The 72089-nt window shown below is 35.5% G+C and overlaps 2 protein-coding genes across 4 annotated transcripts; one reads left to right on the top strand and one right to left on the bottom strand.

The window, feature by feature from the left end:
* Positions 1 to 15220: 15220 nt before the first annotated feature.
* LOC115968981 (tobamovirus multiplication protein 1-like) lies at positions 15221 to 22401 on the top strand. 2 transcript variants are annotated; one of them, XM_031088534.1, is made up of 11 exons: positions 15221 to 15677; positions 18099 to 18189; positions 18270 to 18322; positions 19554 to 19646; positions 19730 to 19801; positions 20063 to 20135; positions 20376 to 20421; positions 20508 to 20571; positions 20900 to 20953; positions 21033 to 21110; positions 22033 to 22401. In XM_031088534.1, the coding sequence occupies exons 1-11, from the start codon at positions 15495 to 15497 to the stop codon at positions 22123 to 22125; spliced, it is 900 nt and encodes a 299-aa protein (XP_030944394.1). In that variant the 5' UTR covers positions 15221 to 15494; the 3' UTR covers positions 22126 to 22401. The 2 variants fall into 2 exon arrangements, with proteins under 2 accessions (XP_030944394.1, XP_030944395.1); XM_031088535.1 differs by having other exon boundaries at positions 15515 to 15677; positions 18099 to 18155.
* Positions 22402 to 26012: 3611 nt separating this feature from the next.
* On the bottom strand, positions 26013 to 47279 carry LOC115967353 (calmodulin-binding transcription activator 2). Of its 2 annotated transcripts, XM_031086432.1 has the most exons (13): positions 47087 to 47279; positions 44674 to 44793; positions 42136 to 42251; positions 41803 to 41891; positions 40868 to 40910; positions 39629 to 39806; positions 39386 to 39511; positions 38969 to 39276; positions 35243 to 35779; positions 33959 to 34653; positions 32835 to 33405; positions 31759 to 32082; positions 26013 to 26434 (listed from the first exon to the last, which is right to left on the bottom strand). In XM_031086432.1, the coding sequence occupies exons 1-13, from the start codon at positions 47124 to 47126 to the stop codon at positions 26312 to 26314; spliced, it is 3270 nt and encodes a 1089-aa protein (XP_030942292.1). In that variant the 5' UTR covers positions 47127 to 47279; the 3' UTR covers positions 26013 to 26311. The 2 variants fall into 2 exon arrangements, with proteins under 2 accessions (XP_030942292.1, XP_030942293.1); XM_031086433.1 differs by lacking the exons at positions 44674 to 44793; positions 47087 to 47279 and having other exon boundaries at positions 41803 to 41900; positions 42136 to 42226.
* Between the last annotated feature and the right edge of the window lie 24810 nt (positions 47280 to 72089).

The following is a 72089-nucleotide window of genomic DNA, read 5'->3' as shown; positions in this document are numbered from 1 at the left end:
TTCGGTTTCGGACGGTTTGTATGGGTATGGCCAACCGAAACCAAATATTTCGGTTTGTGAAATTCTCAACCGAAACCGACCGAAATGGCTAGAAATCAATCGGTTTCGATGTATTTCAGTTTCGGTCGATTTCAGTCGATTTTCGGTTTTTCAAAGAGAGGGTTATTGAGATTTTCAAAACCACACTTTTTCAAACAATAAAGCAAAAACCAAAGCATATAAAATCACACTCAAAATCTTTAAAAACCACAAGCTCAAAACTTTTCACACAGATCACTCTAAAGCAAAATCATCGTTCACTTGAAAAAAAAAATCACAGTATAAATGAAACAAAACAAACATAGTCTAAAGTTTAAAAAAAAACTCACCGATTATATGAGAATTAGAGATATACAAGTCAGAGAGACTGAAGAATTTGAGTGAAGAAAGCTTGAGAAAGCTTCTTCTTCCATTTTGCTCTGTGTGTGTGTGCCAAACAATCGCACCGATGATTCCAAGGAAAAAGATAAAAATTGAGAGAAAAAGTTGGGGAAGGGAGCAGCTGAACTGAAGAAAGAGACTGAAGAATTTGAGTGAAGAAAGCTTGAGAAAGCTTCTTCTTCCATTTTACTCTGTGTGTGTGTGTTAAACAATTGCACCGATGATTCCAAGGAAAAAAACAGAAAAAATTGAGAGAAAAAGTTGGGGAAGGGGATGGCTGAACTGAAGAAAAGCAAAAGGGAAGAATAAAATAGGGGAGGGGTATTTCCATATTTATCTCATGCTCTAGGGTTTTAAAAGATTAAATAAAACACACACCCCACGTGAAGGCTCGAACCTAGGATCAGCTAGCCAAACCACAAGGAGCATACCACTAAGCCACTGATCAGTTATGTACTAGAGTTACATGAATATATATATATATTTGGTCGGTTCGGTCGGTTTTGGTGTGAAAAAATCCAACACCGAAACCAAAACCGAACCGAACCGAACCGAAACCAAACCGAAAATTTGGCAACGATTTTGTCAATTTCGGTCGGTTTTTCTGGTTTGTCGGTTTTTTGCACACCCCTAATCCTTATCCCACGGTCACCTACATCAATAATTCTATCCAAAAAAGAAAAAATCTCATCCAATAGATTGAATTAAAAAATAAAAAAATAAACTCATCCTTACTGAGTAAAAAAGAACGTGAAAAAAATATAGCCAAAAAAAATTTTTGAACTGGATTTAAAAGAACATGAAAAAATTTAAAAAAAAAAATGAAAAAGAATTAAAGAACATGAAAAGTGTGGGGCCCAATAATTCATGGACCAGGCCCATTTGCCCTTAGAGAGTCCAAAGGCCCGAGCCGAGGACAACTGTGGCCCAAGCTCTGCAATACAGAGCACAAAACAATTTTGGGAGGCAGCCGAGGACAGTTCAGTCCTCGGCAGATCCTGAATCCCACCGGAATAAAGGGGTAAAACTGGTATAGGGACGAATTTGTAAGGAGATCCAAAATATCTTGGAGAAGTTATCCTTACTACCCTTCCAAATATGACCCAACACATGACAGGGCCGTACTCTGCAGCCTTATCAACCATCCCCAACAATTCTGGGATTAGACTGATGGGACAAATATCAGTCTTGTAAAGATCGACCCTACACGTGGACGAAGGACAGTTAACGCAGACGAGTATAAAAGAAGAAAGTAAGTACCTCTAAAGGGGATCCCATCCCACCTCCGAAAATGGGAGATCACATGGGGGAGAACCTCTCAACAACACCGGACTTCACTAAAGAAAGTCCGTCGTTGGATAACCGGGATAAGGCCTCAATGGTCCTCGGATCAACTCCGAGGAGTCCCATCCCATAGGGTGCGACGCCTTAAGGCTTAAATGTTCAAGCCCAACTCCTTTTTTCTACACGAATTCCTCTAAAACCAGGACCGGGCACCGCCCCGTGACCAGCGGCTAGCTTTTCAAACCCACTCTCTACAAATCATATTGTGAGGGATCTTTCATGCGCGAGCCCAACATCCTTATTGGGCCGCCAGAGAACTGTGTCCTTACAATTGGCGCCGTCTGTGGGAAAGCTTGCGCGTTGGCGCAGGTGGCGGTGGAATCAACTCATTGGCAAGCAGAAATTTTTGGGATCTCCTCCGTCTCCGGCGACATATAGTTGTCGCTCCAACGAAAACTTCTGCTAGGGGCTACGCCTCGCAGTACTAAGGGCGCGAGCATCTCTAGGGGCTTCCAGCCTCGAGCCAACTTTCCCCGCCCTGGTGTAGGGGCTTATGGTCAAAAAAATAAATCAAGTAAAAAAAAAAAAAAAATCTCATAAGTTTTGGACAGAACCAAGGCCTTGCATGGTCCTCGGACTCAAGCCTATGGGGAAACCAAGTACAAAAAAGAAAATCTTATAAGTTTTGGACAGAACCAAGGCTTTGCATGGTCCTCGGACTCAAGCCTATGGGGAAACCAAGTACAAAAAAGAAAATCTCATAAGTTTTGGACAGAACCAAGGCCTTGCATGGTCCTCGGACTCAAGCCTATGGGGAAACCAAGTACAAAAAAGAAAATCTCATAAGTTTTGGACAGAACCAAGGCCTTGCATGGTCCTCGGACTCAAGCCTATGGGGAAACCAAGTACAAAAAAGAAAATCTCATAAGTTTTGGACAGAACCAAGGCCTTGCATGGTCCTCGGACTCAAGCCTATGGGGAAACCAAGTACAAAAAAGAAAATCTTATAAGTTTTGGACAGAACCAAGGCCTTGCATGGTCCTCGGACTCAAGCCTATGGGGAAACCAAGTACAAAAAAGAAAATCTCATAAGTTTTGGACAGAACCAAGGCCTTGCATGGTCCTCGGACTCAAGCCTATGGGGAAACCAAGTACTAGGGCACGTAAACCTCAAGATCCATCCGAAGAGAACTTCTCGTTAACGGTTGGGTCAATCCCTTAATTGCACGGGTTCCCCGGTCTACCCTCGGATCCCCCGTACCAAAGGGAATGATGCGCTACGGTACAGCATATTACCCGAAAGCACAAAGTCCTTCGCTACTCGACTATCATCTCAGACGAATTGTTTAGAGTTTATCATTCTCGGGAATTGGTCTAGCGTGCATCGCGCAGCGCTCAACAGCTATCTCGATTAGTTCCATGAATTTAATCTATTGAAGATTACCATTGTTATACTTGATAATATTTGCGAGTTTAAACTAATAAGGGTTTGTACTAAAGTGTTCTTCTGCCCAGAATACTGTTAAGGGCAGGCTTAGACTTAATATTCAGACCCAAAGTGGTCGTTGCAAAAAAAAAAAAAGTATGTATAAAGAAATGAATGCATCTTTTATTAAGACAAAAGAACAGTACAGTGTACAATAAAAGCTGAAACAAGCTTACATTAGAGTCAACTGCGTAAGCAAAAGAAAAGTACAAAAGAGTGAAGATGATGCCGAGGAGATAGCTCAGAGGAGAGATTGGCTACTGTTCCAAGATGTTGTCTAAGGAAACTATTCCTCGACGCTTCTACATGCCCATAACTCAGGCAGCCAAAGAACCTGACCTCAGGCTAACACCATCTACAGAAAAGGTGCAGAGAGCCGGAAGTGGGGAAGCCCCCGCAAAAATTTGCCTGCTACAAGGCAGACGGCGCTGATGGCGGAAATTCTTTCTTCGGACATACCAAAAATCTGGCATGACCAGAGCCTGCTTCGGATTTTGACTAAAAGAGGGAGGAACCCCATTTTTCTCCTGTCAAAACGGAGGACTGGCCCAAATCTATGCCATCCTTGTCCATACCGTACCCCCATGAGGATTCGGTGCCTCTGAAGCATGCGGAGACCTTTCACCCCCATCCACGCCTCAAACATCTTACTTTAAGGCAGTGGCACTAGAAAGAGAGATCGCGGATATGGAAGAAATATGGTTCTGAGGGGAGCAGGAGAGTTCACGTGCAAGTGAAGTGATCCTCTATCCTATTTATACCCAGAAGTTAACCGGTGGCGTTTAATTCGTGCAAGTTTCCAAGGAACGCTACGGACGAAGCAGACTTGGCTCAATTTCCAACTTCATCCTCAGCCGTAAGATTTGAAGATCCCCGAGAAGGCGCACCTCGAACACTGGGACGCCAAAAAGTACCGCGTGACCAAAGACTACGGAAATGCCTCTAAATCTGTGGGCCTGGTAAATTCGCGGCCCAGGCCCGTTCTGCATAGAAGCTCACGGACTATAGCCCACACCAAGGAATAACCGTTGCCGAGGACAACTTCCTGCTCGGCAGCTTATGAGACACCTGAGGAAAGACAAGTGCAAAAAAAAAAAGGGGAGAGCATAAAGTTTTGGACAGAACCAAGGCCTTGTATGGTCCTCGGACTCAAGCCTATGGGGAAACCAAGTACAAAAAATTATTATTATTACAAGTTTTGGACAGAACCATGGCCTTGTATGGTCCTCGGACTCAAGCCTATGGGGAAACCAAGTACAAAAAATTATTATTATTACGAGTTCTGGACATAACCAAGGCCTTGCATAGTCCTCGGACCCAAGCCAAGGGAGTAAGTATTACTTTTTATTGGTCTGCCTTATTATGCCAAGCACTTCCATTAAAGTTATGGCAACATCTTTTTATTATTAAGTATTTTGGTCTTAGTCGTCATTGATTTAGATGCTATATTATTGTGTCGAGCGGCGCTTGCAAATTTATAAAATAGAGACAAAACATGCAAAATGAAATAGAAACAACTTTTATTAATATGAAAAATCATTACAATGTACAAAAAGGGGCTTCAACAAGCCTATACAAAAGAGGGGCTGCCGAAGCAGCACTAACATCCCCAGTACAGATAAGCAAACGGTCAAGCGCCTTTTAAACTTGTCTTCAAAGTCTCTCCAATCTCTGCCTCATTGTTGCTCATACTAAGAGAAGAACTCGCTTAAAAAAAAAAAGAGAATGAAGAAGAAGGAAATAGTAAGGAAGAAATCAATGAAGAAGATGGAGGACATGAGTAAGAGAAGGAGGAGAAGAAGAGGGGGAGAGATGAAGAGATAAAGAGAGGAGCAAAAGAGGGAGAAGGACAGCACCAGGGCGGAACTAGTGCTGGGAAGACTATAAAAGGAAGGCGGAGGAGGGCACCAGTGAGCAAAGAGAGGGAGAAGCAGAAGCACTTCGCCCCTGCCTCAGCCCTGACTCCTAACACACTGGTGCCATGTTAGGTACGCTCGTGAGGAGCCGGGTGGTGCTGGTATTAGGTGTTCTCGACTCGGTCACGCCGAGAATTCGACGTGACGAGCCCCTGCTTCGGATTTTGGCTGAAAGAGAGGCGGGACAAATCTTAAGTCTGCGCCATCCTTGCCCTGATCGAGCCATTTCAAGTTTTATCAGAACATGGTGTTTTGAGGAGGGGCATGGTTCCTTCATCATTCGTTATGGTAGGCGTATACTGATATGGTGTATAACAAACGGGCTAAGCAGACGCTAAAGGAGGCTACGGGTTTCAGATCTCAGAAGGAAAGGAAAAGAGTTTGCACGAAAGTGATGGCCTCCTGCTTGCCTTCTTATAGGAAGGGCAAAACGGAGGGTATTAAATGCATTCAAGTTTCCAAAAGAATCTGAAGAAAAAAGAGACGTCCGTTCCATTTCCCCACCTTATCAGATGAGCCGCCGGACATAAATGAGCCTCGTAAAGGGGATTCATTAAGGGCGCGTCTGGGACAGCCAAGCGGCAGGAGTAGATCACGAGCAGATTAAACGGAATCCCTTGAAAACCGGCTAACTTCCTGGACAGGTGGAAAACCGCTCACATAAATGCGGGGTTGAACTAAATAAGCCACATTAAGGGCCCGGGTTTGCCAAAACCCTCCTTCCCAACCCGGAAGTCGGATAGAAGGGTTTTGAGGGGCTATTGTGGGGCCCAATAATTCATGGACCAGGCCCATTTGCCCTTAGAGAGTCCAAAGGCCCGAGCCGAGGACAACTGTGGCCCAAGCTCTGCAATACAGAGCACAAAACAATTTTGGGAGGCAGCCGAGGACAGTTCAGTCCTCGGCAGATCCTGAATCCCACCGGAATAAAGGGGTAAAACTGGTATAGGGACGAATTTGTAAGGAGATCCAAAATATCTTGGGGAAGTTATCCTTACTACCCTTCCAAATAAGACCCAACACATGACAGGGCCGTACTCTGCAGCCTTATCAACCATCCCCAACAATTCTGGGATTAGACTGATGGGACAAATATCAGTCTTGTAAAGATCGACCCTACACGTGGACGAAAGACAGTTAACGCAGACGAGTATAAAAGAAGAAAGTAAGTACCTCTAAAGGGGATCCCATCCCACCTCCGAAAAAGGGAGATCACATGGGGGAGAACCTCTCAACAACACCGGACTTCACTGAAGAAAGTCCGTCGTTGGATAACCGGGATAAGGCCTCAATGGTCCTCGGATCAACTCCGAGGAGTCCCATCCCATAGGGTGCGACGCCTTAGGGCTTAAATGTTCAAGCCCAACTCCTTTTTTCTACACGAATTCCTCTAAAACCAGGACCGGGCACCGCCCCGTGACCAGCGGCTAGCTTTTCAAGCCCACTCTCTACAAATCATATTGTGAGGGATCTTTCATGCGCGAGCCCAACATCCTTATTGGGCCGCCAGAGAACTGTGTCCTTACAAAAAGAAATTGGAAAAAAATGAAACCTAAATTTAAGGATGTCTGTTTTTGAAAGTATAAAAAAATAAAAATAAAAAAAGGAAGGAAATTGGTGTGATGTTATTGACCCTATTTTTTAAAAACTTGTAAGAAAAGTTATTGGATACTTGATGAGGGTATTTTTGACATGAAAAAAGTCTAGTTGAAAGAAGGGAATCCTCTTTTATATATATATATATATATATATATATATATTAGAGAGTTTTAACCTATGACATTCGCTTTTGAACACCAATCGATTTTTGGTATTGGTGAGCATTGAATCTCAATATCTTAAAAAATAAAATAAATAAAAAAATCAGAAACTTTACCAATTGAGCTAACTAGACCCCCCCCCACACACATATATATTTAATTTAATTGAATTTAAATTATATTCTATATTTAAGCACTTTATTAGAATCCTAACACATCAAATTTTCTTTATATGATAGAATTTATTGTTTCAAATACAAGCACAATCATAATAAATGACTAACAATAGAATATAGAGTTCTATATTCTAATTTCATGTCTATTAAAAACTATCGTAATTATAAAATTTCATATTTAGACACAAATTTTTTTTTTAAATCATATTTTATCAAACTTTCCCATGCATTGCACATAGTGGTAATTTCTGGTGCGGTTTGGACAAAGTGAAAATGGATTTTTTCTCTAAATCAAGACTTTTGACTTGTTACTTTTAAAACCAATACCAACCAATACACTGACAAACCCACATCAGATTGATCATGATAGCCACAGTTAGAGGAGGTCGGCTTTTTTGTTTTCATACATCATTTTCTAGCAAACAAACAACACAAAAATCAATTAAATACCTCACAAATAAGCAAATTTAGGGTTGATGCATTTTCAAATTACTGACAAACCTAGGAGTGCCAAGTGTGATGAGATTTATGTGTTTGTGAATGTGATTAGGGGTGGCAAAATCTGACATGACCCTCGAACCCAATATGACTAACCCGTTTATAAATAGGTCATGGGTTGAGGCTAAACAAGTTCAGGTCATATTCAGGTTGACACGGCTAACCCGTTTAATAAACGGATCATGTTTGTGTTTAACATGTGAACCCGTTTGAACCTTTTAACTCCTTAGGTTAGAAAGTTTTTAGTTATTTTGATATTATTGCTTAATTTATGGGTTTTTTTATACGTTTATTACTATATTTATGGTTGTAATTGTAATTTAATTTTAGATATATGAGAATTGATAAAAATTATATAGGTTAGATATGACTTATTAATCAAATAAATTATTGAACGGGTCATTTGTATTGACCTTTACATGACTTGTTAATTAAACAAGTTAAACGTGCCAAGTCGAGTCAACTTGTTTAATAAACAGGTCATGTTCAGGTTGAGGATTCTTGACATGTTTACTAAACAGGTTGGGTTCAAGTCAATCCATATAGCTGAATCCTTATGGCTCGACACGACACAAACCCGACTCACAAACATGAATTGCCACCCCTAAATGTGATGAGTTATAGCACAAAAAATTTATCATACTCTCAAACACATAATTTTCATCACACTCTTAGATTTTGCAATGATTGGAAAAGCATCATCCCTAAGTTGGGATAAATGGAAGTGGTGGGTCAAATCTTTGCAACTTTCCTTGGACAGTCTAAAGGATATTATCGTCACAAATAATTTGTAATAAGGGTAAACAATTCACAATGGGAGATCTAAACAAGAGGATAGGATATGAATGCTAATATTATTTACAAACTAGGCTTTGTTGAAGATATGTTCATACCAAGGTAATTACAAATTCTCTCAAATCTCTCTCTCTCTCTCTCTAATTTTTCTGTGCTCAGTGTGGACGAAGGTGCCATTTATACTCCAAGACCTTCCCTTCAGTAGTGGGCTATCATGATAGGAGTCAGAAGATACTTGCCCCAACAAGTGTCTCCTCCCTCCTTTTCATAATGAGTATGGACTTTTGAGGGTAAATCATTGTTTAGGCCGGTCATTCAGTAATAAATGTGACTTATGTTAGGTAGGAACACGTAATTAATATGGAGGTGACTGTTGCTTAGGTTGTAAGCCATCTCACTTGACCCCTCAACCGCATTTCAAGGTTCGAGCTTCTCCTCGACTACTTTGTTGGCTATACATCCTTGGTCGGAATTGTCCAAGCTACAATGGACTTCATCCACTTCCATCGGCAAATGGGGGGATCACTTCCTGGTTTGACGTTGACCCTTTTTCCCCTTTCCTAAACTTGGATCCTCCTTACTAGAGGACGTGGGCCGGATTTGGTCCCTCGGGCCCTTTTATTCTCTTGATGGGACTGTTGTCCATGGCCTATGGAGCTCAATAGGAAGAACACTCCCCTGCAAAAAGTTTCTTTCTTTTTCTTTTTTTTTGGAAAGCATGTCCGTATTGTTTGCAAAAATGATTTTTATTCATTTATTTATTATTTTTAACTAGTCGCTAATCCGTGTGATGCATGAGAAAATTACTTAAAATGAAACTGAAACTCACAATATAAGCATATTACATGAGGCTAAAACTTATATTATCTTCAAGCTCCCCTTAGCCTTACAGAGTCCTTAGCAAAATTCCTTTTGTATTGAATTTGATTTCAGAGGATTTATTCAAAATTATTTGAATTAAACCTCACAAATTAGAAAGAAAAAATAAATAACATTACAACATTGTAGCTGATTAATATACAAATAAACTACCAATTTAACATGATAAATCACTATTAGTAATTTAAAAAGCAAAAATTAACAAAATTAAAGTTGTTACCCATTTAACCTAAAACTTTTCATATTCTAAAGCAGTCAAACACCTATTAACAAATAGCTATTGATATAAAATATTCATTAATTCCTTCAATGCTACAAGTTGTTCATGCTGTAAAAAAAATTGAGAGAATAACACAGCAAGCATCCTATACTCTTTCTTGCTTGGATCCTACAAAATATATATATAGAGAGAGAGAGAACCAATTATGATGGTGTTGAAGGCAAAGTAAAAGATTAAAAAAAACTGAAGAAGCAAATGGTTTGGCTAGCATACCAAATAGTTAATTTATATCAAAAGACATAAAAATCTTACAATCAAATAGAATCCATCTTAAATGTAAATAAATACATGTGGTACAATCAAATAAATAAAAGGTTTGTCAAGATGATCAAGTTTGGCAATGAAGAAGACGCAACAGCTATTGATAAGGGTAATCTCCATCTTAAACTTGTGATAATGATGAAGATGCAACAACTACTAATTATGCAAATCTAGCATAATCTTATTTTGATTCAACTACAACAAAAATGACGATAATTACCATAAAAAAATTATATATATTAAAAAAAAAGTCTTTTATGATATAGCACATCAAGGGGAATAAATAATAAACAAACCTATGAACTAAACAAATTTCAAACACATATAAACAAAAGTAGAACATCCACTGAAGTGTTTCATTTCCGTAGACAATGTGGCTCAAGTCACAGCAAGCCCTAAAATGAAAAATTATGAAGATAAAAAAGACATTGTGACACTTCACAACAAAGGTTGGGTGATAATGATAATATTTACTCCCTCCGTCCCAATTTGTTATTTAATTCAATCATTACTCCAAAATAAAGGACAAAGAATATGTATACCTTTCCAACTGGACTCCAAAGGAAATTATAAAATGACAACTTTATTTTTTTCCCATGTATGCCACATTACATATGATATATATGTTGGGAAACCCATTCTTTTTAGAGATGCTTTAGTTAATGTTAGCTCCCTGAGAAGTTTCTCTTTCTCTCATACTGTAAGGCAAGGTGATATTGTTGCACATACTTTAGCCTAGAGAGCAAGACTTTCTTTTCCTTTATTAGTTTGGATGGATAGATTAGTCAAATAAACAACATTCATCTAAAAGCCACAATGATATGGTTCAAGCACGTTCCAATAAAAAACCATTTCAAATAATTACAACATATCAATTTCTGGAAAGAAACCTCATCCAAAAGAAATAATGAGCTATCCACATCAAACATTGTATTACTTTCTCTTTTTTAAATTATCCACATAAAAATAAAATAAAATAAAATAAGTAGACTCCATACAACCTAGAGATCATTATGAATTATCACAATCAAAAATGATATGACCGAAAATAAAGGCTAAGGCATCGACATGGTTGCTGAAAAATGTGCTAGACACTGATCTCAATGTTGATTTCTTTTTCCTTAGCTCATCGTGCTTAAATGAGGCATAGATTTTATTTTTTTTTTTTAAAAGTCTGCAATTAATTACAACTTCTCAATTTGAGGAAAATATAGCACCTACAATAGTTTAGGACGTGCCCATTAGAAACAAATATCACAAAAGATCCAAAGAATTTTCCAAACAGCTCAATAAATAATTTGGGATACATCTCAAGGCTAAAAATGACTAAGACAGCTTTTGTTAGTATTTATATACTGTGAGGAGAGGAGGAAGGAAGACAGAGAGACTGTTGTTAAAAGGTGGGGAAGGGGAAGGAACTAAATTTGCATGAGAAACAGAAGGTGGGGAAGGGGAAGGAACAAAATCTAACAGAAAGGTAACCTATCAAATGGTTTAACATCAAGAAAACTTCAAATTAAAAAGCTTCCCAAACTAAAATATAAGAATTGCTACATCCCATAACATAGGCAACAAAAAATAAAAAACCATAACCAAAATCCTTTTTGTTTGGACTTAATTTAATAATTCTTAGTTTTTAAAACTAAGAAATAATGAAGTTACCACTGAAAGGTGGAGTTGAAAATTCTTATCTTAATCAGCAAACAGAGCTTCCAATACTGATAAATGCTTTGGCAAGGTCAAACATAGCAAACCGTAACACATGGAACATCAAAATAATAAATGTTCAGTTAAGGGAAAACAATTCTTAAGAGACATCATTCCTCTTATCAGCAAGTAACCTTCTTCTTTTTTCTTGGTATTCCTAATGCCATGTGAAGCCTTCCCTTTTTTATTGGGGAGGGGGGGATCAGTCATGTAGAAAGAAATTACAAAACAAATCTTCAGAAATATATGCACGGAAGAGACAACCTATCCTTCTAACTTCCCAATAGAAGCTTGGGGGATACCACAAAGGAAAGCCACTACAATATTCAAAACTACAATCGAATTACCTTCGGTACCAATCTACAATGACACTGATATTTGATACAATTTGTTTAAATTTATATACATACACAAAGGAGATCTACTACAATATTTGGCATTGTAATAAATATACAGGAAATTATTTCAACTGCAACAATATTGCCTTATTTTGCACAGACTACACGAACTAATCTGAGTCACATCACAACACTCAAGAGGCAGTAGGCAGTAACAAAATATAAGAAGGGAATTAAAAACATCAAGCAATCAAGCAAAAAGAATAAAGCAGAAAACAAACTGGGATTTAGAGATACCTGAACTAAAGCATCCAGCTTCTGTCAGTATTTATATACTATAAGAAAAGGAGTAAGGAAGACAGAGAGGCTGCCGTTAGAAGGTGGGGAACGGGAAGGAACACGTTTTGCGCAAGAAGTCTATGGTTAGAATGTGGGGAAGGGGAAGTCACACAGTTTGCATGAGGAATCTGCCGTTAGAAGGTGGGAAGGGGAAGGAACACGTGAGAAACAAAAGGGAAGAAAATCTAGAGGTTGTAACCGTGGTTTTCTAAGGGTTTTCAGTTTAAAAGACTTGGGTTTGGGCTTTAAGTTAGAATTAAATTTAGAAGAAGCAGGCTGTTGGAATTAAATTTAAAAGAAGTGGGCTTGATGGTGGAGGGAGGCTCGAAATAATTTTAGTTTTATTAGTATTTTAAAATTGATAAAAGCTATTTTAAAATTGTAGAATAAATTTAGGAAAGAAGATGTGAATGACATGACTGCTAATGTGGCTCCATGTGAGCGTAGCAACATTAAATGCTATGCTTCAGCTTTTAGTAATAATATAGATTTAGACACTAAGAATAATCTAACCTTGGCCGAGTTTGAATGTCTTGGCTTCAAAAGTTAAAACTTAAAAGTCCTTGCGCTTCAAAGTTGTGGTCAAAGTAATTCCAAAAAAAAATCTTAAATATATGAATGATATTTAAAAATATATTGTTCCTAATCCAGGTGCAAGAAGTTCACAATCCAGCTCAGTAGGATGTTTACTACACCAGCAAGTACCTTTTTTTTGGGGCTATATATTCTCGCAAATCATAAATAAAAACAATGTTTGGAGCAAAAATTTTCGTTGTATTTTGTAGGAACAAAGGTAATGAAGCAATATGGTTAATATAATCAAATGAAAAACAAAAAGAAAATTTTATACCTGCCATTGCTACGTTTCTAATGCAACTCTTTTTAAGAGTTTTGTCCAGAGGTATGATGAATCTGTCAACAGTCTCTCTTATGTGAAAGTTAGCGGTCACTTTCCAAACCACATTAGAGAAACACTTTAAATAGTTAATATAATATTTAGAAACACACTTAATTTAAAAAGCCTAAATCTTATGGGTATGAGCTCAACTATGTTATATTAACTACTTATTCTTAACTACTGCACACCCTTAGTGCAATGATCAATCTACAAGTATAAATGTTTGTGGGGTGTGGGGGTCAAAGACCAGGGTTCAAGTCTCCAAGAGGGAAATTTATACACATATACACTTAAATTAGATTAGAGTAGAATTTCTATCTTGTATAAAAAAAAATTAAAAAAAAAAAAAAAAACTACTTATTCTTATTGTTATTATTATTAAATGTGAGACTTCACTCATACGTGCATACCCCAACAGATGTTCGCAAAAAAAAATCTTATATACTTCATGATGTAAACAGTCTAGAATATAAGGGATCTCATATCCATTGATTGTGTGGTCTATCACCAAAATACAAGAGACTAAAGTTTTGGAAAAATGTTTCTCTCAAAACTAGTTTAGAAACAAATCCTTCAAACTCATTCTATATCTTTTTATTAGTTATGAATTTTAAAAATCTAACTGTTGAATTACATGTTCTTATTATATCCTCTATACTTGCAAAATTTCAAAAAGATTAAAGATCAATAGTTATATCATCAATAAAATGTTTAATATTCAAGTTCGAATAGTAAATAATATCTTATTTAAACGAAATTTGACATATGTGTTAAGAACATAAAGAACGTGTAATTCAACGATTAGATTTTCGAAATTTACATCCAATAAAAAGGGATAGATTTTTTTTTTAGAAGAATAAAAAGAGATAGATGAAGGTTTCTCTCCAAACTAACTTGGAGATAAACCTTTTTCGGAAGTTTTATACTCTTGCTTCTAGGAGAAAATGGGCTTTTGCCCTTTTTTTTTTTTTAAAAAAAAAAATTCCAGCATTTTGCCCCCTTTTCCAAACTAATTAGGGAAATGCCTCTTTTTTGAAACTCGATTTTCTCAAAATCGAGTTTTTTTTTTTTAAATTTCTGAAGCCCTATAGTGGCGTTTTAAGGAGCCTATAGTGACGTTTTAAGGACCTATAGTGGCGTTTTGGAACTCAAGCTCCATGAACTCAAGTTACATGCAAGTTTTTTTTTTTTCTTTTTACCTATAACTCGAGTTCATGGAGCTCGAGTTCCAAAACTCCACTATAAACTCATTAAAACGTCATTATAGGTTCCTTAAAATACCACTATAGGGCTTCAGAATTTTTTTTTTTTTTTAAACTCGATTTTGAGAAAATCGAGTTTCTAATTCAAGTTCATGGAGCTTGAGTTCCAAAACGCCACTATAGGTTCCTTAAAACGTCACTATAGGCTCCTTAAAATACTACTATATAGCTTAACTCGATTTTGAGAAAATCGAGTTTCAGAAGAGGAGCATTTCCCCAATTAGTTTGGAAAAGAGGGCAAAATGCTGGATTGTTTGATAGAAAGGGGCAAAGGCCAATTTTGTCCCTTACTTCTATGTCATTGTATCATGTTGCCACCTAACGGTTTGGAGGGGTTTCCTCCTGACCATGTTGTTGCTAAACTTTGTTGTTTAGGATAAAATTGTTATGGATTTTTTTTTTTTTTTTTGGTAAGGAAATAACTATTCTTGAATAACTATTTATAGTTAATAAGAAAAAAAAAAATCAAACATTGAAGGAAAAATTGCCAAAAGCCTTGCAGTTCAAGTGTTCAACTAGTTCACACCTCCTTATTTATTTTTTTTATTTTTAGAATTCCAATACCCCTCATCCAACCATTGATAAATTTTAAAAAAAAAAAAAAATTGAAGCCAGACTTTGTAATAATAATTCTAAAAAATAACTAACCCATTCTATAGTCTATTTCCACTAAAAATAAAATTAAAATTTTTGGAAGAGGACTTTTCACATGATATGGACTTTCCAGTTTTCATACAAGAGTTGATTAATAAAGAAAAGAGTGGGAAAAAAGAATGGCAGAAAAATACCAACTTAAAAAAAAGGTGAAAAATCCCTTACCTACTACTTACATATTTGTGTATTTTCGGTGGCCGGAAAGGGAAAGAAAATAAAGAAAGTCTTTTAAGTCAAAGAACAACAAATGTCGACGTCGCAATTCTCTCTCTCTCTCTCACAACCATGAAACAAAAAAAGTAAAGCATGCCCGCTTCCTCAATCAAAGAATATGCCACGACGTCGTGCAAGCCGTTATTGAATCCCACGTGGCTCAACCTTCGTATACGTGTCCTCCTTCCTTTGCCTCCACGTGCTGCATGTCCAGCTTAGCTCTCTCTGCTTCTAAACACAGCAAAAGCAAAAACATAAACTATTCTCTGTCTCTGTTCCTCCTTCTTTGTTGTTGTTGTTATTGTGTTTGCTTTGAATCAAATCTCAAATGGCGTGGACGCCTTTGAGAACAAAGAGTTTTGTGGTTAAAGATGGAGAGATCATTGACAATGGTGGTGGTGTTGGGTTATTGTTTAATTGGTGGGATGAGATTGAGGAGTCAGAACAATGGCAAAGAGGCATTTACTATGCTTTATGTGTATCTTATGCCTTGGTCTCCTTCATTACCCTGGTATGTACCTTTTATTTCTGGGAATTGATTATCATATCATGGTCTCTTTTCCTCTTTCTTTTTCTTTTTTTCTTTTTTTTTTTTATTATTTAATTTTTATCTTATTCAACATTTTTTGGACCCACCCAGAAAATCTTGATTGTTGTGTTTTTCATCTTTGATGATATTATTAATTTGTGTAGATAAATGGAACACTAACAAGTTGAAAATGTTTACTAAGATTGTGGCATCATCTAATTTTTAGATACTCTCGGCACACGAAGAATGGTAATCCATTTTCTCACATTTATGGTGGGGTATTATCATTAAATTCATGATGAAGAGGGAGCACTATTTTACTATACTTTAGGAGTAATTAAGAATTTTACTTGTTATGCAATCCTAAAAATAGTGTTTTTTATGTTATTTTAATATAAATTCAGACACTAGGAATAAGGTAATCTTGACCGAGTTTTGAATTGGCTTTGGCTTCAAACTTCCAACTCCAAAGTCCTAACGCTTTTATTAGACAGCTCTAATCACAGCTAGTTTCCTATTTTGTGCCAGAATATTGTTCGTTATATCTATCATATATATGCCACTATATAAGAAGATTTGCCAAAGTATTCATTGTGATTTTTTCCCCAGTGCACTAACTTGTCAAAATTAATAAAAGATTAAGCTTGCCACTAGTCACTAAGATTTACAGAAAACTTGGTTTTTCAAAGGATGGTATCTGCTAAGCGCAATTCACAACCAATTTTCTGATTTGTAATCAGGAAACCATATTTTATGTACACTCTTGTTGCTATTGAAGCACGTACTTGGAAAGGTGAGCACCACTAGCTTTATGGCAGCAATTAAAATGAGTTTGCTTTCACGCTTGTGGGTGAAGTGATTCCAAAAATAAAAAAATAAAAAAAGAAAGAAAGGAAAAACCTTTCTCAAGTATATGAATGATATTTAGTCAATAAAACAAAAAGTATATGAATTATATTTAATAATATATTGTTCCTAATCATGATGCAAGAAGTCCACAATCCAGCTCAGTAGGATTTTTTTTTTTGGTTATAAAGACTTACAATACTTAAACCTTCAAAAGGACCTAACTCTTGAATGCTTAAGATGTTTAGTACACCAGCAAGTACCCTATTTTTTGGCAATTCTTGCAAATCATAAATTAAAACAATGTTAGGAGCAAAATTTTTAGCTGTATTTTGTAGGAAATGATGAAGATCATGAAGCAAATTACCTAATAAATCAAAAGAACGTTTAGAAACAGAGAAAATTTTATGCATGCCATTGTTACAATTCTAATGATCATTTTATGCTACTATTCTTAAGAGTTTCGTCCAAAAGTTTGATGGATCTGTCAACAGTAGCTCTTATGAGACAGTAATCACTTTCCAAACCACATTAGAATTATCCATTTCAAATGCTCCAAACCTTTAGTGTGAAGTTTGTGCTACTCTTGATAGCAGTTGTTCCTGATAAAGAATCTTCTTTGCTGCATGTTGTAAACAGCATAGGATATGGTGGACCTAATATCCATTGATTGTGTGGTCAATCAGCAATATATGTATAGTAGATGGAAGTTTAATACTCTTGAATCTTGATTGTTGCCACCAAAGACGTAAATCTTGGACTGTTCTCAGTAACTTCATCAAGATGAAGCCTCTGCTTCTCTATGCAAAAGCTATTCTGCTCATATGAACTTCGAAAAAATATAGTTTTTACGTTCTTTTACACCTGCCATTTAACTAGGTGAAAAAGGGAATCCTTCATCTTGTCATTTTTCCTGTCCTTATTTGTATTATAGTCGCACTGTCAGTTCAATGGTATTTCTTCTGGAACACTCATGCTCAGGCTGCACAAAATGTAATATCTCTGTTGTGTGCAGTCTCTTTATCTGATAATTACAAGATGAGCCTCTTATTAGTTTGATATCAATTTGGCCAGTTAAGAAGTTGTTAACAAGAATTTGTTAGACTATCAAAGGTTTAAGACAACAGGAACATCAATTAGGATATAGATTTGTTGATATATGTTACATAGTGTAGGATACTCTATGAGTAAGGCTACCAGAAAGGTGAGCACATTGTCACATATACAACACAGAAATGTGTTGTTCTGGGAGGGAGATGCATTGTTTTTATCCATCACCTATCAGTTCCTACAGGTCTTTTGAGCAGCTTCAAACTTATCTTTGTATATTAGAGAAGAATTTTTGTATTGATATCAACTGTATCATCAATAAATAGGCTTCTTGTTTGGCTCTCCTTAGGCATAAGTGATAGAATAAAATCATTACTGATTTTGCTACAATTTTTTGAAAGTGTTCCTGTTTTTATACTTTTTTCATGGCATCCGCTGTCCATGATACTCACCAACCAATTATAGTAAAACTAATTTTATGATGGCATATTTGTTACTAATTTTCAGGTACAACTATTGCGCATTCAATTAAGAGTACCAGAATATGGGTGGACAACACAAAAGGTTTTCCACTTGATGAATTTTATTGTGAATGGATGTAAGGGTTGTGTATCACTTGTCATAGTTCTTCTTGTATCTTTTGTATAAGCTTGCTGAAACCAAATTGCATTTTCACAGTGAGGTCTGTCCTCTTTGGTCTCTATAAAAGTGTGTTCCTTATTAGACCCAAGGTATGTTTTTAATTTTGAATTCTGGTAGTCTGAGCTCCAATATTTCATGATTCTAATTGCATTGTGCTTTCAATGATAATTATCCCTTTTTAAAAAATAATTTGATAGTTGCAATAACAAGGGGAGGGAGGATTGGAATTCTGCTCCTCCTAGTAAATAAGAGCAGACTATGCCATTGAGCTACAAGGCTCTTGGCTCGTCCTTGGTTATTTTCTCCATAAAATTATTCTTGAAATTTTCAACTGAAACATATATGCTTGCAGAATTAGTAACTACTTCAACTCAGTAGAGTTATGCAAGGCACAGAACTTCAATCTAAAAGCGATTTACCACCAAAGAAGTAACCGTTGTGATAGATACTTGTTAAACTTGTATCATCAAAATTCAGTTTCTCAAACCATGAACTCTTCAAAAGTATCTCAATTTAATAAAGGGTCCTGTTTCTACAAGAATCTGTCTATAAAAAATGTGTAAAATTGGAGTACAAGTAAATTTGCCTAAATATATTAGATACAATTAACTATGAAGAATCTCCCAAAGACAAGAGTGCGCACATGCACACACAGAGGATGGACATCTGATTACCAATAGAAAGGCTATATTTTTATTGTCTATGCTCATTAACCAAGTAAATATTCGATATAATGTTTATGAAGGATGATTGTGAGCATAGTAAAATACTAATCAAATTCCAATCTGCCAATACTTGTTTTGGATTTACCCATCGGGTACGGTGACAATCTATTATATAATCTCCCTTAACAACATGCTTCACCCTTTTGCATTAGTAAATCGTTGAGGAAATTTACTTTTTTGTACTATAAGCAGAGTCTAAATGTGAACGTACATTTCTGTTGACTATTTCTCTTTCACGAAAAAGTATCGTATGAGACGGTTTATGAGACCTCTCTCTCATAACATGTTTGAACCTCACACATGAGGGTCCCACATGAACTCTGTAAAAACTTGAGATAAAATATTGGACAGCAGTCAAATATAAAAATACATGAGAGCAAGATATAGCTGAAAATTTACTGCCAAAACCTTGTGTTTTAACATTAATGATTTGTGTATAGGTTTTTAGAAACAAATTTGAAAGAAACCTGGTTTATATAAATCCATCTTTCCTCATATAACTTGTTCGACTGCCTTTGAACGTTTCTTTGGAGCACTGTATTAGTTTTTCTTTCTTTTTCTGATTGCCCTGCCTAAAATTAACATTCTGGTACAGGTACTACACATGGTGCTAATGGAACTTCCCACTCTTCTATTCTTTTCAACTTACACATTACTTGTTTTGTTCTGGGCCGAGATTTATCACCAGGTATGTCTTCTTATTTTCTGTGAATCATGATATAAAGTGAGCCATATAATTGATATTGGTGATCATTTTATGATTCTTAACAGGCAAGAAGCCTACCGACTAATAAGCTTAGGCCAGCTTATTATGTAATAAATGGACTTATATACATCATACAGGTAAGGAAGAAAACTTAAATTTTTTCTATTGCAATTTTGTCAGGAAGAAATGAACCATACTTTGTCCCCCTACGAAAATTTGGATCCCCCACCCCCCTAACCCAAATATTATATGCTTATCAAAGATAGCGCCCTATCTATATATTAATATATATCCCATACTTTGTCCCTCTAAGATGAAAATTTTGGGTCTGCCCTTGCAATAATACTCATTACACTCGGTGGGTCTTAGTTTCTTAAATCATTCCTTTGTGATAGTAGGTGTGCATCTGGATATTCATAAGATTAAGCAGAAGTCCTGTTGCAGTGGAAACAGCTAAACTCTTCTTTTCAGGTTAATGCTGTTTAGATAATTTTGGCAATATATGAGTATTCTGTATATAATTTTTTATTCCGTTGTTGTTACATTTATGCAGACATAAATTTATTTGATGATGTTGCACAAAAATGATGTAATTCTTAATAATAAATCATGAAGCTGATAGAATCAATTATTCATGCAGTCGTACAGTTATGAATTATGTATGTTAAGGCTTGTCTATTAAAAATTATTTGTTTTCAATTTCTTTTGCAGTTATTTCATTTTCTGTTGCTCTCGGATTCTTGATATATGGTGGGAGGTAACAACTTGATGTCACCTTAAAGGCTGTATCCTTGTTACACACTATAAAAAATGTGCTTATTCTTAAATTTTTGTGCCTTCTAGGCTATTTGTCATGCTAAGGCATTTCCCGATTGAGTCTAGAGGTCGTCAGAAAAAGCTATATGAGGTTTGTACCTAAGGTGTCAGTTTGAGTTATTTAATAGTTTGAAATTGATGAATGACAGTGTATCCTTGTTATTTCCACTGAATTCCAAGTATGCTATAAAAATTTGTCAAAAAGTGAACACAGTTTTACTAATTAAAAAATGAGGTTGATCTTATTATCCCTGTCAATGATTTCTGCGGAAGATTCTCTTTAGGTGGAGTTTCAGAACAATATGATGAATAAAAAGGAATCATAATCATCCCAAGGAGAATGCTATAAAGAGTTAGAAACACACAAAACATCTTGGCATTCCTAAAAGCATTTGGTGCCTCACTTTTTTTATTGGCAGGTTGGCTTTGTCACAGGAATTTGTTGTACTTGTTTCTTGATAAGATGCGTTATGGTGAGTTCCTTTTAATACTGAAATTTATACATAAAATCCAAAGTTCCATATCATTTACATCTTTATTTGTTTGTCATAGCTTGCTTTCTCAGCATTTGACAAGGATACAGATTTTGATATTCTGGATCATCCCATCCTGAACCTAATATATTACCTGGTAAGTGTTGATACTAAATCTAATACTTTGTATTTATAATATTTTAAGGGGATGTCATCTTTGTCTATGCTGCCTATTTTTTCCACATTATACTAATAGTTTGTTCCAACTCTTCATTGGGTGGAATGCTTATGATACTGGCATCAAGTAGAAAATATTTGAATTTCCTAATTGCAAGCATCTACGAGCTTTCATTACCAGAATAGCTCACATTGTCAATTCTTGACTAAGGTCTATATTTGGGAAAGATGAATATCCTCTCCCTCCAAGGATGCCTCTTACTTGCAAAACAAGGGAAAGTGCTCCTTTTGTCTGACCACAGTACATTTTTTTTTTAAATTCTTGAAACCACATTCCATTTGCAACAAAAAAGGTGTCCTGGAAAGAGAACTCCATGAAAATAAAAACAATAAGTCTAGTGACACAAATTTTTTTTACAACTTTGGTCACAACTCTAGAGGTGACATTATGATTGATGTACAATAAAAGTAATGTCAATGCTGGAGCCATGTAAAAGTAATGTTGCACCACTCACAACTTGAGAGTTGACAAATTAGCATGTTTTGAGAAAATGTAGTCTCCTTAGCATGGCTCAAAAATAAAAATGACTTCGGATGTACTATGATTACTACCTTTTTTCTTCTTTTCCATTTTTTTTTTTTTTGGGTTCATTCTCTACAACAGTGGTGGAAGAAACTTCCTCTAGAACTTCAACTTTTGTACTTAATTAACATTAAATATGACAACCTTGAGTGGAGTATTTTACCTATGATCAGAAAAGGATTAAAATGGTAAATATTGAAAATACACTATACTGGCTTTTGGTGGAATGTTAAACTTGTCTGCTTACTCTGTAGTCAATCATGTCTCTTCTTTCAGACTGATTCATTTTCACTATGTATGCCTTGCTTTTCGAGTGCAGTTGGTAGAGATTGTTCCATCTGCTTTGGTGCTCTTCATCTTGCGCAAGTTGCCCCCAAGGCGTGTCTCAGATCAGTATTACCCTATCAGATGAAAAGTGCCTATTCGTTTTAGCAGGCAAGATTGAGACAAACTTTTTTGGAAGGTTCTGTGGTCTACTTGAGCTAATGTTTAGTTTAACATGCATGCTCAACACTAAACCTGCCTGCTTAGTTTAGAGCTAATATGATGTCTCTTAATTCTTTTTGTGGGATTCATTTTTACCATGTATGGCTGGGCTTTTGGGAACTGTTGGTGATGTGGGAGATGCAAGAAAATTATTATTTAATATTATTTATGTTTGCAAGTCAATTGTATTTTTATATTTCAAGTCCTAGTAGTTTATTGGGCTATTAGTATTTTAATTTGGAAAGCAAGGTTATTTTTGTAATAAGGCAATTAGGGTTTCTTAGCCAATTAGAACTAGGGTTTAGCAATCCTTTATAAGCAACATATTGTACTCCTTGAGGAGATAGTTGATATTTTGATGAATGAAAAAAAATGGCCATTTGGTCTCTCTTTTTTTGATTTGGTGCTGACTCCAAGTCTACCCTAGGTGCTAACTCCTAGTGGTTTCTCTGCTTGGTGCTAACTCCAAGCAAGACTTAGGTGCTGACTCCTAGGTCATATCCTTTATTTTATTGTTGTTTCAATTTTGTTCTGGTTGTCCTGCGTCGGTTGGTATACATTGTTCCATCTGTTTTGATGCCCTTCATCCTACAAAAGTTGTCCCCAGTGTGCATTTCAGATAGCTATTACTACATCAGAAGAAAGTGTGTTTATTTTAGCAGGCAATATTAAGATTAAATCCTTTGGAAGGTTATGTGACCTGCTTGAACTACTACAAAGTTTTGTATATATGAGCTCTCTCTCTCTCCCTCTCTCATATTTAATTTGTACTTCATGAAAATCATCTTTTGAACGTGGTTGCAAGAATAATGTTGCAATAATACGTACATAGTTCAAATTTTCTCTGTTTAGTTTTTGGCTTAATGTGCAAGGAAAGTCAAAGATTGTTGGAATATTTTGATGAAGTCGTAGAGCAATAAGAGTGATGGTTAATATATTATTAATAGATTCAAACACATTAGAAAAATTTGTTCCAATCTGTTGCATTATAAATATATTCAAAATCCTGTCATGGTCTAGTGATTCCTCAATGCTTTGGGGACATGCCCATCTACATGGCCCTCTATCATGGTCTAGTACTTTCTCAATGCCTTGTGAGACGCTTGTTGATACCAGGTTTCAGGCCACCGGTTTTCGGGCCACCAATTTATCGGTTGATGCAGCAGTCCCAGAAACCCAACAATGCCAGCTCAATTTAGCCTCTATATATATATATATATATTGTTGAGAAGAACTATTTTACATTTTTAGGAATTCATACATAAAAAAATAAATAAATAAAGAAGGAAAATTTTAAAAAATAATAATAGAAAGGAATTTGAAAGGGAAATAAGAGGTGAAGAAAGTTGATTGATGCGTACATGTAGCCAGAGTAGATATTGTGGCTGTGAATCCCAAACTTCGTTTCTCTAAGCTTAAAAAATAGACTTATCTTGAGTTTTAGTTTTTTTTGAAGTCTCACTTGTTCCAATCTTAAAAAGTAGGGTCATTTTTCAACTCCTAACTACAAACCTCAAAAGCTTAAAAACCTTACCCAAATTCTTCAAACCTTACTCATATTATCTGAGCTGTAATCTCCAGGCTCCTCCTCCCTTCGGAATTTGCTCCAGCGAAAAAAAAGAGCTCCGACAATGTTATTGAACAATTTGAGCACTTGCCAAGAGACCCTTTGGTAGAAGTTTGCTGAGCACTTGGATAATGCCTAGAGAAAGCAATTTGTCCTGAGCGTTTAAGTTTTCCCAGGTAGCTAGCCAAGAGTCATGGCATATTTGTGAAAGGATTTTTTGTGCCAGACAAGTTTTTGGGACGAATTTGCAAAATAACACCATTTTTCAAACAATTTTGTTAGTTAGCATGGTTTCCAAACTATTTAAAAAATTAACATCTTGACTCTCTTAGACTCAAGTTCACTGTAGAAACTCGAGTCTTTTAGAGACTCGAGTTCCATAAAAATTATCCCTGTGGAGACTCGAGTTCCCTAAACCCAAAGAGAAGCAACAAAACTTAAACAAACCCAAAGATTAGATAAGAAAACGAAGGAGCATCAACAAACCCAAAGACCCAGAGAAGAAAAGCCTTTGCCACTGCCTGGGTTGACTGAACCTTCGCCGTCAGGGTTTGATCTTCGTTGTTTCTTCTTCGTTGTTTGGGTTTGATCTTCGTGGTTCGTGGTTTCTGTGTGTATCTAAACTCTGCTGTTGGAGTTGAAGTTGAAGTTGAAATGGGTTTGTTTGTTTCATTGTGGGTCTTTGGGTTTGCTTGGGTTTGTTGATTTCGTTTTTCTATGGGTCTGTCGAAGTTGAAGTGATTTGGTTTCTCTCTAGGTTGAAGTTGAAATGGTGAATCATGCCAGCAACTTGAGTCTATAAAACTCGAGTTCCACTTTGCCAGCAACTTGAGTTTATAAAACTCAAGTTCCACTTTGCCAGCACATAGAACTCGAGTCTCTAAGACTCGAGTTGCTACAATGAACTCAAGTTTAAAAGACTCAAGATGTTAGTTTCCTAAATAGTTTGGAAACGTTGCTAACTAACAAAATTGTTTGAAAAATGATGATAATTTGCAAACTCCCTCCAAGTTTCTGCCAATCTTTTGGGTTAGGCTCTTGTGACAAATACATTCCCAACTCCCAAGCATCCTTGGTGGAGAACTTGCCATCAATGGAGACATTTAGAAGGAACTTTGTCTCGAACTAGAGGCCTACGTCCTAAATTTCCCAAGTTTTCTCTAGGCCCAAGAACATTCACCAAAAATTATCACTTCCCATACTTTTCTACCATTTATGAGATAAATTTGATCCAAACTTTTCTACCATTTATGAGATAAATTTGATCCAACTAGACCATACCAAGCTACCATTGTCAGTGCCAAGGTATCATAGATGTGAGGTATCATTGATGCTTTAAGGCTTTCGGCTAAGGTATCATAGATGCTTAAAGGCTTTCTGCTTTTGGATTCCGGCTTCGTTCCATGAGTAGTACATGCTACTTCAATGTAGAGCCCACCCTCTTTAAAAATTTGAATCAATTGTGACATGTAAGGCTGTCCAAAAAACCAGGTAACCCACTTAACCCGGCACACCCGCCCGTGACCAACCCGCCGCCACCCGATCCGACGACTTTGGATCCGATCAGATTTCGGCCAGATCTCGCCGAATCTGACCAGATTTTGGCCCCGGTAAACCTGATGAAAACCTCGAAAAATCCAACTAGACCAACCTGAAGGTCAAGTCCCACAAACCCGAACCCACCGACGAGACCCGAATCGAAAAATCCAACTAGATCTCCAGGTCGATTTCGGGTCAAATTTTTATCCACCCGCCTCATTCAGGTCAAGTCCGGATTGGGCACAAACCCGACGTGGCCCTACCCATGGATAGCTCTAGTGACATGGTGTTTTGTTTGTTGGAACTCAAAAAACACTTTCGATCAGAGGTGTGTTTTAATTTAGGTGGGTTTGGGGGTAAAAAATTTATTGATTTTTCATTTTTTAATATGAATTAAGATCACTAGTCATTTAAAAAGTGACACTCATTTTTAAAACTTTAAAGACTAATAGTGCTCATTTTAAACTTCAAGAACCAATAGCACTTAATATGTAAACTTAAAGGACCAATATTATAGTTTCGCCTTATTTGCAAGCGGGACTACTTTCTGTTTTTTTTTTTTTTTTGGGGAATGAATATCATAATTTCAAACATAGTAAAACAACAGAACCGCATGCTATAAACTTGGGAATAACAATGAATACTACACCAGCCCCTTTACAAAGACTGAAAATACAAATAATAATCATGTTAAAAAAAGTGCAACATGAAAAATAAAATTACTTCTTAAAATTATGTAGCTGTAAACCAATATTGTCAATTATAAACAAACTACAGAGTAAAATTAAGTCCCTTTAAGCATGAGAAGACAATGTAATCACTATAATAACTGTGCAAAGTAATGTTTCTTCTCAATACTATGTAACCCTGCTAGAAAATCATGAATGACCTAATAAATTAGACATCCTATATACAGAAATATGAAGTTAGAACCTTTATAATGCTGCAACTAAGCCAGAGATCTACAATACAGGAGGGGCTCATGTCAGAGAGCCATGGCAAAGACTTACTCAAATGCCATAGACATAAAACTGTCATCTTCTACATCTTCCAATAGTGTATCGATATCAATCAGTTCCTCATCAGCAACAACTGCTTCTTCCGAACTATTCAAAACCAGATTATATGCCTGCCAAAATTGTAGTGCAAAAAACATCCAGTCAGTATTTACAGACCCTGCTGATGAGAAGAGATAATCTGGCAAACCCATCCAGTTTGATTCCAACTATATATATTCAACTCTAAAAAAAAGTTTCAATACTTGTCTAATGTTACACAGCATCCTGTCAGGATCAAGAGGGTCACAAATACATCATTTTAGATATTTTCCCCCTTTTCATAGATGAATTTTTTTTTTTTTTTTTTTTTCGATAGCAAGAATCACTATAAGAAAGCCCCTGGCAGGTATTACCACACATATCTTCAAACAATTTCTAATAAATAAAGTAGACCTAGAATATTATAATTTGATAGCATCCAAAAGTTTTTCCTAAAGCAGGCATGACAGTTTGGCATTACATATTCACCCAAAATCGGAGAAGAATCTTAAAAATAATATAGAACAATTTTTTTTTTTTTGCAAATTACATAAAAGTTTTGAATTCTAAATGCTTTACATCCACCATCAGATTGTATTTTTGGTCCAGAACCATTTGCAAAAATGGAACTCCCTAGAATTTGCAAGCCATGCACAGAATGACATTCCATTGTCTAATAAAATTCCAATAACTTTATAGGCTTTTGAGATATATATAACAGGAATTTTATTGATTAAAAATTTTTAAAGAATACATAGGGAACAAATAATATAAACCAGCTACATACCCAAAAGTTCCCCTAATAAGATGAAAAAAATAAATACATCTATGAAATCATACATCTTTGGTGGTCTATTCCCATCCAATAGAAAAAAGACCCAACAATGAGACTTGAGTCTCTCCACAGATATCTTTCATTCAAAGGTCCTCCTATTCCTCTCCCTTCAAATATGCCACATCATCCAGAGATGAAACCATGTTCCAAAGTCTAATTCTAAAGTTTTGGAGTTATGTCGCCAATATAGAAGTAGATTCATCATTTTAGGCATGAACCATTTTATTCCAGAAACTACAAACACAAAATCCCTTAACTCCATGGCCACAGGACAATGCAATACAGAACCTATTTTCGGTATGCTTCTTTTGCACATAGAGAATCTATTCACTGCAACCATCCCCCATTCAATTAGATTATCCATGGTAAGAATTTCCCCAACACCAAAACCACAGTCCATACCACCTTCATACGGGCTTTCACTCTCCAAACTACCTTCCAAGCAAAGAGTTTGACATAGACCCTCGCAGCTCCTCATTATAAAAACAGTAAAACAACTACTTAATCCAATTTCAACTACACCTTTCTCCCCAATTCCACACGGATTTGAACTAAGTGTAGCAACAACAAAAAAGGGAAAAAAAAAAAAAATTTTGAGAACATCTACCCATCTAGATCATGACTACAAAAGTGGGATCCCAAACCCCACCATTATTGACCTCAATGTAATCAGATATCACATTAATGTTAGCATCTAGCTCAAAAAAGCTCAGGAAACAAAGATGACATATCAGTATCAGTGCACCAAACATCATGACAAACTAACTCAACTTTCAACCCCATAAATCTAGAAAATGAATTCCAACATCCACTGAATGCTCCCAATCCATGTGATATGTGAACTGGATGCCAAGTCCAATTCTCGGTCACCTTCCCCATATTTTACTTCCACCAATCTTCTCCATAAGTGATCACTATCCTGAATAAATCTCCATAATCCCTTCCACAGCGCATCAGTTATGTACCCAAAGTTCTAATACCCAATCCTCCTTTGCATAGAGACGTGCAGGTAATACTCCACTCCCCTAAATGTATTTTTTTCTCCTCCCCCAAGCCACCCCAAAGAAACTCCCTCTACAACTTCTTCACTCTATTGGCTAATTGACTAGCATAGTAAAGATAGGCACAAAGTAGATAGGTAGCTTTGTCAAAGTAGTCTTAATTAAAGTAATTCTATTCGCATTTAAAAAGTCTAATTTCTTTCAACCCACCAATCTCTTCTCCATCCTCTCTAATTCTATAACTCCGTTCCAAACAAAACTAGCCTCAAAGAACAGTCCCTATAAAAAGCCAAATAAGTCATAGGTAAAGAACATACCTTACAATCCAAAAGTACCTTCTCAATCATCTTGCTAAGAATTTCCAAAGCGGTAACAGGTCTACTTGCCTTAATTCCTTTTATATATGGAAGACAACCAAGGGATTCCCATTAATAAGAATCAAGAATCTAACACAAGACATACATGCTGATCCAAGTCCACTTCTCCCCAAACCCATATCTCTCAAGTACATGAAGAAGACTGTCCCCAATTAACATGTTCATTAGCCTTCTCAATCCAGTTTGCATATGACTCCCTATATCTTAGCATGAACTCTACTATCCAATCATTTAATTGCAGTTAACATAAAATCTAGAATTTGTATCCCTCCAACAAATGGATCATGTGAGTCAGATACGAACTTACCTACTACCCTCTTCAATCCAACACCTTGGACAATATTTTGTAAAGGCAGGAATTTACTGGACAGAAATCTCATGTTTGATGCACCTGATTTCTTGGTAATGAGAGTGATGAATTAAGTATTGAGCTAGGAAGCACTTGCATGGATACAGGCATGAGTACGGTATGGAAACACCACAATTTTTGAAAAATTAAGACATAGGTACAGCAGGGATACATATATTAATTAATTTTATATATATAATTTCAAAGCTTACAAAAATTTTTTTATAACAAAAATAATGTTTTTTTAATAATTGTTAAAAATTATTTTAAAAGCATATTAAAGCCTAGCCACTATGTGTGTGTGTGTGCGCGCGCGTATGTGTCTACTGTCTACCTAGATAATTGAAAAATAATTGTAAAAGGATATAATTACCTGGCTTGATGGGCAATGGATTTTAACTCATAAAAGACAAATTTGAAAAGAAGCTATTCACGTGGGTGGGTGGAGATAAATGCTTCACGTGTGTGTCAGTGTGTGGCAGAAAAAATAAAGAAAGCAACACAGACAAAACAAGGGAAAATGGCAAAAGGGGAAAATTGCAAAGGAGAAATAGATCTGGCCTGAGCGATAAGAAGAAGAAGAAGAAGAGATTGCATTAGAGGAGAAAGAAAAGGGAGGAGATCACATGAGAGGAAGAAGAAGAATAAGAAGAAGAGGGAGGAGATCACACAAGAAGAAGAAGAAGAAGAAGACAAGGGAGGAGATCGGCATGAGAGGTGCATTTTAGGTTTTCAGCTCTTTTTTTTTGGCCCAAGCCGTGTCCCAACTGTGTCCCGCAGTGTCCATCATTTTTCAAAAAAAAAAAAACAGCCGGGACATGCGTGCAGCCATGTCCAACACGTGTCCTGTATCCCTGCCATGTTGGACACAGGCATGGCAACCCAAATGTCGTGTCCTTGCTTTCCAAGTATTGAGGCCCCTCTCAAAGGTACAATCATATGAAATTCCCTGAACACTTCAATTCTTTGGTCTTCCTTTACCACAACACATAAACCCATCAAGACCTAGAGCCTTAACCCAGTTCCTACTTTTATAGCTATAAAGACTTCCTCTTCATTCTCCATCCATTTAAGTGTTCATACTTTTATAGCCATAAAGACTTCCTCTTCATTCTCCAACCATTTAAGTGTTGCAAATTCAACGTCATCTACGTTTAGGCTGCATTCCACCTGCTCCTCATACAGTTTCTAATAGTATTTTATTATCCCTTTCTTAACTTCATTGTCCTCAATCAACGATGTGCCTCCACTTTTGACTTAATCCATGAGGAAGTAAAGTCTTCCTAGTTAAAAAATTAATTGGTAAACCTCATCAAAGAAATATAAATGTATTCCATGCATAAAATTCAATGTTGCTCACCCTTTTGTCCGACTTTGATTCACAAGACATAGTCAACAATATTATCACCCCAATCATTGCTATGAATCAATGTTATTAATTATCAGCAATATTATAGTCCCAATCATTGCTATGAATCAATGTGAAAAATTCCATTCCAGTTAGTTAACTAATACAAATCACCTCTCTATTCCATCTCATTCTGAATTCCAGCCCATTCCAGTCCATTTCGCTGGTTTTGGTCCAGTCCACTAAATTCTGCCCAGTATATAAATTTTGGCCGGTTCGTAAACAAATCATATTTTTCCTAAACCCATGTTTTTCATTACTTTACTCACATATTACATTTTATTATTATTAACAATGTTTTTTTTTTTTTGTTTAATTACATATGACATTTTTTTTCATTAAGAATATTTTTTATTTATTTATATATTTACTCATACATGACATATTATGTTATATAATGATGACATTATGAATGTTCATTATGTGAAGAAGACTTATACATGTATATAATGTTAGCGATAACCCTAAAACAGTAGACATAATAGACCAGCATCGAAATATCTCATTCAAAATGAATAAACTGGAACAGCTACCTGAACAGAATTGACAACTTTGCTATGAATAACAAAAAAAGGGGGCTTCAACACGAAATTCTGGGACTGCAAGATATATGAGATATTTCAAACATGAATGATACTCAAAAGATTATGACTTGCGAGAGGTCTGTAAAAGCCCCCTATAGAAAGCAGCTGATCATAGCGGTGGCCTTTACATGGTGATCTCCCAATAATCGAACAAATAAGCAGCCGAGCACAAGAAATTAACTTCCATATGGGATAAACAAGCCCAACAACAATGACAGTATTAGAACATTCAACCCTAAAGCTCAAGTTGATAGATGGAGAGACTCAAATAGTATCTTTACTTATATTAAGGCCCATAATCAACTAATGTGAGATTTTGCTCTTACCCCTCTCACTTACAAGCCCAACAAATAGGCATAATTGACCCCACAGATGGATACAGATCTGAAATAACTGGGCCCAACTGACAAACAAATGCATAGAGGCCTGGCACTTGGAGTCCAAGCATAAGAAATTAAAAACTCTGATTAACCAACAGGCACAACAGCCTAAACTATTTGAAAGCTAACCAACAACATATATTAAGAAGACCATATAACAACACTCCACCGCACGTGTAAGCCCACTTAATTCCAGCATATACCAACACTCTTATACTGTGTTAGGGCACCAACCCAGAAGCTTAAAACTATTAGGTAAAGAGATCCAACTGGTATATAAAACATATTAAGGTTCACACCCAATCAATGTGACTCATTTAACTTCAAGCATATGACAAAAACAAGTGAGCTTCCATTGCCAAACCATATATGAATTATATCATTTTGGAAAACTAGCTTCTTCTGGAAAATAAATTTATTTAAGTGGATTCATTTTTCATTCTTAAATGAATAAGTAAAAACATTGATATAAATATATATACCTTGGTTTCTCGAAACCCTTCAACAGCAGTTCGCAGCCTACTGTATTGAGCCCGAGCCTCAGGATACTGAACCATAGACTTCACCCTAGTGAGTGCTTTTTGCAGCCTTTCCTCTGTCTGTTTCCTACCATCCTTAAGAAAATCATAATCATCCTCCTTTGATGGAACATCTTGAGGTTTGGGGTCCTCAGTACGCGCATCGGATCGGAATCCCCGCAAACCAATTCCCTTGCGTCTCCAGCGTAATATAACCTTCTCCAGAATCCCTACAGACCAGATGATTGTTCTATATTTCTTCCTCACCTGGTGTCCCCTCACATGGGCCTTCACATCATAAAATTAAGAAATCAGTACCAATCCATAATTGATGGCTTACAGGATATATGGAAGAAGTACACCGGATGGCATAAAAGTATATTCCAAATGCTTCTGACCAAATGTCTGAATTCACATTTTAACATCTTTTGTTTTCCCAGGTAAGTTGCATTTTAGCATCATACAATGGGAAAAAAGGGATAAAAGTATCTTCTTTTGGGGCTTGAGCATTTTATAATTTACGTTTTTGAGATCCTCATATGATGGAGAACTGCTTTTGGGAATGCCCCTTGCTTTACTACATTTATAGATTTTCTAGATTTGTTAAATGTCAGATTGTAATTTTGTAAGTGAACCTTACATCTTGATGTTCTCTCCTTTGTTAATAAAATCTAACTACTTAACAAATCCTAAAAATAAGTCATTTTTATAGTCTAATGGGAAACATGATAATATATACATCCAAAGATGGACACAACCTTAATTCCAAAACATGTTCATAGATTGAAAAGAAGCTAACAACTGATTCCATGATTTGCAAAATTTAATTGTGTGCAGAAAATCTGATTACACCCTTTGATACCCAAAAAAGCCCACAAATTATCTCATTTATAAAAGACTTCTACTTATTTTTCTACGCACTCTGGCCTCAGGGATTACCATGTAAAAGTTAAATATTTTGAAAGGGGAGGGGGAGACCCAATGATGACAATAGCAAGATCCCTTAGAACTCAACAAAGGGAAAGGGTAGCATTTCAAACCTGGATTTTAACAATTCTTTGACGGATTATTAAGAATTCTTTTCTTTTCTTCCAACCACGAAACTTCTTCTGTATTTGTGTTGCAGCAGCATGGACTACCCCATCACTTTGTTTAGCCTTGCGTGTCTTGGCAGCTACAACTGAAAGAGCATGTTCATCAGACAATCTAACTACATCATCATCATCATACTCAGTGATCCGTCTCCTCTCCAATGAATGCATCCTGAACATTAGATGTATACGATCTGCAGCTAGTGTGGCATTAGAGACAGCAGTAAGTGAATCCCTGAGCGACAGTGCCTCTGGTATGTCACCATAATTCGCAGGTGTTACGGTCTGTTCTGAAACTTTTTGTCCAGAAACTTCTGTTCTAACTTCATTTGGATCATTCATTTCTAGGGATTTGAGGTAGCTAGTCAAAAGATGTTCTGCAAGAAAACCAGAGATTCCTTTGTGTCCATTTACACCTGCCAGGTCTGCGGGTGTTCTACCCAAAGGAAATTCTGGAGATGGATCTGTCAATGCTCCAGGAGAAGCACCCAGAGAGACTAGGAACCCGACTGTCTGCTCTCTGAATTTAACAAGGATTCAAAAATGAACACAACAGGTGAAATATTAGTTGTTCTGAACCTGATACAGACCACACAGCACACAATACAAATTGCAATTCAGTCCTAGCCAAGTAACTAATGCAATTACTTTGGATGTTTTGAAAAGATTTTATTATAGTTTTAAGAAGTTTATCTGCATATGAACAAAGGAAAGCAATGTACAGACTTAGAGCTTGAAGGATTATATATAAGAGTGAACTTAAGGCTTTTGTAACCATATAGCATGCAGGCATTCTAGTCTACATATGTGATTCCACAAAGAGAGAGCAACAAGAGGGATGTCTTCATTTGACTTTCTGCAGGGACAACAAGCCTATTAAAAACTTCTTTTCTAATGCTGACTATATGGGGAAAGACTTTGAAAATTGCATTACCTCAGTCCAAATGGGTCAGGGTGGGTAGGCTAGGCACAAAGCCAAAAGTACATAGGTTTATTTTAGAAACATAGAATGCAACCACATCCATAGAATTTAGTAAAATAAATAAGTAAGAAATCAAAGTCATAGTTCTTGCCTGCCACAGTATGCAGCCCAGTGAAGGGCAGTCCAACCATTTATGTCCCGGAAATTGATACTAACTCCTGATTTTACAATTGGTTTTATGGCCCAATCATAACCTAGGGCAGCTGCTAAATGTAGCACACCTTGCCCCTCATCATCTAATACACTTGGACCTTTGCCATCTTCAGATACTTTATGGAGTAGCCATGAGTACAGCTTTTCTTTCATCAGAACTTTAAGGAGATGCTCCTTCACTTCATATTGAGATGGATCATTCTGTGAGATTGGCTCTGCCATCTGGTAATACTCCTCTTCCTCCTTTAATGAAATAACCTTACTGATTAAGTCTTGTTTCTCTGGAACACCTTCAACAAAATGACTTGGAGGGCTGACAGATATAAGAGACAGTAACATCTCAAGTCGCATATGAAGAAGCATTTCAGTTGTAGCACCACCATAGATAATGGCAACGTCTATGTCTTTAATAGAGCCAACTCTATAGTCAAATTCTCGTACTTCACTGCAAGCTAACCTGTTGGAACATGTTACATAAAAAGGGACACGCCCAACACTGTGAGGTGGAGCACGGCAACAAAGAACCCCAATAGCTAAAACTTCTGCAGGAACCTCCACTTCCCCAAACATACATGACCAGTTACATTTTGCTACCTCAGGTAGACTCTTCAAAAATTTTCCAATAATCAGAACCTGTTTTATATTGAAGAAAGTAAAAAGTAATAAGAAATACAGCAATTATTTTTCTTTCACAGTCACACAGCCACTCATCAAATCTCAATAGAGATGGCAACATTATGTGGGATTTCAGAACATTTCAGAAACAGTAAAAAAAGAAAAACTTAAACAATTTATTGAAATATTTTGTGAAGTTAGGAAGCAAAGTACTTGACTTAATTTGGAAACATTCAATAATGCTTCATAATGTAATACAAAATTTGTTTGTGTGGAAAAAGCAGCTCATATCTGTAGTTAAAGCAAAGAAGATTTCCCATTACCATATTATAGGAATATAACAATTCGTGAGTAATGCACAATGGCACATACACATGAAACTACAGATTTGCACAGTATGAAACTAATCTATGCACCTTAATAAAAACGTAGTACTATTTATTAATTAGTAAAGAAAGGACAAAACATGGTTGTGTGTGCGTCTCCGGAGCAGTTAAAATCTCACTATTCAGAAGGTTCGTTAAGTTACATGCAGTGCAAACAACTTTTTTCCTTTTTCTTTTTTTCTTTTTTTTGCAGGGATACTATAGTCAACATATGTTCATACCTCATTCTCTGAGTCTGTGTATGCCCACTTCGGTGAAAAATCTATAATACTGAAAAACTGGTCCTGAGAGATAGAGGGGCTCAATGAGGAATCATCAACTACATTTCCACATTCGACAGTGCTCCAGGATATACCAGATGAGGTCTGCATATTCAAATCATCTACATCTCCGAGTTCTTTTGAAGCCCACCGAGAAAAGCTGTCAACTTTCTTCAAGCCCTGTTCACCATCGATTAAATGCTTTTTCAGAGTCAAAGCATAGTTAATATTTCCTTCTGTAGGCATATCCATTTTGGAAATTGATTTAATTGAACTCTGAGATTCTGTATTTGTAAGCTCTATTTGATGCTTGTTCCGCACAGGCTGCTCATTTTGCTGAACAGGTTGGGTAGAAAGCGGCTCAGTACCATTTCTCATAATTGTATCATGAGCTTTAGAGTCAACTAATGTGGTGCCCGGATCATATGCCAATTCCAAATGTGATGACTGGTCAGTAGGCCATATGGGTAAGTTTACTGAATTGTCTCCAAGAGGAATCTGGAACACAAACATTATAAAATGAGCTTACAAACAATTTTAAGAGATCAGTAAACATTCCCACCGCGCCTCCCACCCCTAAAAATGAAACAAAAAACCAAAACAATGATTAAGCTATTAAGCACATCACCAAGATACCTATACTAAAAGTGTATATTAGCAGTCATTAAAACCAGTGGTATAGGTGGGTAACAGTAGCGGCTCCTGGACATAGTTATCAATAACTAGACTGAACCAACAGTCTTACTGAATACTAATTAAACTGTGATCTGATTAGGATCCAATTCAGTATCTTCAATACACCGGCCAAGCTTAAAAACCAGTCAACCCTTAGATTTGAGAGGAAAGAAGAAAAAAAAAATCCAGATATTCAAACTAAGCAGCCTGGACAAATTGTGCAGATGTCACTGCACATGCTAGTCTATCAAGATACAAAAATCCACTAGCATTTTTTAGCTGACCACTATTGTATAAACTTGTTGTAGTATTTTAAAATTAGCAGTTCTTAGAACTGAGAGTTTGTTAAAATTAAAGGTTCTTAAATCTATGTTCAATAAAATTTACCATTTGAGCTTTCTTTTTCGTTAATAAATTTTTTTTTTTCCATTAATTTGATGATCTAATACAATTTGTTTCCCTTCACTCTTTTTAAAAACACATTTTAAAGGAAAAATTTCCCAGTTAAGTCCTAAAGAAATGACACAGATCCATCATGACCTGAATAACCACCTCCATAAAGGCAAAGATCCCTCTTGCTCATCAAATTCTTCATCATTTCCATCATTAGGAGGACAATTTTTCTCCCCAACATGTCCATTTCCTATTAAAAAACAGGCTCAAACCAGTAGAAAGATTGTGAAATTCGAGCAGCCAATTGAGTAAGACTTGAAGCTCACAACCATTGGAGGTTAAACAAGATCAATAAAATGAGTTGAGTTAAAGTACCATGCAATATTAGGGTTAGGAGAGAAGAAAGGAGAAAGAGAGAGATTGATTATAGACAAGGATTAGAGCTTCATCAATCAGTCTCAAAAGAGACTGACGACTCAGATAACGTGGTCACCCAAGTTCGGTGACTCTGCAATCTTGAGGTCAGTGCAGATGTCATTGTACAGATGCAGAACCACACCTCTGTCACCAGATGACAACCTCCAGATTGTTTTAACGCATACTAAGGACTGGGTCAAGATTTGGAATGATGCTCTAATTTCAAAGTGAGTTGTAAAAATATGAAATATCAAGGTAAGGAGAGAAGAGAGGAGAAGTGAAGACTGGAGAGAGAGAGAGAGAGATATAGAGACTAGAAAAAAAAGGTTCAGGGCTTCATCAACCAGTCCCTCACCTTAGCACATATTTATATTAGAGTGATATTGCAAGATTACAAGAATTCCCTTACACTAGTATAAAATAACAAGAGTAACTCTAACAAATTATATGTTACATATGAAGATTTGAATAAATAAAACCAAAAATTCAAAGCTGTGTGATAAAATGTTCAAAATGAAATTAAAAAACTAAAGAAACAACCAGAAAAGGCTTAAAAGTAAATTTGACAACCACAAGAGTGTGCAGGCAAAATTTCAAACAATCAAAAAATAATTAAAAAAAAACCATTACTCAATGACTAATGAAAGTAGTCTGAAGAGGAAACATCTATGGCCACCTGCTTGCACTTGACAGCCTAAGACTTTTACCATTGCACCAGAGAAGGGCCCAAAGTCATATCCCAAACATCTCGCAGGTGAAATAAGTCAATAACTAGAATCTTACCTGGTTTAAACTTTGATAATGAAGGAATACCAGTAAACAGAATAGTCTACTTCAAGTCCTTCATGTATTTATTATTTAGTTGAAAATTGGTCCATAAACATGAGATAAAAGATTTTTTTTTTTTTTTTTTGATAAATAATAAGTTTCATTGATATCAAAAAAGGGGCACCCCAGTACGCAGGTAGTGTACAGGGATCAACAAATCAAGTACAAAAATTACAAGGATCAAGAAAAACAAGAGTAGAAGGGAATGATTGGTTTCGCAAAGTAGACAATCAATCCAATCAAGTTCTAAATGAAAATAACTTGAGGTCTGGTATGGATCTCTCACTATCTTCAAAACACCTATTGTTTCTTTCCCTCCAAAGTCACCACATTAAACAATGGGGAACAATTATCCATATATGACCATTTTGATGATGACCAAACCGGCCTTGCCAGCAAGCGAACCCCACAACTGACTTTGGCATAACCCAACTTAATCCAAATAAACCCAAAATCATAGACACAAATCCATAGCAATTGGACAAAGAAGAAAAAGATGGTCAACCAATTCACCATTACACTTGCACATATAACACCAATCCAATATCCGAACCTTCCTTTTTCATAAATTGTCAATTGTCAAACATTTCCCCAAAGCAACAATCCAGACAAAGAAAAGCCACTCAAGAAGGGATCTTCTGCTTATAAATTCTTTTCCAAGGGAAACAAAAATCATTGGAGCCCACTAGAAGATTGTAAAAATCATTAACCTAAAACCCCTTATTTCTATCTTGTTTCCAACTCATTTTATCCTCCCTAAACCCCCTTACAGAAGAGCTATTTATGGTATCCATGAAGCTCATCACAGCCTCCAATTCCCGATTTGGAACACCCCTAAAGAAACTTACATCCCAATAAAAGACACCATTAGTGAACTTCATAAGTTCAGCCTTGCCTCCTTATCTCAGCAAATTTTAAACAGTTCATGATAGCTCACAGCAAGAGGTGTCTCCCCACACCATCAGTCTTGCCAAAACTTCACCCTCAACCCATCACCAATATCATACAGTATATAAAGAGACAAGGAACTCCTTTTAGTTAGACTACTAAGAATATACATGTACACATACAACTAAAACATTATTTTGCTTTACCCTAGCCAAAAGAATAGTAATAAAATAGTTATAGGCAAAAACACCAAAAAACATCAAAGAAAACAACCATACCTTCCTTTCTACTCTTCTTTTTTGAAACTTTAAAACTTCTTTATAACTTCTATCTAATTCTCATGTTAGACACTTTTTTGGGCAGGAAAATAGAATAGTAATCTTTTGGGCAAGAAAATAACTGTCAAAAATCAACCTTTTCTTATGTTGTGTGAGAGATAGATGTAGACATGCCAATAGTACAGATAGAGGACTGCAAGATCATTACCTGCCAATTTGATTGGATTGGCACAAAATTTTGAAACTCCTCTTTGACAACACTCCCACTTGCTAAAAGCCCACCTAAAGTCATATTTTCTTCCTCAAGGACAACTCCAATAGAGGCAGGTTGGGAGGAAGATGATGATACATTAGAAGGTACAGTAGAATGGAATCCTCTTGTAGAATGTTCCAGGACCTCTTCCCAGGATGCCAAATCAATTGTTTTTGAAGTAATATCATCACTTTCTCTGGATCTATCTGTCCAAACGTGAGAGATATAATTTGCTCCAGGAATTGATGACAGACCATGATCATCTGGTAAGATTATCAAGCATACAATCAGTTATCTTTGCCAAGTTGTTCAAAATCCCATTATTAAGAAAGGAGGATGGGGAAAAAGACAAATATAAAAAAACACGGTTACCTGCAGAGGGATGCGGAAAATATGAATTCAACACCCCAGCATCCGTCCTGTCTCTCAGAGGACCATTCTCCATTGGCTGCGACTCGAGAAATGAGCGAGATGTCGAGCTTGCTTGGAAAACATCCTCTGCAGAAGTTCACATGCAAGGTTAAAAGGTAAAGAAATTTTCAGTATCAGTCAAGATCAGTGCAAAAGGATGAGCAAACGATGAAGCCTAGTAACAAAATCAGAGGCAGAAATTACCAGAATCAACATCTTCGTATAACGATGTCAGAGAACTGGCTGGGCTTGGGGAATCTGTACTTCCACAAGGCACTCTATTATGATTTGGGGAAAAGCTAGAACTCGGGGGGCTATCCTTCTGGAAAGTTGAAGTAACCTCATCACTCTCTTTAATGCCTCCAATATTTGTCCTGCTACCCTGATGGAAAGATAAGTCCAAAGAACAAATTGTAAGTAAAAAAAATATATATCATATTGTAAGAATAAATCGTAAGTAAAAAAAATATATATATATATATATATATATATTATATTGTACTATGTCCACTACACTACAAATTTAATATTTTGTTCAGGGGGAAAAAATACTAAACATAGAGGAATCATATTTTCAAATTTGGGAAAAGATCTGAACCACCACATTTAGATCAGTAACTGAGGCTTAGGATTTAACTGATTGGATTATTCTGTGTTTACAAGTGGTTCCATTGTAAAGAGTGAAGATCCTCATTCAAAGAGGGGCAGATGGTCATTGAAGTTTGCTAAGTCTAAAACTCCAACATGTTAAATGCACACAAACCCCATTATCCAGAAGGTGAATAGTTAGCAGGGAAAGGGCCTGAATAAGCTTTTTTCCCTACAACTGTAGGGTTATTCCATGACATGACTCTCAAAATAAAATTGGATTGCTCCCAGATCTGTTCTGTCATCCTACCCAATAAATCATATGATTCATTTCCCACAGAATCTTATGCATCCACAGATTTGGTTAATCACAGATACATATTAATCCCTACCATACTGAAAGGACTAGAATTATTGGTATCAAGACAATAGCAATTCATACAAGCTACATCTTATAATCAATAGTCTAACCTAATCGGTATCAAGATTTTTTATTTTATTCAAAACATCACAGAGCATACTGTACAACAAATCTAAGTGAAGTTCTCCTACGTCATAAAAAAATATGATGTTTTATTCATACAAACCCTGTTTTATTCCCTTCTTTGGCGCCAAAAATTAATGATGTTAAAAATACAAATTCCATGATCCAGCCAAAATAATCCACAGAAAATCAGTGGATCTGAGCTCAAGTTGCAAAACCGCTACATTGAGAGTGGTAGCACCCTAACCTAAGCAGTTTAGGTAACCTAGGTTTCAAGCCCTTCAGAAAACCTAATATGAGAAGTTAAGAACAGTGATAGCAATGACAATAAAAGCAACAAAAGAAGCAATAACAATGAAGAAGTAGATTACCTTAACTTCCAAGTAGTGGACAAAAACTATGTGCATCAAATCCCTGCAAGAATCAACCAGCTCAGAAAAACCAAAGACAAAAAAAATAGATCAAGATGTCTAATTTCAAGCAACTTGAAGCTCTGAAACAAAACTCAAGCAAAACCATACAAACAATGTAGCGATTAAATATAAAAATTTCAAACATACAACAAATTCTATTTAATAATTTGTGTCAACATGCAGAACAAAGAAAATGTTGAAAGGAGAAATTGGGAGATCAGAGGTGAGAAAGGAGAAAATAATGTGAAAAATGATAAAATGAGAGAGGAAAATACGAAAAAGCAGCATCGCATATTCCAAGTGCAATACAAGATAAAGTATAACATATATATATCCTTAAGCATATCCATATTCATGCTTTCCAACAATCTTCAAAATGATCCTCAAAAAACCTCAAGCTATAAGAATATATAAGAACATTAATACAATTAAGAACACCTAACTCCACCCTAACAACCACCCACCCTTTCGTATTTGGTTGAGGCATTTTCAGAAGCCTGCTGTGAGGCCCACAACAAACAAGGCCTAAGAGTATGCAACTAATCTCTCAATCTTTGTTAGTAAGAAAAGGTACCAAGGTGAGGAAGCATTCTTGTGCAGGTAAAGGCTCTAAAAGGAGAAGACAAGCTCTAATAACATGGATAGTAGCAGAGATACAGATAAAAGTCAATCAACAAAGTCCATAGGAATAAACCACACACTAACATCCTCAAAGCTGACCATAATACATTGTTAGCAAGTTTTGCCTTAATGACGAAATATGCATTTTCTTTTGGAGGATCCTGTCCAATGGTTCAAGTGTTTAACTACTCCCAAGGTATCCAAAGAGGCAAGGATAAGACCTCAAAAGACGACCTAGTAAGAAAGTGAAATATATATTAGTTAGTACTTACTGTTCAAGCATCCAATAACTGCGCCTTTGAAAGTTTTCATTCTCTTCTCCATGGGCATAATAGCAATGTAGCACATCAACGCTCCCAACCTAAAATTGCTTGAAGTATGTTACCCATCAGAACCTCGATAACCTCTAAAAGAGTTGTATGAACAATCCTTTCATCAAAAGAATCTCCACACAATAAATATGAGTAAAATAACATATGCATACTAAAATGATTAAATATCTAATCAGCCATGTCATAGTCATTTAGGCATTTGTGTGAGTTACACAGGATCAATCACAAAAACATGAACTACACATCAGTAATTGACCTTTTTTGCAAGCTTACCTTTAGCTTCTCATGAGCCTCCTTCACAGTCTTTCCATCTTTTTTCTTCCTCCAATTATGTCCGTCCTTTCTAAAGTATCTTAAAACCTTCCTATCAAAAAGAAAAAGAGAACCACCTGCACAATTGAAAACTATCACGATTTGACTTTTTAAAAATATCTACTTAAATTGAAGCAATAGATGATAAATTGTCCTTTTAATTGAAGACAAAGTTATAGCCTAGCCAACTAAAAAACGAAATAATAAATCATCCTTCTTTTATGAGTAATAAAACTTTTATTAAAAATCAAAAAGCAGACCATTGTACACAGGATGTGTACACAGATTACAAAAAAAACCAAGCACCAAAAGAACAAAAGTCAAGCATCTCAAATGTGTGACCAAAGGAAAATAGATAGGCATTCATCCACTCAAATAAAGATTTGAGAAGAAAAAAAAAATTAAGATCAGGCATTGATTTCTCCTGTCCCTCAAAAGTCCATGCATTCCTCTCATACCAAAGGCACCACATGAGACAACATGGGATCACACTCTAGATCGCATGACTTTTGGGTCCCAACCTTCAGTTCCAGCTATTGAGGAGATCTTCTACACCCTCTGGCATAACCCACATGACCCCAAATAATGTGAAAATCATGATCCATATCTCATAAGCAAAAAGTCTCTTTGCAATATCTCCAATATCTCCTCACAAAAAGTCTCTTTGCAGCTTTTCTATGTTATAAGCAACACTCTTAGGAATAGGGAATAAAGACAAATAATAAATCATCCTATGTTCAGAGCTTTCTCATGACACTCTAAATTCTGTGTTCAAAGTGAAACAAAAAAAGATTTAGACACTGAACATTGGGAATTAAAAACAAACCTTTAAGAGCAAGAAACAGATTCCCAACACTAATATTTGGTAACACAATGAATGATAATATTTCCAATGCCCAAACATTTACTCCATATAACTTTAACATACTTTTGAAATAATCCAAGAATTATTTTTATCTTAAAAACAATAATATGCTCAATGCCCAAACATATACTCCGTATAACTTGGACATACTTTTGAAACAATCCAAGAATATTTTTATCCAATAATAAGGAACATCTGAGTATCTTGCCAAAATTAAGAATATGAATTTCCAAACAAATGGATCGCTAGAGATACAGCAATGGATTAGCATGAAAAATAGAAGCAATCACATCTAAATTCTTGTAACTATTTTTTTTTTTTTTATAACTAATAAGGATTCATTGATATCAAAACAGAGAGACACCCAAGTACACAGGAAGTATACAGGGGTGAACAAATTAAAAACGAATATTACAAAAGTCAAGTAAATCCAAAATAGTAGAAAAAGGTTGGTTTCTCCACACAGAGAACCAGTCAAATAAGGTTCGGAGAAAAAGAAGCTTGAGATTAGGCATGGAACGCTCAACGTCTTCAAAACACCTAGTATTTCTCTCCTTCCAAATACACCACATCAAACAAAGAGGAACGACCTTCCAAATATCTCCATTACGATGGCGACCAAAACAACCTTGCCAGCAAGCAAAGAGCCCAACAACAGACAATGGCATGACCCAACTAACTCCAAATAAACCAAAAACCATATCCCATAGCTCCGAAGCAACCGGGCAATGAAGGAAAAGATGGTCAACACTTTCACTATTACACTTGCACATATAACACCAATCCAAAATGCAAACCTTTATTTTCCTTAAATTGTCAATTGTCAGACATTTCCCCAAGGCTACGGTCCAGACAAAAAAAGCCACTCTAGAGGGGATCTTCTGCTTCCAAATGCTTTTCCAAGGGAAAAACTGCTCACTATGGCCAACAAGAAGATGGTAGTATGCACTAACCGTGAACCCCTTACTCTTACAAGGCAGCCAACATCTCTTATCCTCCTCGATTCCCCTTACAGGAGTGCTATAAATGGAATTGATGAAGCTCCTGAAAGCTTCCAATTCACGATTATGCACCTCCCTACAAAACTAAATCTCCCAATGGAGGACTCCATTGGAGTACCTCATTAGATCTTCCCTATGTCAGACACAAGTTTCTGGGGCCAGGGCAACTACCAATTCCTGGACAGCATATGACACTAGCTAGAATCTAATGTTAGATGACGAGACAGGGCTTCCAAACCCATTCAGAACAAGAAGTAATTCACCATCACATGAACCAAGAAGATAAGAACCAGCAATACACTGTATTTACGTATCTAGAGCATAATAGTATGTCTGAGGATTAGCTTGGACATCACAAGTAATTGTATGAGCATAAGTCATGACCATGTGAACAAGTATACTTGTATTTCACTTAAAAATTTTCAACATAAATGTCTACTGACAGTAAAACCAAATTACTAATCCACTACCAATAAAACTTACAAGCACACAGAAAGTCATAGAAATCATGATGAAATACTCAATGTAACTTCATTTAATCTAGACAAAATACACTGCACATGGAATCATGATGCCAAACAAATCTTAATTTTATTTCCATTTTTTTTTTTGTAAGATTTACAAGAATCATACTTATGGGCCTGTTCGGAGGCTCTGATGCAATTTGAAACTTCTGATAATTACGAAGAATTTCACAAATTTCTGCAGGTCTCAACCATCGATTTTGGGCTTCTGTCAGTATATGTTTAATATCTGCATATAAAATAACAGACTGTGAATTAAAAATGTGTATTCCCAAAGTAATATTTAGATGTGAACTGTCAAACATAGTAACTGAAAGAAAGTACCTAGAAGAACATCTATTATTAGCGTGAGAAAATTATCTCAAAACTTGAGGAATTGTGTGTTTCAAAGCTAGAGAGTACAAAAGAGAGAGTGAGCAAGGAAGAAAATCAGAGACAGAGACCTCCCAATCTCACCCACACAAATAGTTGAATAATGTACAGACTGACTTGATGAGTAAAATTAGGCATTCCCACAAAACAACAACAACAACAAAAAACCCAAACTCAAGCCAATATGATGCACTGTAGACGTATTGGACACCGAAAATACAATCTGATATATATCAGAGACTTGATATACTATCTTAGAATCTGATCCATATCAGATTGTTTTTCGTGTTACATGTTTGGACATTTGGATATTTCAGGGTTAGAAACTTGATATCACGATTCACCGGACAGAGTCATGACATGACACGAGACAGACACCAGTGGCACTAAAAAAAATGTCCTAATGTGTAACAGGAAAAACAAACATAATTGCAAAGAATGGGAGAAGAGGTTGAACAGAGGAAGAAGCCTAAACAAGTCCCATTATTAACTTATTCTAGCAATTTAGCCTGAGGATAAGTCCAAATCAGATACTGCTACTTAGAAAAAGAAAATTAGTTGGTGATTGTCCTTCAGAACAGCATTTAATATTAAAGCTCGAGAGCATCTGAAAGTTAAATTGCTAGGATATTCTATTCCAGTGGCTTACACTCCATCACTAAATAAGCCCTAATAGCTATGCAACTAATAACGTGATTGTGTGTTTTGTTCCTACAGGTTACAATGCTTTAAAAACTACTCCTTTGCAGAAAGAGGAAGCTCTCTACTTGGAGTATAGTGGTTGATACTCTTGAAAGTTATTCATGAGATTTTTCCAGTTAGAAGGATTCATTTGGAATGCTACTGTTCTACTATGTATCATGTAGACCATTTGAAGGGAGAGGAACAAAGAGGATTTTTTTCCTGGTCAACCGTAAATGATTTTGATTTGACCAGGCGTAAAAATAAGGAAAACATTTTCCAGAAAATGTTTTACGTCAAAATAAACAGACCTTAATGGTATTAAACAGTCCACAGTGCAACTAAGTCTTACTTTTGAGATCAGTGTATGTGTGGATGCTTGCTTGTGGCTGCATCTAGAATTTTTTTTTTTTTTGATAAGTAATAAAGATTTATTGATATCAAAAAAGAGACACCCAGGTATACAGGGAATAACATGGGTTTCTCCCCTTTGATAACCAGTCCAATATGGTTCTAAAAAAGAATAACTTGAGATCAGGTAGAGAGCTCTCCCTGTCTTCAAAGCACCTACTATTTCTTTCCTTCCAAATACACCACATCAAACAATGAGGAACAACGATCCATATATATCCATTCCGATGGCAACTAAACCAACCTTGCCAGCCAAGGGAAAAAATTATCACTATGGCCAGCTAGCTAGAAGATGGTAATACGCACTGACCAAAATCTAGTTTTCTTCTCTTTTAGATTTAATAGATTGATTGAATTTTTTGCATGCATTCTTCCCTCAATCTAATAAAAAAAATTATTTCTTACCCATTTAAAAAAAATAAAAATAAAAAATTATGGCTAGCTCTGCAATTCCTTTCTCACTAGCTCAAAAGTCAAGATTCAAATTTAGTGAAGTTCCCACTTTTTCTTGTGCCACCTCCAAGTTAACTAAATTACAATAATTCTTAATCTCATTCTTCCAAAGTGATATCATGAATGGTTTAATCAAAAGCAGAATTAGCTATATTGTTGAAAAAACCCAAAAAGGGGAAAAAAAATACACAACAACAACAATAAGAAAAAGCAATAACAAGATCCAAAGTAATCTTTTTTATCCTTAATTTTTCAATTACTAAAAAAAAAAAAAAAAACTTATTCACACAAGCTGACCAGCATGCATGTTGTAATCTATAAATTTGTTATAGTAAACCACTCAGATACAAATTAATCCCCATTTTTCAGATTAATCTTTGAGAAGTAATGCAACTCAATCAAATACCATTAACCATTAAACTAATAATACTAAGCTTAGTTAAAGCCCCAAAAAAAAAAAAAGTCTGCAAAACCTAAACGAAAACGCTAAATCTAAAAGGTAATCAAAGAAAAAAAAAACCTAAACTCATTGAAATGAGAAAATACTGAAGGGGATCCAATGAATAAAATCAGCCATAAATAAAAAGAGAGGTGAGAAATGAAACCTAGTCGAGGAGGCAGACCGTACGATCCACGCTCCGCCATGGTTTGGGGAACACTCAGAGAGAGAGAGAGAGAGTCTTGAAGGAAACGAAAGACTTCTAATGACACTGTTGAGAGAGAGAGAGAGAGAGCGCTCTTTTTGTTTCGGTTTTTCTTTCTGAGTCAGCGTGCGTTTCAAATGACGTGACGAAGTATAAGTGTAAAAATCCTTGAACGCAAGATTTCTTTTTGTATTTTAATTTTGAATGCTTATCATATAAATGATGATTATGGAATATAAGTCATCGCCTACATTTTGCGTGTCCCACTTTGTACGTTTATTTAATCATGAATTCATGATATGATATATATAAATTTAGGTTTAGTTTGAATCCGTTTATTTTGATGAAACTAAAATTTTTTTTGCTAAAAGTATTATAGATAAATATAAAAGTTAGCTAAAATAGTATAATGGGAACCATGAATAATATTAAAAAGTGCAATAAGACCTATAAATAGTAGTAAAAATAAGCTGAATAGGAAAATAAGTTAGCAAAAAAAAACATATACTTAATTGAATTATTTTATAAAAATTTATAGTAATTTAATAATATATTTTCAGTTTTTAAACAATATTACATATATTTTTACACATTTTTTCATCCAAACATATTTTTTAAAAATACAAATACCGTTACTAAACTACCCCTTATGTGTGATAAGTTTTCACAATTAACTAAGTATGAAATGAAAAATTTTCCTTTAAAGATATTCGGATAACGAGCTCGATAAAATTGAAGGACAGGCAATAAATCCGGACTTCAAAATTCCATCCACTACATTATTCTCGTAGGAATTTACGTAGAATCTTAAATTTTTAAATTTATAAAAAAAAATAAAAAATTAATCTATCATTATGGTTTTGGAATGATTGTTATTGTAGGTGGCTGGTTTTGATAATAAAAGTGGAATATTTTTTATTCCGCTAATGAAAGACAGCGCAGAAGTTTAGGATTAGAAAGTCAAGAATGACGTTTGAGTTGGTTGAGTGATATTTAGACGTGTGGCAAATTTAAGGAAAGTTCAGGGAAAGTGGTTTCCTTTCCTTAATTCCTTACCCAGTTGTTGTCGCTATCTTTTTTTGCCCTTTCCACTTCGCTTCTCGCTAGATCTTCGGGTCAAGTCTACCAACCTAAAAAGCTTCGCATCTCTTTAATACACCATCTCCACCGTTTCCTCGAACCCACACGGCACCACTCTTACGCGGTGTTTTTTTTTTTTTTTTTTAAATAATTCGATAAAAGGGTGTAAGAAGAATATAAATTTTCTGTCTCATTTATGCTATACAAATTATGATATGCTGTGTGTTTTTGTTTTTGTTTTTTTTTTCATTTCAAATTTTGGTTATTTTGTAAGTCAACTAAATTTATAACAAGTTATGATTTATGGAGTATAAATAGAACACAAAAACTATGAAAGAGGATTTGTATTCATATAAGAGAATTTTAATTATGAATGTCTCTAAATGTTTTATTAGATACTCAAATATCATGAAATATGTTAGTCTTTTTGGTTTAAGTAAAGAGTATATCGATGAAAAATGGGAGATTTTTTTCTTATTTGGTACCATGAAAATTAGGAATGATAAATAAAAAATAAATAAATAAATAAATGGGTTGGGTGGAATGGGGGTATGCTTATTGGTCAACCCATTTTAAGGCCTAAAGAGGCACTTAAATGGAGCATTTTTCTTATATTTAAATTTTAATTAAATAATATTTATAATTTGATTTTTTTATTTAAAATCTTTTTCTCATGCTTTTTTAGATGCAAAATTAGTAATTATGTGTTTGTGTTCAAATTCCACTAATACTTCCATAAATTGGTAATTCATTTTAATTGAATAAAAATTAAATTTACAAATAAATTGTTCAAGAAATTAACTAATTTTTTATTAAAAAAATGAATAGTTTTTTATCCTAATTAGAAAAGAAAAATAACATGACTTATTCTCCTAGTTACAACCTAGAAAAAAAATTACATATTTTACTTTCCTAGTTACAACCTATAAAATAAAAATTACATAAATAAAGAACCGGTTTAACAACCCAAAATCTAAATTCAAAGTCTAGGTTATAGAACAATAAAGTGTTAGGCATCTATTTCACCTAACCCAAAAGTCAGGTATTTTATGATTTAATGGTCATATCATATTGTGCACAAAACATATATTCATTTTTGTTATTATTGATGACGTATTTTATCTACCATTAACTTTATTGTAAATACTTTAAATTATGGAAAATCTCAAAAGTCACGCATTTATTTGTAAGCCAAGGGAATCACTAAGACTAAATTAATTTGTCCTAATCATATAGTGAATTAACTGATTTTGTAAATTAAAAAGCCAAAATTACAAAACTACTTGACCTAACATTCACCAAAGTTTGACCAATGGTCAAACATGCCTAAAATTCATCATGAAACACTAAAGGTTTGTTTGGATACCACTTATTTGCTGAAAATTGAAAACTTATTATTGAAAATATTGTAGTTAAATATATTTTTTTATTGCGGAATAGTGCCAAGGGAACAGTGCCACACGTTTTTCATCACTTGACTTGTCCATAAACAGTGTCATGGGACCAACCAAGTGAAACGCAAACGCACACAAAAAATCAGCTGCGCAAATGCACACTGAAAATCAACTATGCAAACACACACTAAATTTCATCTTATCCAAGGATGGAGCCAAGGCCAAGGGGCCCGGGCCCCCTTGGTACTAAAAATTTTTTTAGTGGATATATATATATATATATATTTAAGGGAAATGCTAACGAGTGCCTTAAGGTATTGGCTAACAATCCATTTTAGAAAAGTTTTGACATCACTTTTATGAAAAATGAAAAAAGTTGTCACTTTAACTGAATTGTTAACCAATACCCTAAAAACACTCGTTAGCATGACCATTTTTTTAATTTTTGTTATTGGGCCCCCTGATTCTAAAACTTTAGGCCCCCCTCCACTCCAATTAGCCTAGCCCAACTGGCAACTACCCAACCTAAAGATTTAACAAAATCAAAACTTAAAAAAACTATTATTAAATAAAAAATAAAATAAAATAAACCTATTAGCCCGATAGTTATAAACCAAACTCATAAATATAAATAAAAAAGAGAGGGTTAATTTCTCTTTTCATAGATGATTGCACTTTTATGTATTAAGAAACAATAGTATTTTGTGTTTTTTGTTTTTGTTAATAGATAATTGCATCTTAATGTATTAAGAAACAATAATTTTGTGTATTTATCTTAGTTGGTAGTTTGTAATATAATATATGGATGCTTATTTGAATTTTTTTTCCCTTACACTTTGGCCTCCCTAACTTGAAATCCTGAGTTCCTCTACGATCTTATCATACTTAAATACATAATTTGGACCTCTTTGAACAATTTTGACCGTAGTTTGACCAAGAGTTAGTAAAAAATAAGGCAGCTTGATTGTGAAAAATTCAAGTAATGAAAGGCAATTAAATTCTCTTTAAAATGATTGCTCATGGGCTTATATCGTACTTAAAACATAAGATATCATGAAATTATTTAAAAATTAACCAAACAATTAGCCTATTTCGGAAAAAATGTCATAAAGCTTAATAGTGATTTGGGGCCCGTTGGGTACGTGCGTCTAAACAACAGTTTTCAATTTTTTTGAAAATATGTGTGAATGAAAAAGTGTGTGAAAACAAGTATAATGTTGTTTAAAAACTGAAAACATGTGTTTAAAATGATATAACTAATAGGGCCTTGATCGCAATCAAATCATGTTCAAACAATGTCAAAGTAATGTAAATGAGATGAGATACAGGTCATGCCTTGATCTTTTTGTCAAATAAAAAATTAATATAATGGGTAAGAATGATAGTTCCTAGATGTCACTCAACTGAATGTAGTAGACACTATTCAATGCTACCAGTAGCTAATGCCATTCATCACGACCAAGCCACACATTTGATTGTAAGGAGGAAACACTCAACTCCAATGCAGAGAACACTGACAAATAAATTTTTTTTTTTTTTTTTAAATCAAATACTCTCTCATATGTTTCTTATTTCTAATTGATAATTGTGGGGGTAAAATTCACAATTCAACGATAGGCCTTTGGCCCCACGCGGAGTCCAGCCATGACAAAAAGGGAAAATGGGGCCAAAAGACTTCTAGCCCAATCCTGTTGGGCCCAACTTATTTAAAGGACGTCCAAGGAGGAATGTCTCCTCGGACACACCAAATGTGGGCCCAATGTGCGTCCTATCCACAGTTTAGAACCATCCCAAGCAAATGTGGATTGTAGGGAAGGCCTCACAAAGCGAGAAGAGGGAAGAAAATGTTAGATGTCCAGAGGGCAACCACAACTGCCGCATTAAGTGTAAGGAAACTACTTTTCCAGCCACATTAATGTGGAGAAGATAGGCGAACAGTGTTACATTGGCCAATGCAACTCACAAAAAGATAAGGTGGATGTCCGATAGGACAGGCACTCAAGTGAAGGTCTGGATGGTAAACAAATGTAAGGATCTGATCAATTTAAGGGGGCTATATAAGAGAATCTGAAGAAGGGGATCGAGAGTTTAGAGAAGAAAAAGGAAGAGAGAAAGAAAAGAACTTTGTAGTCTTTAAACATAACAAGAGGTGCACTTATACGTCTCCTCGGACCGTGCATCCTGTGGACATAAACAAGATATTCTTAAGTTCAGATTGTTGCATGGCATACACTTAACTAACGTTCACTTCGTCCAGCCCTAGTTCTGTAACCCGCTCTCTATAAATTCATTGTCTAGGGTCCTTTGGGCCAGAACCACTTATTTGCTAGGCCTGGGCACCAAAAACCGACCCTACAATAATTATAGGTGATTACCCTTTAGAGGCCACCACTTTTTCTTTTCCGCACCAATCCTTATTTACTACTATATCTTCTTCTATTTTTTAGTGTGTAGCTGATTTAAGTCGAATCTTTGATTTAACTAACCGAGCATATCATGCCCTGCATTACTCCAAACTTTAGAAGGTTGATTGCTTATTGTTATATTAAAATTGATATGATAAATTAGGCTAGGAAATGCAATTTACTCTTATGCTTCCCATTAGTTTTGGCGTAAAATATTTTCCTGAAAACATGTTTATTTTATTGTGTTTGGTTGTGTACATGAAAAAGCTATGTAAAATATTTTGAAGTGTTTGGCACAATGTAAAATGAAAAAAAGAAAAAAAAAACTATTATTATTACTGAACTTCCAAAAAATACATATATCTTGGATAGAGATAAACCATCCATAACATAGATAATACATCCAAACATAGATATATTCCTTCAAGGAATATATTAAAGGCACCAGTAAACATATATACTGAATAAAGACAAAGCCATTCATCATACCAAAAACTAAAATGATAAAGCATCATCCATGCAAAGATATATTCCTTCAGGGAATATATATTGAAGGCATTTGTAATACATATACTAAATAAAAAACATCATTCCAAACCACACACACACACACACACACACACACACACACACACACACACACACACACACAAAAAACAACCATAACATAGGTAAATTACTTTCATAACATAGATTATCATTATATTATCTCCAACCAAAAAAATAACATTGTTGCATAAGTATCCCAAACCTTGTCAGTCGGTGTTGCATAACCATTTGTAAGCACACTTACCATAACAAAATGCAAAAACTATGACAATATGAGTATGTTTAGATAGAACTTATTTTGCTGAAACTAAAAACTAAAAACTGAAAACACTATAGCAAAATAATTTTTAAATGTGTGAATAGTACTGTGGGACCCATTTTTAATGAAAAAATTGCTGAAAAGTGGAATCTGTGGATCTGTGAACAGTACATAGATGTATTGTTCATCGTGAAAAAGTCAAGAAATGCGGGCTGAAAAAAAAAAAAAAAAAAAAAAAAAAAAAAAAAAAACGTAGAAAACGTAAATGCAGTTTTAGTGATATCCAAACCCCCTTGATAACTAACATTAATACATGAAGGCCCTTCTTGCCTTTTCGTCATTAACCAATGACTTTTATGAGATAACAAAGTGTTTAGTTTTCTAAAATTATTATTGACAAGGCTAGATAAACCAAAAAACTCTATAGCAAGATTGAAGTTATTAGGGGATGGAAATTACTTATAAATTTTATTGCAACTCATCATGATTTATTTATTTTTGTTATTTTTTATAGATATAATAATATTTTAATTTATAGTGTTCACTCCATTATGATTGTTCTTTATCATCAGGCCAAGACACCAATTGATTTTTTGTGAAAGTGGGGTTTGAATTATTCACTCCATTGATTAGAACAACGAATTGAATCAATGCACATTCCACTCCATGTTTGACTTCTACGTTCATCATAGAAGAGCTTGCACATCCTATTCCCAACTGGAGTTCTCTTGCATTATGTATCTACATTGCACGCCACTATCAAAGAAGTAGAAGAAAAACCTAGAAAAGAGGTAAGTGAACTAACTTCATTAAATAGGTAGAATGGAGTGGAAATTTTAATTTCAAACAATAGAACCCAATTATTTAAGCAAAATTTTACAATCAAACAACAATAGATAGGATTAGGAGGTTAATTATCTCATGTTTCTCAGAAAAATCACTGACAGAGCTCGAAGTGCAGGACGTCGAACCGGTGATCACGGAGAGGAAAGTTCTCAGAAACACACTGATGGAGTGTGCAGTGATGGGGCATGTCCACAGGGTGAAGCTCATCCAATTCTCAATGCCAGTGATAAGGGGAACTGTGCTTGTGAGAACCAACCAGGTAGAGATGGGGATTTTGAATCATGTTGTGACCATTTTTCCCGAGGAAGTCCGATCAAAGCAGGTGCTGATGGAGAGATGGAGGTGGAGGGTGATGGGGAATCACTCCATTGTTGAGTTGTTTGACAGGTTCTCTAATCCTCATCCAATCATGAATATAATTACTTGGAATTGTAGGGGTGCACTTAAACCCAAATTTAAGCAAATAGTGGCTGATCTCATTAGTTGGCACAATCCTGTGGTCATGGTAATTACTGAGACTAGAATAAGTGGTTATAAAGCTGAAGAAGTTATCCAAGGTCTTCCTTTTGATGGGTTTGCTATGTCAGAGACCATTGGGTTTGCGGTGGGAATTTGGCTACTCTAGAAATCCTCTTTGGTGCAAGTGGAAGTGCTCTCTCAATCTGAACAAGAGATCCACGCGCTTCTTCAGGTACAATCTTTGCCTTCCTCTTGGTTATTAAGTGCAATATATGCTAGTCCCAAGTTTAAAAACAGGTGCATTTTGTGGGATAACCTGAAAAGTGTTTCTGATCACCATGACTTGCCGTGGATCCTCATGGGTGATTTTAATGAAGTGCTTGAGGAAAGTGAGAAGTTTGGGGGGAATTCTTTGAGTGTTAAAAAAGTCCAAGAATACAGAGAGTGCATGGATCATTGTAACGTATTGGACTTAGTTTTCTTGGGGCCTAAATATACGTGGACTAATAAGTGAGGCATAGGAAATTTGATCCAAGAGAGGTTGGACAGATGTTGGGCTACTCCCTCATGGAAAGCACTTTTTTCCAAAAGCCAATGTTTCTTACCTAGCCCACATTAATTTTGACCATTGCTCGCTATTGTTGAAAGTTACTGAGCCTCCCCTTGCTAGTGGGGAAAGACCCATTCGCTTTTAATCAATGTGGAACCATCATCCAGAATTTCAGGACCTTGTCCGTGGGGCTTGGAGGGAGAATGCCTTGGATAGAGCCATACATGAGTTCACAAGGAAAGCTAGGAAGTGGAATAAGGAAGTCTTCAGCAATATTTTTTGGAAAAAAAAGGCGTCTTGTGGCTAGGCTTCTTGGCATTCAAAAGGCATTAGCTAATAACCCCAATGCCTTTCTTTTACGCAGATCAACCAACAGGATATCTTGTGTTAAATTAGAGAATGAGGAATGGATTTATGATTTGGAGCAAACAAAGCAATATTTTCGAGAGGGTTTTTTGAAGCTTTATACAACTGAATGCCTTCTTAGCAAGAGAGACATGACTCTAAAGATGGCCTGTTGCAGACTATTGGAACATAAGGCCGTGGAGTTGGCTAGCATTCCATCAAATGCTGAAATTTATGTAGCCTTGAAATCCATGAAGCCGTATAAAGCCCCAAGGCCTGATGGTCTTCATGCGGGCTTCTTCCAAAGGCATTAGAACTGTGTTGGAGATTTGGTGAAGGATAAAGTGAGGAATATTTTCCTTTCACGTGAGATGCCAGCATTCCTTAACCAAATCCTCATTGCTCTCATCCTGAAACAGAAGGGCCCTGAAACCATCAGCCATTTCAGACCCATTAGCTTATGCAACACTATATACAAGCTAGTCACAGAAATTCTATTTCAAAGGCTTCGTCCACACATGCCTAATCTAATCTCCCCATGGCAAATAGCTTTTGTGATTGGTAGGCACGGTTCGGATAACGTAATTATTGCACAAGAAATAATTTATTCCTTGAATAAGCGCAAAGGTAAAGAAGGATTCATGGTAGTCAAAATAGACTTGGAAAAAGAGTATGATAGGCTTGAATGGTGCTTCATCCAAAAGGTGCTCACTTGCTTTGGGTTTCCTCCAAACATTACTAAATTGATAATGAGCTGCATTTCCCCTTCTTCCACCTCTCTGGGAGAGAAACTTCCCCCCTTTACACCTTCTAGGGGGATAAGGCAGGGCAATCCGCTGTCCTCTTTCATTTTTCTGTTGTGTATGGAGTATTTGAATGCTCAAATTAAAGACTTGAGTGATTCTAAGCAATGGATGAGGGTGAAAGCATCCTCAGGAGGGCCTAGATTCTCTCACTTTTTTTTTTTGGCAGATGATCTATTGTTGTTTGCAAAAGCAAATACTAAGAATTGTGAAGCCATTACAACAACACTTGGTTCTTTTTGTGGTACGGCAGGGCAAAAAGTTAATAAGAACAAGTCAAAATTCTTCTTTTCTCCGAATGTTAGTGTTCAAGTGAAATTGGATATTTGTTAGCAACTAGGCATCCAAGCCACCAACAACTTGGAACGTTATTTAGGCTTTCCTATACTTCATAAGAGGAGGAATGGAAATGCTTATAATTTCGTGATTGAGAGAGTTTAGGACAAGCTTGCTGGTTGGAAGACTCGGATTTCATCTCTTGCAGGGAAGAGAGTGCTTATTAATTTGACTTCCACTCCCATTGTGGAATATTATATGCAATGTTGCGTGCTTCTAGTCAAATTGTGCCAAGCAGTGGATAAATTGCATAGAAATTTTCTATGGGGGTCAACGGAGGAGAAAAGGAAGCTCCACCATGTGAATTGGAATATCATGACTCTTCCTAGAGATAAAGGGGGACTCGAAATGGTGGAAATGCAGTCTAGGAATGAAGCATACCTTGCAAAGCTCTGTTGGAGGCAAGCAAATAAGCAAGAAGCTCCGTGGGCAAGAGTGCTGAAGAGCAAATACTTCACGAGCCTAAGAATCACTGAAGTGGGTAGGAAGCTCCCTTGTTCCAAGACATGAGCTACATGCAAGAAAGGGGGCCCTATCTTTAAAAGAGGCAATGAAATGGATTATTAAAAATGGGGCCTCAACCAACCTTTAGGCTGAATTTTGGCTCCCTTTTGGCCGACTTTTGGCTCCCTTTTGGCCCTTTGAGATCCTGTATTCAAGGCCCTCTGACTAGGGAGGAAGCTGACTTACTAGTAGCGGATATTAGAGACCAAGGAAGTAATTGGTTTCAGAGTGTGTTATCTTTTGAACTCCCAAAAGAGTTGCGCAATCAGATTCAAGAAGTCCCCTTCTCTTTGGATCTGAACACAAAAGATGTCTCTTGTTGGGTCTTCTCAAAGGATGGCTCCTTTGCTTTAAAATCTCCCTATTTATTAGCTAAAGGGTTAAATCCCTTGAACCTTTCGTCTATCGCTTGTGAATGGATTTGGAAGGCTATCACAATGCCTAGGACAATGTTCTTTTTATGGTTGAGCATCCACAATAGTGTGCTTACTTGTGAAGTGTTGGGTTTTAGGGGTTTTACTCTTGATACAATCTGCCCAATTTGTCAAAGGGAAGCTAAAACGCTTTAGCGTATCATTAGGGACTATCATTATGCAAGGAATTTCTAGAATAAGCTAGGGGTGCCAGCTGATTGCAGAAAGTATTTTTTTAGAAGATTTGGGGGTCTGGCTTCATTTGAATTGCACATCCGTGAGCTCCCAACATGGTATACCATGGAAGATCACCTTCCCCATGGGTGTTTTGCATTTATGGTTGCATAGAAATGCTTACATCTTCAAGAAAGGATTTGTTGACGAGAAATTACATATGCAATGTAGACGAAAGGCAGCTGAATTTTTTGCCACAATAGTTGCGGGTAAGGTGCAAGTCGAGAAGCACATACAGGCAATCTCATGCAGAAGCCACCAGTTGGTTGGGCGAAGCTAAATACTAATGGATCATCCCGTGACAGCGCGCAGGGGGGGGGGGGAAGAATACTGAGGAATAAACATGGCAACTGGATTAATGGATTTGCTAGAAATTGTGGGAAGGTGAATAATGTCACAACTGAACTATGGGCTCTTTGGAATGGGTTACAAATGGCAACAACGGAGAACATGCATAATCTTATTATTGAACTTGATGAAAAAATCTATTGTTAATTTATCTCTTGAACCCTTGCTTACTGATTGCAGCTCCTCTTAAGGAAGTTCCCAAATTTGCGAGTTGAACACGCGTACGGGGAAGCAAATCAAAGCGCGGATGCCTTAGCCCGTATTGGTAGTAATAGTGATGTCCCATGTCCCTTTCATTTTGTTTGCCCAACCACCGCCTATGGTGGATCGGCTTTGCACCCTGGACATCGAAGGGGCCTTTTGTAATAGACTGATTTAGTTTTAATGTATATATCCTCCTTTACCAAAAAAAAAAAAAAAGGACAAGGATGAAGATATAAATGAAGAACATGAGAAAGCAATAAACGATTTGGGAGATATATATATATATATAATGTTTAATTGCATTTTTTTGGCAAATGAAAATAGTAATAGCAAGTTTTTTTTTTTTTTTTTTTTTTTTTTTTGAGAGAAGTAATAGCAAGTATTTATAGTGACACACTTATGCTTTTAAATTATATAAAACATCAGAGCTGGCCTAATTTATAGCAAGCTTTTTTCTTCTTTTTCTTTTTTCTTTTTTTAAAATATTTTTATGAACGGCCTTATAGCAAGCTAAGAGTGAAGCGTCCATAATTGAATATATCAAAGATTATTTAATCAAACTTGATCTTGATCCCTAGGAAACTAAACGAGCAAATGCTTCTTTCATTGTTGAACTCACAATTGTTTTCACTTTAAAACTATTATAAATATATTACAAAATACTGTTCCCTAACAATCTAAATGATTTAAAAAAAAAAAAAAAAAAAAACTAAAGGTTAGGATCTAGGTATTTTTATGGTGTAGGAATTCCCAACAATGTATTAAATACTTGGGGAAACGGAATCTATGGTGTACACATTCCTCACATGTTATTTGATAGCTAGCTCTCGAAAAGAGATAATATATATATATATATATATATATATATATATATATTTTGCATTATCTGAGGATTTTATTGAAAGCTAAACTTGCAGTACAGGATAAACATTAGTGTCATAACAAAATACAAATACAAGACAAACACAGAACCAACTTCAATTAAAATACAACTACAAAAATATAGACATAATAAAACACGGTACAAACAGACTTCCAATAGACAATTACAGACTTCAACTTCCTTGATATATACATCCCACCAAGCAATGCGAGGTGAATCCCAGTGAGTCCCAAAAATAACATTGCGCCAAGTGTCATATAAAAATATTTTGCTTTTATATGTTTGGATGTAGGGAATCCCAGTGAGTCCCAAAAATAGCATTGCGTCAAGTGTCATATAAAAATATTTTGTTTTTATATGGTTTGGATGTAGGGTAGAAGTGGAGGGAACAACAAAAAGAGTAGAGAAAGATACATATAGAAACCAAAATGAGTAATGGCCGTTTGGTAATGTTGTGGAAATACGTGTGAGTGAAAAAAGTATTGTGAAAATACACGTCGTGTTGTTTAAATAATGAAAACTGTTGTTTAAACAACACAACCAAACATGCCCTAAACATATATCCCATTTTGCAACTTTTTCTTACAAGAATGCCTGGTATTATTATTTAATAGAAATTAGTCATAATATACTATGAGTACATTATTGATAGGTGGAAGAACATCTTTCAGCCACATCGATAAACCGCTAACATGTCTAGTAAGATCACGAACTAAAGAGCTACATTGTCTACAAATATGAAAAAAAACGAAGAAAACAGAAGGTATTTGTGAATAATTTGGCCTCAACAATAAGGTGACCATATGAGGCAAATGACTCATCCTCACTACTAGGAGCTTTAATGATCACTTCAGAGTCCCCCTCCAAAACAATGGGTAAAAGACTGAATTCCTAAACAAAACTTAAAGCCCTCACTGCGGCCATTGCTTCTACATAAGCTACAGAGTGGGGTAAAAGTATTTTCTCTGCCATGAACGCCAAAACCAAACCTCTGTTTAAGGGTAAAATTATCATTTCATGATATGAGGTTAAAAACATAATTTTCACTGTTGGATTTTCAATAGTTCGTTGAAATAATTTAGAAATCCTAATGGTCAAACCCATATATCATATACTTCGATTAGATTACCAGACTAAAAGTTATAGTTAGAAACAAGATTTAACATTTAATACATTCCTACAATTAAGACGGGATACATATGATTGTGATTAGTTAATTTTGTTTGGCCCTTTAAAGATTTAGTTATTATTAAGGGTGCACCATTAAGAATAGATTGTTTAATTATAATGGATAAATAGTACAGCTTTTGTTTTTTATAATTAAATTAAATTTCTTAGAAATATGTATTTAATTAAAATCAATCATATCCTAAATATCTGACCCTGAAAAGAGTAAATTTTAGGTCCCAAAGTCGGATTAAACTGGAAAACTAATGTCTTCTAAAAAAAAAAAAAAAAACTGAAAAACTAATGTGGAAAAAGTTAAAATTGCAATAATTTTTTTTTTTTTTTGAGTTCAAAACTGCAATAAAATTGAAACTGATCAAGATTGGAACCCTATGTCTAAATGTCAATTAACTCTTGGACTTGGGCACTAGGGGCGAAGCTACCTTACTGCTTGGGGGCGGGGGGGCATGCTTTCCCCCCAAATTTTAGGATTTGTTTGGTTGTATTGTTTAAACAACAGTTTTCGTTATTCAAACAACACAACATGTATTTCCACAACATCTTTTCATCTATACGTATTTCCATTACACTTAAAAAACATTACTAAAACAATATTACCAAATCGACCCTTAATTTTCTTCTACTATTATGGTAGTTTTAGGCTATAGGTCTGATCCAACAAAGAAGTAATAGGCAATGGGCCCCTCAAAAAATATGACCAGCCCCCCAATTATTCCTAAGATCTCAACAAAGTCCAATAGATATATGATTCAAAGTCCACAAAATCCTCAAATAATATACTAGCTAGCCCCCCAATTGTCCAAATGATTTGTTGTGTACCTAATGCATTATAACATACTATTTCAAAAGAGCATCATTTAATCACTTCTTCAAACAAAAACTTATATTTTTTCCATTTTTTTCAACCTCAAGAAGCTACCTTTAGTACTTCTCCCTATTGCTGCCAGCCTACACTGGCCTCTCTCAAGTCAATATGTTAACTCACTTTTCAACACAACCAAATAAACTCAAGTTTTGTTATATATATGATAATGGTCATATGGTTTTTTTATTATTATTATTATTATTATTATTATGATATGAATCTGACCATATGAGTTTTTGCCTTTCTAATTAGTTTAATGAATATGTTTTGTTTATCAAGATTTTGTTCTTCAATTTTTGTATTGCTATATTATAATATATTTTATCTCTCTATGTCATCATTTTTTTAAGTTGATTTTTTTTTTTTGGTTTGAAATTAGGTGTTAAATAATTCATTAAAAAATTAAAATATAGGAAATTTTGAATATTACAAATAATGATGGGTTGATAGTTTATAAAACAATAGTGAAAATTTTTGTATATATCTATAGTGATCTAAATAATTGTTGAGAATATGATGATATATCAAAATTGATAATTATGTATTCGATAAAATTTTGAATTATGATTATTGTATTAATACTACAATTTTTGTTGTGGAGATTCTAAAAAAAAAAAATTACAACAAACCAGCCCCTCAAATATAAATTCCTAGCTACGTCCTTGTTGGGCACTGAGTGCCATTGACATTTGGTCACCCAGGACAAGTGCCGATATTCAACACTCATTGCCAGCCAATAGGCTCATGCCTCTCCGACTTCAAATTTCCAATGTCTTATCATATATATATATATATGTGTGTGTGTGTGTGTGTGTATTTTCCAATCATCATCTTATCAAAATCTAATTTGATAATCCAAAATTATTGACCTTGAGGTATTAGAAACTCATTTAAACTCATCAATTCAGGCTTTAATCACTAAATTTCTTGCTCTTTAACTATGTCAAAAATGCAAAACTCAACTTTTAAGTTTCACCACTTTTCATTTCAGTCCTCTAAGTTTGTATTCTATCATTTCAGTCTTCTAAGTTTTAATCCTCCTCAATTCAATCCTCCGTTAATATTCCATCTATTCCTGTTGTTAACTTGCCTAAAAACTATGTCGTTTTTGGCCTTAATTTAGAATTGGTTATTTCACTACTGAAGCATCTCTGGTAAGAATTGATGACGGACTATAACTACTTTAAATGAAAACCAAAATCCTCCTCTACCAATATACTTCAACCACTCTGGTAAGATCTGGGTTATTTCACATATGGTTTATGACACTTTTCACCACATCAATTATTTATGTAGTACATATGTGTTGGAAATGGGTTTTCAGTTCTAACTGATTTTCTTCCCAACGTTACTTAGCCATGAATTACAACACTCAAGTAGTGGTCCTAAATTGCACTTGTATTGTACCTGTTTGAGAGATGAAGAGATTGAGAAGGGGAGGGAGAGTGAAAGAGACAGATCGAGGGAGAGAAAGAGGATGTATTTCAATAGCTCGACTCAGCCAATACTTGGCGGCTCCACTTAATCTATCTCTCACTTTCCCTTTCGGTTTCTTGGTCTCTCTTTCTCCCTTTCGGTCTCAATACTCGACAACTTTGTCCTCTCTTGTTTGCTATTTTAGACCCCATTTGGTACAGCCACTCAAACATATGTTTTTAGTTTTTAAATAACATTACATGTATTTTCACACAGTTTTTCACCCACACTTATTTCCACACATGTTTTCAGATTTTAAGTGCACGTACCAAACACTCCCTTAATGTCTGGGTTTTTATTTTTATTTTTTTAATTAACTTTTTTAACTAAAAAATGATAATAAAATAGAATTTAAATATTAAATTAAGGCCAAAATGATGTTGTTTTGGGCAAGTTAATGGCATGAGTGAATGGAATGATAACAAAGGACTAGATTTAGAAGGATTGAAACTTAGAGGACTGAAATGACAACATGCAAACTTAAAGGACTAAAATGAAAAGTTGTGGAATCTAGAGAGTGAGTCTTGTATTTTAGCCTAAAAACTATGTTCAATTCATCCTAAACACATAATTGTAGTGTTAGGATCAACTTTTTAAATCTAAATTGATTATCAAATCTGATGACGCCAAAAATCGTCAGTGAGCCACACGGTCCTCACGTACTCTAGACAGAACCTGCGAAACATAAACAAAGAAGACCTTGCAGAAAGTACCAGTGTGGTACCGACCAAATACCCTCTGAAGGTTAAGTTAGAGAACTTTCACAACTCTAGAGTGGCAGAACTGGGGTAAATTATGATTACCTTGGTTTGTGAAGGTTTTGGGGTTTTTATAATAGCGTAGAGTTGGCATTTGTTTCTTGGCAGAGAGGGTCTTTCCTTGTAAGGAAGATCTTCATAAATACACGTAATTGATGGGATCATTTCCTTATAGGGATTCCCTCGATTAGGGTTAATCGTGGGGTGTAAGATATTTCCTTGTATAGATATCCGTGGGGGTCGAGCAAGGCCATGCTGGATTTGTCATGCTCTTTATTCTTGTTAGCTTCTTTTACTCCCATTAGCCTCTCTCTTTTCGTCAGCCTGGGGATTTGCATCATCTCATATAGATATCGTCGGGTATTAGGGTAATGTGGTCGGCTTATGGCATTGTCAATTTCGTACTACTTTGCATGCGTACAAAGCTAACGGGCTTAATGGAGTCATCAGCTTCTTTGTATGTAAAGAGTTTATTTCTTCCTAAAAACACCCTTGTCAAAATCCTTGCATGCAGGTAGAAATACTTAAACCTCTAGCTATTTGATCTTTGATTATTGCTTCCAATTTATCAAACACATGTTTGTCTTTGCGAAAAGCTAAAAGTCTGTGAGTATCTAATATCAGGGGTGCGTGGTTTGACTTTGTGATTGGCCATGTTTTAAGGATGCCATTTGCAAATGAGTTTGATATCCACTCCTTATTGGTAGAGGCTATGAGAGAATAGAGAATAGTGTTCATAAACTTATTGACAAAGGCTATGACAGAATAGACACAATGGTGTTCATAAAAAAAAGTGGGAGATGTACACAGTTTTTTGGGATTGGGTGCTAGAGGAATTATACACATGATGAAAGTGGAATTATTTGGGTGAGGGCACCAATAACATAGCCAGCCGAGTCTCTCACAATTACCCTAATTCCAATAGCATTGTAATCACGATATTGCACCATTAGAATTTACTTTGTAAACTGGGTAGTAAGATTGATACCATCTTACTTCACTACGGAATGCTAAAGGAACCTATCTCTGTTCTTCTTGAGCCAAGAGAAATTCTTGGAGGTAATCAACTAATCATTGGCTTTGAGCCAAATCCAGTGCATTTGCATGTTTTCATTCCTAACTCGATCATAATTTATTTTGTTCCATCAAAAAAGATATTGAAACTTGGCCCCTCTCAACTAAAATTTTTTATTCCACCTTGATCATGTGAGATACAAAATTAATTATGAGTAATGTTACAGTTGCAAACTATTTTACAATATTTTTACAAACCGTTGATATGGCTAACTTCTTATTGATTTTCATCAAAACCCATTATTAACATCATTTTTTCATATACCAATAATCATTCACCATATCAACAGTTTATAAAAAAATTTGTAAAAAAAAGTTTGTATATCTAACATTACTCTTCTTACATATATAATTTGATCCTAAAGCAAAATATATATATATATATATATATATATATATTATGGGTTCAAAAACAACCACTAAGAGAAAAGTGATAACAAAGATGATTTACCCAATTAATTTATAAAAAGATGGGCAAATATTCCACAATGGGAGATCTAAACAGCAAATTGAAAGATAAGAAGGACGAAAGAAGACTTTTATAGATATAGAAATTGGATTTAGGAGGTACAAGGGATAGGATAAAAGATTAAAATCTCTTAGACATATTGTTTTATTACAACTTTCTCTCTTTTGTTTTTCTCTAAGCTTACTCACCAAACTTTTTTGAATCCCTTCTCATGTTGCACCTCTCCACCTTTTATAGTCATTTTTCCCTACCCTCTCTTCCCAGCTAGCCTATTTCCACTTGGATTTGGGGGATACTTGTCCCATCACCCCTCTATTCTGCCACTCCTTGATCATGAAATAGGACTTTTAAGGATGTGTCCACTGTTCAAACAAGTCAATTAGCATTTAAAGTGGCAAAGATAATGTGTAAAACTTCATTAATGTGGAGGTGATTGTTTTTGTGTGTGTTTGGCAAAAATTAAAAAGCCAGCTTATTCTACTATTCAACTTATTTTTGTTACTATTCATGGGTCTCACTATATTATTTCAGCTAACTTCTACCTTTATCTATAATATTTTCAACAAAAAGATTTCAGTTTTAACAAAATAAGCGGATCCTAAACAGACCCTTAGTGGTGCTTATCCCTTTTTTGCGCTTCCTGGGGTGAGTTTAATGGAAGGTGGCACCTTGTTTCAAAGGAGAATTGGTTACTCGTGATCCTTTTGTCAACTGTCACAGGGAGGGCTCAGTTCATCACCTCGGCAACTGACCTTGGTAATCATAGTAGTTCGGGCCTCTATGGAAATGATTCTAGGAGGTTCTCTTCTGTCTATCAAATCACTTCATCCTTATTCGTGCCTTTGGGTTGGATATACCTTTACAAAAATGATCTTATTAGGCTTTTGGTTCTCAGCCCAAACTCGTATTCATCCCTCATATATATATATATATATATATATATATAGAGGCAAAGAGAAGAAGAAGAAGTAATGACTAGGCTACTGATCATACATTTTCCCAAAAGAAAGACATTTTATTCCCATACAAATTCATGGTCCATAATTCATGATTCTCTAAATTCTTTAATTAAAAAAAAAAAAACTCAATATCGGCTGAACTTGACTTGAATTTAGTAATTTTGTGTATTGGATTTGTTAAGATCATGACACATGGTCAAAAATAAAAATGTGTTATAATCCTAACACATGATCATGCACGGCGCACTGGACCTAACCTTCGCACCTTGTGGCCCACATTTGCAAACATTAATCATAACTGGTATTATTTCTTCATTGCAATTTCAATTCAATTAATGCTTTGCATTTAATATGTTTATGTATATAATAAATGTTTTGTTCATTATGTTTGACAAAATAAGTTATGTTCAAACAATTTTGTATCATAATTTTTTTTTTACAATATCAAAGTGATTTATGGTTGGAATAAAATAATATATTACTTCTATAGGAATATTATGCATTGATCATAAAGAATGTAATGCTAAAATTTATCGTGACCAAACATTAAGAAGCCAAATTACAATATATATTGAAGTTTCAGTTGCATTGGTAATTAATTTCGACACCCTAATAAGATTTGTTTTAATACAACTAATGACACAATTTTATTCTAATTTGTTGAAGTGATAAGTTGTGAGTGATAAAAAATAAAAGTGATATTAATTATTGGATCCATATAAAAATCAATATTTATTATTTACAACTAGCATGTAATCTTTCTCAAAAAAAAAAAAAAAAAAAAAAAACTAGAATGTAGCCCGCATTGTGAGGCTACAATTCTACATACAATAAGATTTGTATATCATATATTTAGCTATAGTATTTTAATATTTTTTTTTTAACTCTCTTTTGATTGTATCTTATATTTTAACTTAAAGTGGAACTTAAACCACTTTCTTTAAAAAAAAAAAAAAAAAAACTTAAACCATATGATAATTTCATGTAATTTTTTGTTAGCACTTATTTTGAATATTCTATCATACAACTTTAAGGAGTTGTTTTGATCCTAATTAACTTGTGTATAATTATAATTTGGTCAATAACAAATATTTTTCATTTTATTGGGTACTAAAATGAAATTTATCATGCCCACACAAAGCTTCTAGCTGGTTACATAGTCCATAAAATGCCACATATTATCCCAAGATCAACTTTAAGGTGGTCTAGATCATAGGTATTTAGACCAAAAAAAAGGATTAAATTAGGTATATGATTTGTTTACTCTTTGTTTTTTTCAATGAATAATTAACTTGGTGTAATTTTTTTTTTTTTAAGAACAAGATACAAAAATAAAAATTTATAAATTAGACACGTGACACAAAAATTGGACTTTAATTGAAATTGTGGGGGTGAAAGGCCAGGGAGCCCATATCCAAGTATATATTGGGCCAGCGGTCCAATCCGAGGACATTAAACAACCCGAAGATGGGTAAACACCTCCAGAAGAATCTGTGTTAATTAAGTGAAGAAATGAAACCGATCAGAGCCACCCCAGGGGTGGTCCAAGGAAGAACCCTTCCTCGGCTAGGCAAGGCCGAGGATAGAAGGCATGGTCTGCCATCAAGAGCAACATTCCAAACGATTCCATGGAAGAGGATAGGTATTAAGAAGGAACAGGACAAAGGAAGGTCTTGAAATATCTAGGAAAAAGTTGCTACTATCGCATTGAATACTCTACAGCTAACTGAATTGTGCTTTTCAGCCTTACAACCAATCTCAAAGACTTTAGGAAGGGATTAATGGGACAAGTATCAACACTATTAGTCTAAATCCACAAGTGGATGATGGAAATGAATAGAGGATAGTATAAAATAGAAGAGAAATCCTGATAAAAGGGGGGGTGGAAAGAAAAAAAGGAAAGAGACCATAGCAACTAAGAAATGAGACCTGTAACAAAGCTTTAAGAGCTATATTTAAGAATCAGTCTCCTCGGATGAATCCAAGGATGTTTTTCCCTAGTAAACTTCTGTTATCTTTCTCTCATTCTCTATAAATATATTATATTAGACTCATTGGGCCAACATCCCATACGTTTTAGGCTTGGATTGTAAATCGTGACCCTACAATTGGCGTTATCTATGGGAAAATCTGGTGTTTTAGTGAGTTTAATGCTCAATATACCGAGGCGATGTAGCGGGATATCAATCGTGGCGGAGGAGACCATTTCGGCAATGATGCATGCTATGCGGAGGATTGCCACATGGGTACAATATTAGGGGCTTTTGATATCAAGTATATATCTCGTACCTTTGTCAAGGGCTAGGTCCTCCCAGACCTGGTGGCCAAATTTGCTAAACCCCCATTAGAAGAAGTGACAGAAGCACGGCACATGGATGGAAAATCAATTGGCATGGCCTCACTGCACAAGACCCTTTGTCCAAGAGGATATACGTTAATGGTACTGCAAATCAAAGAGGATTCGGAGTGAGGCTAGCTCTATGACATCTCTGAAAAGTGATTAAACAGAACCTAAGGCATGCCTAGGTCCTTGGACCAGATGTTTAGGGGAAATTTACATTATGACATCTCTGAAAAGTGATTAAAATGAACCTAAGGCATGCCTAGGTCCTTGGACCAAATGTTTAGGGGAAATTTACACTATGACATCTCTGAAAAGTGATTAAAATGAACCTAAGGCATGCCTAGATCCTCGGACCAGATGCTTGGGGGAAATTAACACTATGACATTTCTGAAAAGTGATTAAACAAAATCTAAGGCATGCCTAGGTCCTCGGACCAGATGCTTGAGGGAAATTAACATTATGACATCTCTGAAAAGTGATTAAATAAAACCTAAGGCATGCCTAGGTCCTCGGACCAGATATTTGGGGGAAATTGACACTATGACATCTTTGAAAAGTGATTAAACAGAACCTAAGGCATGCTTAGGTCCTCGAACTAGATGCTTGGGGGAAATTGACACTATGACATCTTTGAAAAGTGATTAAACAAAACCTAAGGCATGCCTAGGTCCTCAGACCAGATGCTTGGGAAATATTAACACTATGACATCTCTAAAAAGTGATTAAACAGAATCTAAGGCATGCCTAAGTCCTCGGACCAGATGCTTGGGGGAAATTAATACTATAACATCTTTATAAATGTTGAACAAAACCTTAATACATGATGGTCTTCTTGGATCACTTGCTTTGGATTCAACATTCTTTGATGGTTGCATAGTTCGCAGCATAAGCGCATGGTCATTTTCCTTATTATTTCTACGTAGTTAATTTATTTAAGTTAGTAGCCATGCGCTACTGTCGGCTTTAATAAAGTCAGGGTGACAACTTTTCATTACAGTCAATAGCATCAATTCTAAGTCCCATTAGAGGGAAAAATAACAACACCACCATTCATAAAATAGTTATTGCAGAGAAAGGAAAGATTCGTAAAGTAAAAAGTGCAGCCCTTGTTATTAAATAAAGGAAAGGTATATTATACATAACGGCAAACTTCCACTACAAAAGGAGAAGGTTAGGGTGAAGAAGAGAAAGAGAAATCACTCATTGAGACCTCTTTTTTCTCCTAACTACAAGATGTTCTGCTATCAATGCTAAAAAATAAGAGATCTACCTATCTTTTTTCTCCTAACTACAAGATGTTCTGCTATCAAGGCTGAAAAACGGGAAACCTGTCTATCCTTGTTCTTGTTGATTTGCTTGATCAATCTTGGATCGTTTTTACATTTATGCACACGTGATATATGTTGTCAGATGAAACCCAAACTTTGTCACACCAAATATCTGATGCGATCTACACTTGCCTAAGGCCTTGGCTAGAGGAGGAGGGTCTTCTTTCTTGCTTAGTTGAAAGGCAGGAGCATCTTTGGCCTCTGCTTCCTTCGCCTTGACTGCACCATCTTGGGCCTTAGCGGCATCCTTGGTTTCTGAGGAGGGCTTGGTTTCTTTGCCCTTGCCTTTATCCCTGGCCACCTCATTCCCTAGGCCTTGGTCACCATCTTGGCTGGATCCTTTGGGAGCCCTGAAGGGTTGAAAACTTGAGATTTCTAGAGAACTCAAAGATTTCTAAAGCGAGGCAGAACGATTCCCTTGGAGTGCCTTATATAAAAGGCGAAATCTAGTGGGAGTTAATTCACTCGAAATTCAAATAGAGAGTCATAAGCAGGAAAAATCCTGCTCAATTTCCAACAAAATCCTCAATCGTTGGATTTGCACCACGTAGTAGAACGCGGGGAACATGGAGCCGCAAGAATTTAATGATGGCACGCCTTGTATACTGATACATCAGGAACATGACTTGGATAGTTAAAAAGATATCTATATAGTCATAGGTGATGTAAAATGGGCGCGAAGGAGCTATTATCATATCGAAATCCTTCTTTCCTCCCAAGGAGTAGAAAAGAAGAATATCGAGGGGTTATTGTGGGGGTGAAAGGCCAGGGAGCCCATGTCCATGTATATATTAGGCCAAGGGCCCAATCCGAGGAAGTTAAACAACCCGAGGATGGGCAAAAGGATCTGTGTTAATAAGTGAAGAAATGAAATCCGATCAGAGCCACCTTGGGGGTGGTCCGAGGAAGAACCCCTCCTTGGCTAGGCAAGGCTGAGGATAGAAGGCATGGTCTGCTATCAAGAGCAACATTCTAGACCATTCCATGGAAAATGATAGGTATTAAGAAGGAACAGGACAAAGGAAGGCCTTGAAATATCTAGGAGAAAGTTATTACCATCGCATTGAATACTTTGCAGTTAACTGAACTGTGCTTTTTAGCCTTACAACCACTCCCAAATACTTTAGGGAGGGACTGATGAGACAAATATCAACACTATTAGTCTAAATCTACAAGTGAATGGTGGAAATGAATGTAGGATAGTATAAAATAGAGGAGAAACCCTGATAAAAGGGGGGGGGTGGAAAGAAAAAAAGGAAAAAGACCATAGCAACTAAGAAACGAGACCTGTAACAAAGCATTAAGAGCTATATTTAAGAATTAGTCTCCTTGAACGAATCCGAGGATGTTTTTCCCTAGTAAACTTCTGTTATCTTTCTCTTTTTGTCATCAAAATCTATTGGTTGATTATCCGATTTACTAAAGCCTAGTTTTCCAACCCATTCTCTACAAATTTATTGTATTGAGCTCATTGGACCAACATCTCATACGTTTTGGGCTTGGACTGTAAATCGTGACCCTATAGAAATTATATATATATATATATATATATGATTACCATCTTAACAAGTTGCCAAAAAAAAGAGAAAAAAGTGTTTTTAGCAAATTTGTTCAGTGCCTGTGCCACTAACCACATAAGAATCAAGATTAGAAAAGCAAACTCAAACGATCGGACCCTTTAATATTTTTTAAATTTTAATTGAACCTTTATTTATTTTAGATTTGTTTAATTGAACCTTTAATAATTCTAGATTTGTTAATTATTATAAAATAGGTCATGTTAATGAGTGTCCTTAAGGTATTGGTTAACAATCCAGTTAAAGACAGTTTTTATGGAAAAAAAAAAAAATATATATATATATACATATTTTGAGAGTTTTTTTCATTCCCATAAAGGTAATGTCAAAACTTTTCTAAAATGGAATGTTAATTAATACCTTAATGCTCTGTTTAAAAGTTTTTTAAGGAATGAGGGGGGAGGGGTTTAGAGGGGTTTCAACTACCTCTAACCCTTCATTTTTAATTCCCCAAAATTGGAGAGATTTGGAGGGAGAATAGAATAGATAAATTATTGACTAAATGAATTCACAAAATTACCCTTTCTAAATTAACAAAATTACAAACTGATTATATAAATAATCTTTGTTTGTTTTCTAAGAAAATTTAAGGTGAATGAAAATACAAATTGAATTTCACTATTTCACTGACACTGAAGCTAAACAACCCCCTTTTTTTACACACTTAACCTTGCCATTTTCGCTAAAAACCATTGAAAGACCACGAAAATGAAAAAAAAAAAAAAAATCAGCTAATAAAAAAAAAGTGTTGTATAACATGGTAATCGACAAGACGATGATGGTGGTGATCAAAGCAATAAGACCCTCGTTTTGCAACATCTACGACAAGATTGCCTTTGCCATACACACCACCTTCCTTGCCTCTAGCCATGTTCTCATCGCCACAGGTCCCCCCGCCTTCGTCAACAACGCCCTCTCCTCTACCTCCACCGGTACACTCTCTCTCTCTCTCTCTCTCTCTCTCTCTCTCTCTCTCTCTCTCTCGTTCAATTTTTTTCTTCTCAATTATAGGTTTGAATGATTAAAGAAAAGCAAAACGACTCGTCGTTTGGGGTTTGTGTGTGCACAAATAAGGTGGGTATCAAAGAGTGGAATGAGTAAGAAGGCGAGTATACCTTCATATACATAAACCCAGAAAAGGATCCGAAGAAAGTGCTAGTCAAGTGCCTTGTCATTTTATTCATTTTATTTTTGAAAAAATAAATATTAAAAAATCAACTAATAACTAAGAGATATGGATGTGTGATAAAATCATGTACATATAATGTGATTAATTCGCATATAGTCATAATTATTTAATCTAACAAATTAGT

The sequence above is a fragment of the Quercus lobata genome, chromosome 11 (genome assembly GCF_001633185.2).
Source record: "Quercus lobata isolate SW786 chromosome 11, ValleyOak3.0 Primary Assembly, whole genome shotgun sequence".
Lineage (NCBI taxonomy): Eukaryota > Viridiplantae > Streptophyta > Magnoliopsida > Fagales > Fagaceae > Quercus > Quercus lobata.
Note: the sequence above shows the minus strand (reverse complement) of the source record. Positions and strands in the feature narration are given on the sequence as shown.

What these genes read in the sequence shown, in the direction of transcription:
- LOC115968981 (XM_031088534.1), top strand. Translation starts at nt 15,495, where the DNA reads ATGGCGTGGACGCCTTTGAGAACAAAGAGTTTTGTGGTTAAAGATGGA. An exon ending in TGGTCTCCTTCATTACCCTG is followed by an intron (nt 15,678 to 18,098) that starts GTATGTACCTTT and finishes ACTAATTTTCAG; the next exon opens with GTACAACTATTGCGCATTCA. An exon ending in GAATTTTATTGTGAATGGAT is followed by an intron (nt 18,190 to 18,269) that starts GTAAGGGTTGTG and finishes GCATTTTCACAG; the next exon opens with TGAGGTCTGTCCTCTTTGGT.
- LOC115967353 (XM_031086432.1), bottom strand. Translation starts at nt 47,126, where the DNA reads ATGGCGGAGCGTGGATCGTACGGTCTGCCTCCTCGACTAG. An exon ending in GCCTCCGAACAGGCCCATAA is followed by an intron (nt 42,252 to 44,673) that starts GTATGATTCTTG and finishes TCAATTGTGCAG; the next exon opens with GTGGTTCTCTTTTTCTTTTT. An exon ending in CAATCCAATCAAATTGGCAG is followed by an intron (nt 35,780 to 38,968) that starts GTAATGATCTTG and finishes TTTGTGTTCCAG; the next exon opens with ATTCCTCTTGGAGACAATTC.